Source organism: Peromyscus californicus, unplaced genomic scaffold (assembly GCF_007827085.1).
Source record: "Peromyscus californicus insignis strain IS unplaced genomic scaffold, ASM782708v3 Scaffold_8__1_contigs__length_139910024, whole genome shotgun sequence".
Lineage (NCBI taxonomy): Eukaryota > Metazoa > Chordata > Mammalia > Rodentia > Cricetidae > Peromyscus > Peromyscus californicus.
The window spans coordinates 20,778,323-20,850,411 of NW_026294606.1; the positions used below are offsets into that span (position 1 = coordinate 20,778,323).

A 72,089-nucleotide genomic window follows, 5' to 3' on the forward strand; every position below is an offset into this window, starting at 1 on the left:
GTTCTCAGGCCCCCCGCTCAGTGTTCCAGAATCTTCCCTCCTGCACCTTCCCCTAAGCATTCAGAGGTACAACCTTGGAGATCAGCTCTGGTGCTCCTCTTGCTCTGCCCCAGCATCTCTCCAATGCCCCAGCGTCTCTCCAATGCCTCAGCATCTCTCCAGCGCCTCAGCATCTCTCCAGCGCCCCAGCATCTCTCCAGTGCCCCAGCATCTCTCCAGCGTCCCAGCATCTCTCCAGTGCCCCAGCATCTCTCCAATGTCCCAGCATCTCTCCAGCGCCCCAGCATCTCTCCAATGTCCCAGCATCTCTCCAGCGCCCCAGCATCTCTCTAGCGCCCCAGCATCTCTCCAGTGTCCCAGCATCTCTCCAGTGCCCCAGCATCTCTCCAGCGCCCCAGCATCTCTCCAATGTCCCAGCATCTCTCCAGCGCCCCAGCATCTCTCCAATGTCCCAGCATCTCTCCAATGCCTCAGCATCTCTCCAGCGCCTCAGCATCTCTCCAGTGTCCCAGCATCTCTCCAGTGTCCCAGCATCTCTCCAGTGCCCCAGCATCTCTCCAGTGTCCCAGCATCTCTCCAGTGCCCCAGCATCTCTCCAATGTCCCAGCATCTCTCCAGCGCCCCAGCATCTCTCTAGCGCCCCAGCATCTCTCTAGCGCCCCAGCATCTCTCCAGCGCCCCAGCATCTCTCCAGTGTCCCAGCATCTCTCCAATGTCCCAGCATCTCTCCAGCGCCCCAGCATCTCTCTAGCGCCCCAGCATCTCTCTAGCGCCCCAGCATCTCTCCAGCGCCCCAGCATCTCTCCAGTGCCCCAGCATCTCTCCAGTGTCCCAGCATCTCTCCAGTGTCCCAGCATCTCTCCAGCACCCCAGCAGAAATGGCTGTGGTTACGAACACTTGTTGATCTTGCAACAACCGTGTATAACTCCAGTCTCAGGGAATCAGACACCCTCTTCAGGCCTCAGGTACCAGGCATGCGCATAGTGCCTAGACATATATGTAAGCCAAACACTCATACACTAAAATCACTAATAATTTTTTATTCATTTTACATACCAACCACAGATCCCCAAAAATTTTTAAAAAGGAAACATGTTTTAGACAAAAGTAAACTTTATAAGGAAAAACCCAATAGTAAGCCTATAGGGATAAATATTCATGATGGGTATTAAAATAATAATGTAAGAAGAGGGCAAAGATTTGAAAATCATATAAAATGCAAGCTGTGAGAACAAATGGTTAAACTCAGGGATTTTACCTGAAACCAAGGCTGTCACTGCTGGTTTTGAGGAAAGTTCTAAAATAACTGTAGTCTGGCTGAAGTATTCCAACAAATGAAGGCAAGCTTTGAGACTGTGTCAGCAAGAAGAGTATAAAGAAAGAACACGTCCATCCCCATTGCACTCTCCCAGGCTGCCTTGCTGCCCCCTCCTCTGAGCTGCCCTCTCGGCTCCAGCTGTGTGTCTAGCAACATCAGGATTCCTCTGGCTTTGCATCTGTCAGGCTGACACACTGAGAAATTTCATCCTAGTTTCCACAATGCTCCAAACCTTGCAAGTGTCCACTGCATCCTGTCCTCAGCAGCTAAGCCTGAGTTCACAGGACACTCACAAGGGCCTGGGGAACTGTCTTCCTCTACCTGCTTCTTTGCTTATTACTTCTGTAAAGATTCCCAAAGTGAATTAAACCACTGTTCTTGACTGCCATGCAGTGCTAGCTCACTGACTATTATGAACACAGAATTGCTGCATACCCTCAAATGACTCAACAATGGTCATGGTTAGTAGACGTAGTATTTTTTCTACTTTGACCGGACTATGCAAGGTAAGGAATTCCTTTATTTCACTGGATTCTATCTGGTTGAGCAGTTAGGAAAAAGTAAACCAAATCAAACAAAATAAAACATTTCATTTATGAAGATAATATTCTTACTTCATCTTCCCCAATGTTTCTTCTCCACTTGAAATAAAATATGAGGGCCTTTGTAGAAGTGTGGTGGGTGACGTTAGCTTTGCAGGGAGATTCTAAAATCTTCATGTCTGCGATAAAGGCATTGGCTTAATGAAAGTTCACATTTGTGGTTATCTGAAGTGGTAATGGCGTCTCAACCATAAATCAGAGAAACCAAACATCTCGTTTAGAAATAATAAAATTTAATGGACAAGAAAACATTATCATAGAGAATACAACAGTATAGGATTGCCCTTTCCATTCAGCAGCATGGAGACTTGTGTTGTTTTGTGTTGTTATTGTTATACATTGAAAACTCTTTAAAACCAAATCAACACGTTGGCATTAAGAAAAATATTGCCACAGCACATACAGACGCAACTTCAGCACTGCAGACATCACACAAAGTAGCAAAACACAGAGTTGGTCCAGAGCCTTCTGGAAACCTCTTCCTGCGGGAACTCACCAACTCACTCAATGCTACAGCTCACACAAAATGAGCATCTTTCAAAAAGAAACCTTGTAAATATATCAATCCAAACCACAAAACCTCTTAAATATTGTATTTACTCAAAGTACAAATGGAATTCTGGAAACCGCATCCACAGTACTACCTAAAACTAGGGTTTCTGGAATCATAAATGTATTTAGCTCTAAGCTGGGGGTTAAATTTCATTGGACCACATCCCACACATACTTTCTCATTATATGTACCTTGGGCATACATGTTCTTAAAGTCAGTAGTTATGCAACTAAGTAAAACTCCTATTCTAGATAAGTATCCATTTTCCCTTAATATTGAGTTTGGAACTGGCCCCCTGTAACTACTTCACACAACAAATATTTCACCACAAACAAGTTAACAAAGTCTTGGTAAAGCCCTTCTCTAAGCATTATGGATATTTTATTGTTAAGTCATCAGTAATGAGTCTCAGAGACTAAGAAGCTTTCTTCCCTCTTTTTGCCTAGTTTCTGTGAGCATTCTATTTCCCCATCTAAAACCTGCTAGACAACTTATTCCCATAAATATATACATTCAATGCCCCCCCACTCTATTTCATCAAAAGGGGTTGATACTCAAGCCACATAGCCTATGCTTTTACTGAAAATAAATTGAAGGACTTGAATCTATCCCCAAACTCACTGAACAGCAGGTAGCCGGAAGTGAGCTGCACTCAGCCACATCCACTTCATCCCCTTGACCTGTCTCTCCAAGCAGGGCATCAGCTTGGCATGGTTTCACCCTTTCCTCTGCCTGGACTTCCATAGGACATAAACCTGAACCACTGCAACCTGGTACCATTCAACAGAACACTTAGGTTCTCAGTGCCTAGGACTAGAGCGGCTGGCAGCCTCTCACTGGGTTTTCACCATCACAGGTTCCCCCAGAGTGTTGCAGGAGTCAATGAAGTCAGCCCTAAGCAAATTTCTGAAACAAGGGGAACAAAATGAAACCTTCATAAACTGATAACAACTAATTTAAATGGAACTTCCTTCAGGAAAAGGGATGGGGCTGATTGAAGAATGTGGTTAGAAATCAAACAAAATTAAAATGCTATAAGGAATTACTCCAGTGAATGTCTCCACATGCAAAAACTGCCCATACCTTCTCCAGGAAGCCTGGGAGAAAAACACACATGGAGGAAAAGGCCTGTGTTAACCACAAATGGCCATGAGGTCTACTTCCATGCAAACTTCTCAGAGCTGTCCATCTTCTCTAGCAACATGCCCAAACAGGAATTCTACAGGAAGTACCCAAGGGGATGAGATTGCAGGACCCTGGGGCAGGGGGTACTGCAGAGTAGAGAAATGGATCTGAGGGCAGGTAGCACATCTCAGGGAAGCATTATCTTTAGAGAGAAAGCACCTGAAGATGATTAGAGGCTCCAGCACTAAGACAATGGGGGACACACCCATGTGCTTCTGACATCTGCCCACCATCATGGGATACCCCTAAATTAAAGGAGGACTCCATTCTTCCAGACCTTTTCACAGAGACCCTGCCACAATATAACACACCTGGCCTGGTACCTGTCTGAAAGCACTCACTGAGCCCACACCTTTGCTCCCGGACATCTCACAACTATCAGAGCTCCATAAAAGCTATACACACACAGCTTTGCTTCTTGGCTAACCCTTATGTAGAAATGAACTTTTCTTTTTTAATTTTCAGATCCAGGAAAACCCATCAAGCCAACATCTGGACAGAAAATGGACCACAGACACATGGCCAAGGGCTTTGTTGAGGCTGTAGACACTAATCATGGAGAATACAAAAAGCAAATCGTACGTACATCATTTGAACGTAGCCATATGTGCCAAATTTCCTGTTTTGCATATTGATTACGAAGGAAGTGCCATACAGTCCAGAAATTCATGACAAACACATTGGCAAAAACCATACACCATAAGGATGACAAGGCTAGAGGGGACGAGGCTAACAAAGACCACCCCAAGGGTGACTTTCTTAGACACCAGTAAATAGATCCCTAAGGGCAAGGAACTGAAGTAAAGCAAGCCTAGCAGCCACACTAACACCCGGATGGAAGTCTGAAAGAGTAGTGAGGTGCAGTTCCACACCGTCCAATTGTGGGACACTGTGGTGACAGAGTCGAAACTGGCCGGCCTGTAGAATTCTACCACGGGAGTAGAACTGAGTGATGGGGAACTCTCCCTCTGCACCTCCATGATGGTGATAACCAGGCAGTTGGAGGATGTGTGGGAAGGACTGACAAGAGAAGCCAGCCTCTTAGGTGTGAGCAGTAGCTCCGTGGGATTCTCGGGCAGGCATTTCTTGCCTTTGCTTCCACAAGTCAAGTTTACAAGGATGTTATTGTCATCGGGCAGGCTACTAACTTCGTCATCTGGCAGGCATGTCTCGAACCTGCAGAAAGGACAGACGATGACACCTTGGGGAGAGTCCCCAAAGTCTATGATCTTGTAGAGGCATTTGGCACAAACCCTGTGACAACACTCCAGAACCTTGGGCTTCCTCTGTTTCAGGTTGTACCGATTGTAACAGATCTTGCACTCCAGCTCATCCGAGACCTGAGACTCCACAGCCTCTTCTGGCGGCTGGCTGGCCATCCTGAATTATGGATGCAATCTTTTGTAGATGTGCCTGGCTGCAGAGGGACTGGGATTAAGGAATCCCCCTGAACATCATCACATCATCCGAGTCAGGCGAGGGGGCTGGAAGGGCTGGAAAAGTAGAGAGAGAACTCAGAAGTTTTTCAAACATTTTCAGCTCCTGTTTGGCGCTCCCTGTCTCTGATGCATATTTTAAAAGGCCACCTGAAGATCTGCAAAAAAAGAAAAAACAGAGGTTGTAATAGAGCTAACAGTTCACTGAAAAGGTGTTCTGAGAGCTGCTTCGTGGCATTTTCTGAGCTCCAAGGATCAGGAGCAATAGACCTAACAGATTAAATCCCTTCCAAGTTCACCTTTCCAGCCTGGAACAGGAAGGTTCCGGCTTCAATCCACGAACATCGTAAGAAGGAATTGAGTCCTTAAGCGTGTGAAGTGCACAGACATAAACCTCAGTGCCACATGCTTTACAACAGTGTCTACTGTAGCTAGGACCGATGCTCCCTTTGAAATAAGTGCCACAGTTTGGCCTCTTTGAAACATGGGGCTTATTCACAGTACCACTACAGAAAACAGCTAAGTACCTTCTGCAGGGCTTACAAACACACTAAGAATCTTGTTGCCGTTGCTAACTTGTTGGTTTTATTTGTTTGCTTGCTTGCTGAGACAGTCTCACTATATAGCCCAGGCTGACCCCAAACTTACCACATAGCCCAAGCTGACATTGAACTCAGTAACCTCGTGACTCGGGCATACAAATCTTGGGATTGGGGGCCGTGCCCCATCGTGCCCAGCTTCCCCCAGAAGAGAATATTAAGGAGAAGCTCTAAGGACGTTCTCAGGAAGTGTTTTGCTGTAGACAAGAGTGTTTGTAAGTGAAGCAGATGGTTTTCAGTTCTTCTTCTGCTTTGCAAATGCCCTTAGTGTTTGACTATTTGATTCCAATTTCTGTTTCAATGCCAATCTTGTGCATATATATCTACACAAAATAAAATGAAACACAGAGCCCCTGATATAAGCCCTATAAACACATCCAACTCCGAAGAAAGCAAAGCAAACATGGGAAACACATACAATTACATGCACACCCCATGAACATAGGAAAGTCATTCCTAGGTGACTATCAGGAAATACTGTTTGCCATCTCACCTACTGTGTGTCGTGGAAATTCTGTCTGTGGTAGGCAGCGGGCACAGTGCAACCTGCAGGCCCGATACTAGCGACAGTGACATTACTAGCACTAGCTTTGGACAAGGGGCAGAGGTCTCTTCCTACGTACAATGTGTTATCTACAGTGAGTATCAGTGAAAGAGAGCAGCAGTGTGGGCAATCTCCAGCTCATCTCATTAGCTTTAATATGTGTGATATTCGGGGTAGTAGATCTGTCTTGAATTATGCTGTGCTTGGAAAGTATGGAAATGGATTTGAATTTCTGAGCACATCCCTCCGAGCAATAATAGCAGGAGGCTGTCACAGCATTTATGAGGAGACAGCAACCGTGCTACAATTCAAAATTTGCTATGGCTCACATAGCCCTTAAGGAAAGGGGCAGCGAAGAGCTAAATTAAGCTTGGGCAGTTTTAAAATCAAGAGTACATGATGTCTTCCTTCTTATTTATGGGTTTTGCAAATTTTCAAATGACTCCTTATTCTATGTGACTGCATAATGGGCATCAGTGGTGAGAAGTGTGCTGTGACAACACCAATCAATGGGTTCTCTGGTTATGACCCCAAGCATATAGACAGGCCTTTCATCTATATTCAAAACTGCCCTCTAGGCTTTTTCTGTCCTGTGTGCACATTTAATCCTTTGGGTATTAAATGTGTGTTTATTCTGTAAATGACACAGGAGCTTTGAGGCATCTGAACTAGTGTGAACAATAGTAAAATGTGTTCTTTAAAGGTTACATAAAACTCAGCTGCGTAGCCGGCCATTGCTGTTTTCAAAGCTGGCTCTTTTACAGCGTTCCCACCTGTCTTTTCTTTTTGGTATTTCGAGACACGGTTTCTCTGTGTAGCTTTGGAGCTTGTCCTGGAACTTGTTCTGTAGACCAGGCTGGCCTTGAACTCACAGAGATCCGCCTGCCTCTGCCTCCCAAGTGCTGGAATTAAAGGCATGTGCCACCACCACCTCTTGTCCTATGGTTCCTATCCAATTCAAATTTTTCATTTCTTCTTGGGTCCCACTTACATCTGACAAAGGGAAGTCTACTTCATCTGGGTTCTCAGATTCCGTGTCAAAGAGTTGAACAAATTTCCTCCTTTGTCTTCTCTGGATTATCCCTGTACCTCAAATATGTCCCTTTTTCTCATTTACACTTGTTTACTCTTTGTTACATTTCCAATCACACACACCGATTATTATACCAGCTTTATCGTGCTTATCAGAGAGCTAACTAGATAACATATTTACTTTATTGGGTTTGTTTCCTTCATTCCAGCCTTCTTCTTGATTGTTTCCTCTGATTTACCTTAGTGGGTTTGTCATTCTTCTTCCTCATTTCATAGTTAACAAACGTGCTCTATCTTCATTTAAATGAAAAGGTGTGTCAAGGCAGTGACTTTCCACTGCCTATGGCTTTTACTCTAGAAGTTTCTGTGGACTTTAGACAGCTTCACACTTGACCTTCTTACTGCTGTTGTCTGTAGTCAGGGTCTCACTATGTAGCCCTTGGCTGGCCTGGAACTCACTATGTAGACCAGGCTAACACCCAGCTCACAGAGTCCACCCAGCACTCTCTCCCCAGTGCTGGAATTAAAGGTGTGCACCATCACGCCTGGCTTATTTGACTTTTGATTTATCCTTTGATACAAAGGTTATTTCAATCATTTCATTTCTAAGTTTATAAATTATTTGTGAAAACATTGTATCACATTTTTATTGATTTCTGTTAATGAATTATGATCAGAGAACTCAGACGATATCTTTCCCCCTGAATTTATTGTTCTTTGTAGCCCAGTATGTGCTCAACTTCTCTAACACTTCCAGAAACTAATGTTCTGTATTCGAGAGACATTGGATCCAGCATAGCTTTAAACACAACTTTCTATCTATTGCTTACTATCTTCAAGGTGGATAACATGTGATTGTGGAGGAGACAAGTGAACAGGGTTTATTAAAGTGCCTGGCAGAATTATATTTGTATCTCAAACAGTTTTGCTTTACAGATTTCATGGTACATTATGCAAAAGTTTTACTTGCCTTCACAAACTCCTCTTTAGCCTTAAGAGTATCATTCCTTAACCAGCTGATGACTTACCTCAAGTGCCACCTTGTCCAACCCTGACATTGCTCATTCCGCTGACTGTGGTTATCCAGGATCACTATCTAGCCTGACGCTTTCAACTTTGATCACGTTATTTCAAGAGTTCCCTAAAAACAGTACACAGTGTGTGTGTGTGTGTGTGTGTGTGTGTGTGTGTGTGTGTGTGTGTGCGCGCGCCTTTGTGAGTGTGTGAATGTGTGTGTATGTGAGTGTGTCTAAGTGTATATGAGTGTGAATGAGTGTGCGTTGTGTGGTTTAGTGTGTGTACCTGTGTGTGAATGTGTGTATGCATATGAGTCTGTGTGAGTGTGTGTGTGTGTGTGTGTGTGTGTGTGTGTGTGTGTGTGTGTTGCATCCAAGGCCTGTACATGCTGAACAATTGCTCTACTACTAAGCCACTGCCCTGTCCCCACTATTTAAAACATTTTATTTTGACACAGGATTTCACTAAGTTACTCAAACTGGCTTTTAACTCACCCTGTAGCCAACAAGTATTACATTCACAGTCCTTCTGCCCCAGCTCAAGTAGCTGTTATTACAAGCCAGCACCACCAGGCCCATCTTGGGATTTGCCTTTTAACTCAGGCAAACAGTCACATAATAAAAATAAATAAAATAAAATCGTTACTTGTGTAGCCAGGCGGTGGTGGTGCATGCCTTTAATCCCAGCACTTGGCAGGCAGAGGCAGGCAGATCTCTATGTGTTTGAGACCAGTCTTGCCTACAGAGTGAGTTCCAAGACAGGCACCAAAGCTACACAGAGAAACCTTGTCTCAAAAAAAAAAAATTATTACTTGTATTCACTTATTTGTACATATACATATATACAATAATAATTTTTAAAAGACAAAATCATGAGTTTGGGAGGCAGGAGGACATGGAAGAAGTTGAAAGGAGAGGGAGGGACTGGAGTGATACAGTTAGAATATTCATGTATAAAGTTTCAAAAAATAAATTAAAAAAATGAGCCTAGATACGGCCCCTGGTGTAATGGCCAGCACTCTGGACTCGGAATCCACCAATCTGAGTTCAAATACCAGTGGGACCTGGAATTTCCTCTCCATTATCTTCCCTCACTGTGAGGGCTATGGTTCTAATGAGCAGGCCATTTCTTTGTGCTCTCCTCTCGAGCATTTTTGTCATAAAACAGGTAATGAGATCCTTAAATTCTTACATAACAAACTTTAATCCCAGGAGGGGAATGGTTGGCTGCCTGTGTGCGGTCCATTCAGCTGCTGCTGTTTCTCTCCAGCTCTACCGTTATTCCTCCAGCTCATCTCTGGTGCCAACGGTGAGACACCTGCAGCTAGCCAACACTTCCTCACAGAAGGTCATCTGCTCTCTGACAGGAAGCTACAAAGAGTCTTCTCTTTGGGCACTCAAGAGCTCCAAAATATGCAGAGGTGCCTTGAGTCACCTCTGAGAATGTGTGTCTTGTTGTCTATCATCTGACCACTTCCAGCGTCTCTCCTGTTATACACCATTCTAGCTCCTAGGTTGACATTCTCTCATGAATCCCAGCCCTTTATGTTTCAGTTCTGTGCTTCAAATCCCTCCACTTGACCAACTAGCCATCAATTCTCTCCAGAACAATCATCATGTCCTGCAACTCACTGGCTGAACTGTCTGAGGGGAAAGTCACGTGCAGGTCTTCCTGTGCTGCATTTAAATCTCCTTCTGTGTGCTTCCTGTTCTCCTCTGTCTCCAGCTGCCACTCTGGGGTACAATGCACAATTCCAGCTGCTCTTGTAGGCTGCCTCGCCTTTGGCTGCAGTGACACCATCTCACTTGTTACATGACTGGGCTGCTGATCTGCTGTCAGCCACAGGGGTGAGTGGTGGGAAACGGTCTCCATCCACGGGACCACGGGGACACGGGTGCAAGCTGTGGGGTATAGTCACGTGATAGGACAGAGCCTTCCTTCTCCAAAGCCTTGGAGACAGTGAGAATGCAGCCAAGCTGTTGTGACACCTGGGTCTTCTGCAGAGTGTACACACACACACACACACACACACACACACACACACACACACACACTTGAGAAGGGTGATTTTCAATTCTAGAAGTCCTCCGTCCTCCAGTCTTGTATCTATTGTATTCATAGTTCCCGACGGTACCATCAGGCTCCATGTTTAATGCCAGCCTGGCCCAGAGAGAAACCTTTCTCAGGGCTTGAGGATGCACCTGAATTTAGGACTCTAACTCCAAGACAGGCTTGGGTGAGGAGAGGCCGACGTGGGTGAGGGCAGGCTGGACAGCCGCTTTGGATTGCTGGCTCCCAGGCTCCTTGCCAACTAAATTTCTGGGAAGTGTTTTCACAACTATTGGTCCACATGGGAAGTCATGACGAGAGCTGACTTTGTAGAGAACATTGGTGACACCAACCATGCTTCCTGTGACCTAAAGGTGTGTAAGAAGCTGATTTTCAACCCTCATTGTAACTTATCTTTAAAATTCACATTTTCTAAATGTTCTGTACTTTCTTTTTCTTCTTTAATAACAAACTATTTGATGCCCAAGAATAAGATGCTTTTAACTTTTAACTTGGCTATCTTTCTTAAATACTTTTCAAATCTTACACTGTAATTCAAATAGTTATATTATTATATATGCCAGTTAGATTAAAAAGCCATCGGATAAGAATTCTCCATGTTTTTCTTTTTAAAACATGATATAGATAGTTTTTAGAACTTGGACTGTTCATGGGCTGGGAGGCAGCACACAGGGTGAGGGCTGGAGTCAGGTCCTCAGCATCTACATAAAGAGTCGAATGCAGTAGCAGTGCCTATGACCTCGGGCTAGAGGAGTAAGACGGGAGGAGCCCGGGGGCTTTGCTGGCAAACTCATCCAAGCTGAAGCGGTGAACTCCGCGTTCAGGCTCGGTGAGACCCTGACTCAAATACATTACCTGTATGACTTCAGGCTTCTATCCTTCCTACATACAGACACACGCACATACATAGAATAGTCTCTCTCTCTCTCTCTCTCTCTCTCTCTCTCTCTCTCTCTCTCTCTCTCTCTCTCTCTCTCTCTCTCTCTGCCTTTCTCTCTCTGTCTTTCTCTGTCTCTCTCTATCTCTCTGTCTCTCTGTCTCTGTCTCTCTCTCTCTCTCTCTCTCTCTCTCTCTCACACACATACACACACACACACACACACACACACACACACACACACACACACACACGCGTGGCTTTAGCCTGCTCGGAATCTTTCCTACGTGGAGCTGCTTTCCTGGATTTCATGACATAACTCTTCTATGCCACCTTGTGAAAGAATTCATAGTAGATAAATCATTTTGCCTAACTGTTATTTACCCTGACCCTTAGCCTGAATATTCTTACACAGCAATTCTCCAGGTACTGCACGAACACTCTCTACAGTATGGTTTTCTTTTTAAGCTATTAATGGGTGGAGGAACCTGTTTCCTCACCCTTTAATCAACAGGCCTGGGGCTTCCTCCTGCCAGCAGCCTGAAAGAGAGGCCGCCCTGTGGGAGTCCAGAAGCCCGACTTCAAGGTGCCCCGTGCTTCTGTTCTTGCTCTCTTGAAGCCCCCATGGAAGAGGCCCTGGTCAGATCCCTGAAGCTCAGGAGCCACGGGAGCCCAAACAAAATCAAGCAGCAAGACCAGTCAAGAGAACAACACCATCCAGCACTGACTTACCCCCTTGAGCCAACCGCCTCATTTGAATGAATGGCTCCAGGAAAGACCTGCATAAACCTCCTCCCACAGCCTCAGTAAAGCATGCTGATTCACACACTCAAGGGCAAAGGACATTCTGGTTGCTCTAAGTCGGTCTACTTCCAAAGTTGTGTGTTTTCTGACAACAGATAGCCACAATGTGCAAAACTATTTCTGAACTAATCTAAAGTCAGTTTCTATCCGATCAAGGTATTTCTGTGCACTTAAGAATGGATACCATTCCTGCCTCTAAGCTCTGAAGTACCCTGAGTTGCAGCCAGTGTGATTCTTGTTAGAAATGATTCGTCAAAATACAGCTTCTATGTATTCTTCTGGTTTATGAGGCTGTATCGTTCTTATTATCACAATGCCCATTAATTAAGAGAATCTCTCTAAGGAACTCAAACATTTCAGAGACATCCAATGAGCTCCATGATACTAAGGGCAAGTGTAATTCCCAAGGTCCTGATAGGAATATGCATGGAAGGGAAGACTTCCCCAGATGTCAGGAGTTCAAATACAAGAGCACACATGAGATAGAAATCAATATGATCACACTGCTTGCTATTCCAGGGCTCGAGTCTGAGTAATTTGTATTATCCATTGTCCAAGTGAATTAATTGTTAGGTAATGGGGTGAGTCGTGTTTCTTCAGCACATCTCAGGTACCGGTTTCATGTAGCGTGAGTCCTGCTCCCAAAGACCATCAACCATTTGAATTTGGCATTAGTGGGATAGATTACATGTTTCCCTGTGTGAAACAACTACCAAGTTTCACCCTCATTTCCTGGCTATTCCTCCTGTCCTGGAGAATAAAGATCAGCACTGCTGGCCGATGATGAGACAATATATTTCAAATGGATGCAAGAGCTGTGTTCTTTATCTGTGCTGCTGCTGCTGCTGGGGACAGTTGCTGGAGGCTTGCCCCCTCTCCAATTTCCTTTTGTATCGAATGTAGCGTCACTCTTCAAACAGTTTCATTCCTTGATCATCAGCTTTCATGACATCCTAAGTTCTTTGACTAATAACTCTCTCCCTTTGCACACAGCATGGCAGAGTACTGGTTTTTAATCTAACCTATTAATGTATCATACAGAGGTGACTCTTCCTTGATGTCATCCCTCTCCTCCATAAAACACCCTATGCCCCTCATCTTATTGTGTATGGCAGTTGAGCCTCACATTAAATTTAAGCCACAGATTTGTGACCCACCCCCAAGAAAGTGCAGTCAGATGTTGACTTCAGGTCAGGGCTTGAAAGACCCGTCTGTGCCTTATCAATACGGCTCATCAGCCTCTGACATCATCCCTAACTATCAGAGTTCTCCCTTAAGGGACTTTTGTAGCATCTAACCATACAGGTGATCACCTCAGAGTTAAGATGTTTGCTATGTATTTCCATTTCGAAAACAATCCTTCTCAATAGCAACAGGATCTGACTTGGAAAATCCTAAATGAATAGACTCAACAGATGCTAAGCGCTCATTCCTGAAGGATCAACAGCTGCTGCCTCTAAAAGAATTTAACCTGCAATGCCATAACACCCCAATGGTTGCCTAGCAACATGTGAAGAGTTCCAGAAAGCCGCTTTCAAAGATTAAAACTTTAACTTCAACACTCACCCAAGACCAAGACAATTTAATACTATGGAGAGACATCATCTACTCATCAGGAAGTGCCAAGTAATCAAAAATCTGTGCTGCTGGGTTGGAGAGACTCTGCAGGGCAAGCTGGCCAGCAAGTCAAATCAGTAAGCACTGAGTTCAAGTGAGAAACCTAGTCTCAACATATAAAGAGGGAATTTGAGGAGGACAGCCAGTGTCACCCCTTGGTGCATACAGACACACACACACACACACACACACACACACACACACACACACACAGAGATGCAAGCACACACACACACTACACATACACATGCAAAAAATAACTATACAAAAAGACTAGAAATTTAGAATTGACATTTTTAAAGCACTTTACCACTGTAAATGACAGTAGAAAGAACATGCACTGAACTCAGGATTAGAAGGGGTAGAGGTTTTCTGTCTACGAACAGAAAAGCCCACTTGTAAGTAAAACATAACATACCATTCTGCAGTACTGCTCCACTACCTATTGACTTGAGATGCAGTGTTGGTTGGAATGAGAATGGCGTCCATAAGCTCATATGTTTGAATCATTGTTTCCCAGTTGGTAGAACTGTTTGGGAAGGATTAGGAGGTGTGAACTTGTTGGAGAAGGTGTGTCACTGGGGGCAGGCTTTGAGGTTTCCAAAGCCCATGCCAAGCCCAGTTAATTCTCTCTTTCGACCTCTTGTTTTTGGATAAGTATTTAAGCTCTCAGCTACTACTCCAGCGCCATGCCTGACTGCCTGCTGCCACACTCTCCACCATGATGGCTATGGACTCTAACCTTTGGAACCATGAGCCCTAAATTAAATGGCTTGGGTTTTTTATAAGTTACCATGGTCTTGGTGTTTCATCACAGCAACAACAACAACAAAAATAACTAAGACAGAGGCAGAGGTCATAATTTCTTTGTTTATAGCTCCTATATCAGATACTAATGAGTAATAAATAAGTCCTCTTAAGAGTTTGCCTTGCTTACTTGGTACTTTATTCTTTATTTGAAAAGGCAAGCAAATGTAATTCAAGAAGGTTGGCCTGGAGCATAGCTCAAAGTATTTCCCTTATATGCATGAAGGTCTGGATTGAATCTCCAGAAACACACACACACACACACACACACACACACACACACACACACACACACACACGCGCGCGTGAGAGTAGGAACACAGCCTGAAAACAATGACACTATTAAAACTGACTGCTTCCTGTCTCATTATTATTATCTTTTGTATTAAGTCCTTCCTCTACTATTCTCCCTGGCCAGGATTTGAAAAACTCTCCAACCTTATCAGGGGAAAAAAAGGAGGAGGAGGAAGAAAGAGGGGGGGAGGGAAGAAAAAAGGAAAGAAAGAAAGAAGCTGCTATTGTGTAACACTGAGTCCCTCCCCCAAAGGCTCATCTGCTACTCACTTGATATTCATGGTGGCACTATTAGAAGGTAGTGGAGCCTTCAGGAGGTGGAACCTAGTAAGAGGCCCTTAGGTCACTCGGGTCATGGCCTTGAAGAAGACTGTGACCCTAACCTGTTCCTTTCTCTCTTTGCTTCCCAGCTTGTGATCTAAGTGGGTCAACACTACACAAGTTCCCACCATGATATTTGCCCCACCAAGGCCCAGATGCTAAGGCCAGCAATCTATGGCTGGAACTTTAAGCCCTGTGAGCTGAACTGAGTCTCCTCTTTTTATGCCAATGACCCAAGGAGTTTCACTACAGGGGTAGAAAGCTGAGGTACAGCGATGGCCCTCTGCAGTATTTCTACAATTTCCAGCACAGATGGGTTAATTATTGTGTGCCTAGTCACTAAATGAAGGCAATGCACCACACAGCTTAGCTCCTCCTCCAAGCCAGTGGAATCGCCCTTCTTTTGGAACACAGAGGTCACTGGCTTGTTAGTCAAATGAAGCACACAACTCAACTCCTAAAGCTATGGCTAAAAACCACAGATTGTCCCTCACAGTGCTTTAGTGAGTGATGGGAATGGCATCTCCAGCTGTTATAGACAGTAGCTAAAAGAGCAATGTGGACAAGAAAAAGCTCACAAGGCCCTGACTGACCCCTAGAAGATGGGCTAATAGGCAGTTAATGGCTGCTAAGAGAGGAAGAATCAGGCTTCTCCAGGAACAAGCCCTGGTAGGCTATCTAATCCTCAACTGTCATACCTAGACAAGTGAAAATTACACAGCTTTGGAGTGAGCTGAGGCAGCTGGAGCGAGGGCTGAGGCTTAAAGCCTAGGCTCACAACCCAAAGACGAACTGAGGGGCAGCAGGAGGCGAGTGAATGTCGGGAAACAGGACCACTCGTCACCTAACAACAGGTGCTTTCTGCAAACTGTCTTTACCCGGTTTTGTCGTTGTGTGAACATGACACACACATGCACACACGTATGTGTGTATATATACATATACATACATGTTTATGCATATATACATAAGCCACACTAAATGGAGTCAGCAGATTGTATTTATATGTGTGTGTGCGTGTGTGTGTGTATACATACATGTATGTAACAATAATAATTAAGAGGTTACAAAGTTGAGAGGGAGTGGAGGAACACAAGAGGAGTTGGAGACGGGAAGTATGGGGTAGAAATGATGTAAATACAGAACTCCATAGATTGTTTTTCTCAGTTCCCATAATTCAAGAAAACATTTGCTCTCTTTCCAGCACCAATAAAAATGGGTCCACTACCCCATGAAACAGAGCAGATGTATATATACTATTGAGTCCAACTATACTCTGACAAAGCAAAATGTGACAATCTAATTAACAGTGCTTCCATTAACACTGGGCAAAACATTCTGAGAAAAAAAACACTTTCTAAATCCCAGCACATCTAATATATGCCTACCCTAAGAGGACAGGAAGAAAATGAAATACACAATATTAAATTGTATTGAATTCATTTGCCCCAAATGGCTTTTCTCAATTGGCCTTTTAGAGTCAATCCCAATGAATGTGTCACTTTTCAGGAGAGCCACATAATGTGGCAGTATTGATTGACACACATTCATTCAACTGTGAAGATGAGGATAAGGCAAATATTGTAATTTTTTAATGGAACAAAAATAATACTTGCATAAAAAAGACTGAAGAAAAGATGCTTTATTAAGGTTAAGTAATTTTACTGTGTGACTGACATATTGAATATCTCTTCCCAAAAGGCAAAGCCAGAAAAGAAACAAAATAAAACAAAACAAAAAAAAACCCACTTTTCTCTCACCAGCCCTGGAAATAAACAACGGCTTGAGCTAAGCTTTTAAGTTAAAAGAAAAAGTCTTCCTATTTTTATAGCTGAGAGTAAACAGCTCTGCTGTGGGCATCCTCTGACAACCAGGATTAGTCAGGAAATACATTCACTGAAACAAGTGAAAATTACACAGCTTTGGAGTGAGCTGAGGCAGCTGGAGCGAGGGCTGAGGCTTAAAGCCTGGGTTCACAACCCAGAGACGAACTGAGGGGCAGCAGGAGGCCAGTGAATGTCGGGAAGCAGGACCACTCGTCACCTAACAACAGGCGCTTTCTGCAAACTGTGTCTTTACCCAGTTTTGTCGTCGTGTGAACATCCTAGAGCACGCTTTCACTAAGTCAGATGAGGTCCAATCAGTCACTCATGCGGCCTCTTCAGGCCATCAAAGGACATTGTCAACATGAGATAGTAAAAGTTTATACCTGGCAGGAACACACTCTAAAATGATTAAGAGTTTAATACAATAAGTTTATGAACAGTAATGAAGTCATTTATTGTTAGCAAGGATGGTGTGCTGTTGCTGTCCAGTACAGAACTTGCTTTGCTTTGTTATTTTGAGACAGAGTCTTACCACATAGTCCAGGCTGACCTCACTCTCCATCCTCCTGCCATCAACTCCTGTATGCCACCACCCCAGTCTGTGCTGTACTACCACACACGTGGCAGCAGGATGAGTTTGTGGACACCAGCATCACCACAAACACGAGTGATGCATCGTTAGGGCATCAGGATGACTAGGATGTCACCAGGAAATAGGAACTTCTCAGCTCCATTCGCATCTTACAGGATATGGTCACTGTCGACCAAGACATCATGTTATTTATTTTATGGGGTGGCAGGGAGGTGTGCACCCACCACAGAGCAAGTGTGGAAGCCAGAGGACAACTTGCAGGAGGAGTCGGTTCTCTTACTCTACCATGTGAGTTCCAGGATCAAACTCAGTTCGTCAGGATTGGCAGCAAGCACCTTTACCTATTGAGACATACCACTGGCCTCAAGAGGCCATTTTCCACAGTGTATGAATATAGTCTAATGAAAAAGATGACCAGCAATCATTAGGACAAATTAGAGACAGCCCAGAAGATGAATTTTTTTTAATGGAGGGGAGATGTCATTTTTGAAACCTTTAAACCCATATTCAAAATTTTTGTTATTGATCAACTAGCAACCAGGACTACATGAGTGACATGAATATTCTTAAATGGAAGCTTGAAACACATTCTCTTCTCTTGGTTTTTATTCTCAGATGTGTAAAATCATACACATTTTGTACTTGGCAATAAACAGAAATGAAAACATCAGAGCTGGAATTCAGAAGTCACCAGCACTGGGGGGAAATAACTGAAATCAGGACTGTGAGGCTGGTGGGAGTTAGGGAAGTCTGAAGTGAGCTGAGCTGTGCTGGGGAATCAGGGCAGGGAGTTGGCAGGATGGGCTAGGGAAAGAGAAAAGTAAAAAGCAAGCTAGATAGGGAAAGTCATGTCTCAACCCCAGGAAAGACAGGGAACCGGGAGGCCTGGGAGCAGCAGGTGGTCACTACCATCAGTGGCCACAGAGAGACACAGACATCTGAGAAGACAGTCTGCAGAGAGCTTAGAGCTTTGGCCAGGGCAGAGAGGAAATGTCCCTGATAAATCTGCGTAGGCACAATAACCAAGAAGAGAAAGCAGGAGGGCACTAGAACAGCCTGTGAGTTAGTTAAGTGAACCGTGGATGATAAATCAGGAGAGAGCATTTTCATAGGAATGATCGTGTTAGATTCGGGCTCTTGGAAACAGCCATCTTCCCCACTTGGCACCAATGTAAAACCAGAGGTCATTAAGGCAAATGGCAGACAGCATGTCCACTAAACAACACGGCATCGTGAAATGTTTTCAGTGCCAATGTTGTGTAATAGTGGTGTTCACATTAACAGGGTTTTAAAACTGGATAAAATTGCAAGAAAAAAAACAATTTCCTTCATTTGGAAAATACATTTTTATTACCTAATGAAGCCAAAAACTGTAGCATCATCGATTTTAGGGACACAGAGAGAGGCTGCTGATTTATTGTATAAAAACCGTACAACTGCAATGTGGAAACCATCCTGCCAGAGAGCATACGGTAGAGAAGACTGAAACATCAGCCATGTGCTAAAGTCGTAGTGTCAGGACGAAACTTAAAACCAGCCCATCCGCCCTGAAAGATCTCCTCTCCAGCCCATCCGCCCTGGAAGATCTCCTCTCCAGCCCACCTGCCCTGGAAGATCTCCTCTCAGAACGCAGCTCATTCTGAGAATGGAGAAGCAAAGTAAAAGACTCAGGAATTCATTGTCCTCTCCTTTGTGGGGTTTGCTTCCCATGTGTCCTTAAGGTAATTTGATTTCTAATGATTCTTCCTCACAGAGGATGAGCTTCAATCAATAAAAAAGAGGGCCAGGCGGCGGCTCCCCTGACCGAGTACTCGCCATGGGAGCATGAGGGCCCGAGTTAACTCGCTAGAACCCACAGAATAAACAGGCATGGCAGCACACCCTTGTCAGCCCAGCTCCGAGATGATGGAGACAGGAGTATTCTGGGGGCTCACCGGCCAGTTAGTCTAGCCACATCAGTGAGCTCCAGGTTCAGTGAAGAGACCCTGTCTCCAAATATAAGGTAGGGGATGATAGAAGACACCTGAGAGTTTCACAACTCTGACTTCTGCGCAGGCATGTACACCCCTCACACACAATCACATACACACATAAATTCTGGCCTCCAAACAATCATGTGTGTACACACATGCACATGGGCACACTCACGCACACAAATACATAGAAAATAAGCAAAAGTGGCAGGATTATAATATCATGCAAACTTTACTAAAATGTTTGATTAGGTGAGTCGGTACGTCAGCACCAGGGCCTGCATCTGAACTCCTTTTTGTAATCCCATCCAGCCCTTTCTTCCACCCAGTGTCCAAGGCTGTTTTATCACCCCGTGCCAGACACTGTGGATCCTCAAAACCAAAACTGACTATTGGATGCTTTCTAGAAGTGTCCCAGTACCTGATCGCGTAACAATTATCTGGTTGCTAAGACCCTGGGCACACAGCAGAAGGAGAGGAGTGGGCCATATACAAATCTGTGCTAAATGGTGGGTCCTCCAGCACAAAGAAGCAAGTGTCACCTGCCTCCTGGTACAGGCGGTGGAAGTATCCAGTGCCACCTCTGAAGTCGCCTGGCCAATACACTGAGAATCTATCAAACCTCCATTCCTAATTACCAGGTGAAAGGGGAGATGGGGGAGAGGAGAGCAAATTACACTATGCCATGGGAGGACAGAGGGTTAAAATTCAGAATGGAGTGAATTCCACAGGACAAAGGACCTGATTTTCTCAATTCAAACAAAATGAAAGGAGGAAACAAGAAATAGAGAACAGACGGACTGAGACCCCTGAGAGATAGCCCACTAAATATGGAGCCCTTGTGTGGATCCTGTCATAACCACCAAGTGGGAGAGTTTACAAGACAATAAAGGAAATGTGGACAGTGGTCCCACATTTGGGGAGATGAAGAATTCTGTTCTTTTCTGCGGTGGTGATGGTGTTGTGTATATTTTTAAACCATGTCTTCTCTTTGTTTTAAGGAAACATACTACAGTATTCTCGGATGAAATAATATGACATCTGGTCTTTGTTTCAAATAATCCGATGGGGAGGGGGCAGAGAAATGAAGCAAGATCGGCCATATGCCGATCATCGTTGAGGCTCCATGATTAGGATAAAGGGATTCATTATGCCACTTTCTCTACTTTTGAATATGTTTAAAATTATTCACCGTAAAAAGATAAAAATAAAAGCCATTAGCAAGGCTTTCTGCCTACTCTCCAACACTTGTTCATGGATGCTGTCTTTATGGCCGCTCCTTCCTCTGCCCGTTCGCCATGTATATTTGTATTGGTTCGTGAGCAAAATGTTTATAGAATACTCTCTACAACATGAGCCCTAGGCTAGGTGCTAGCAAAGGCCTCGACCTTCAAGAAATGAGAATGGGAGAAGAGGAAGGTGTGGGAGGGGAGAGAGGGAAAGAGAGGGGTGTGACTCATTATTACAACTCTTGAAGGCAATGCCACAGGACCTGGAGCCAGAGGACCTAAGGAGCTGAGGGTGGACACCTCTTGTGTTCCTTCATCACAGCCCTGAACAGTTGGTGACAGTGTGGTTAATCTCTCCTGATATTCTTCTTTTTCTCCTAAGGAGAAATCTCCATTTCTCTGAGTGGCCTTGATTGACCCATTTTAAAACTGGAGGCTTCCTGTTGCCTGTGCCCCGACAGTGAAATATGGTTCCCCACTGAGCCTGTGGCTGCTGTGAAGCTCCAGCCTCACACAGACACACACGTGTTTGAGTGCACACAGGTACATGCCCGAGAGCTTCCTTTGCTGTACTTATAACTGGGGGCTTGCTCTGTGGGGCTGCGCGGATGAAGAATCACACATTACCTCCATACCACAGGATCTGCCAGGAGAAAGGAACATCAAACAGGCAGAGAAACCATCAAAGTGACACCCCGGTGTAGCTGTAGAAGAGGAAAGGATAACAAGGGGAAGAGGGAGGCAGCAGCTTGCTGTCTACCACCAAAAATGGCACCAACCAGTAGGTTTTACGTCAGTGACTGCAGGGCTAGACTTCAGTCTTTGGGGTCCCTAGAACATGAGTGGCCGCTTCTAAGCAGAAATCTTGAAAAGGCTCATTTGTTTGGGCTGAGGAGATGGCTCAGTCAAGTGCCTGCTGTGCAAAGAATTGAGGACTTGGGGTCAATCCTCAGAACCCACCTGAAAAACTGGGGTACACAAACCTGTCATCCCAGGACTGGGGAAGCAGGGACAGAAGGGACTGGATGGCCACCTGGCCTAGACTAATGGGTGAGCTCTAGTTTAGTGAAGGACCTTGTCTCAAAAAACAAGGTAGAGAGTTACTGAGGAAGACAAAGGACACTGGCCTTTGGCCTCTACATGCATACGCCTGCACACATACGTGTATACACACATGAAAACACACACAGGGTTCATATGTTTTTTCTATGTTGGTTCTTTCATGGTGGTTGTCATGCTTTTGTCTATTATACAATATTATTTTAAGGTGTGTTACTTTTTATGTTGCATTTGTTGAACTCTGTGAAGCTGTGTTACTGTGCCTGTCTAAAATGCCTGATGGTCTAATAAAGAGCTGAGCGGCCAATAGTGAGGCAGGAGAAAGGATAGGCAGGGCTGGCAGGCAGAGAGAATATATATATATAGAAATCTGGTAGGATAGATCTAGCAGCCAGAGAAGGAGGAGGACTCCAGGGGCCAGCCACCCAGCTACACGGCAAGACACAAAGTAAGAGTAAGATTTACAGAAGTAAGAGAATGGGAAAAGCCCGGAGGCAAAAGGTAGATGGGATAATTTAAGATAAAGAAAGTTGGCTAGAAACAAGCCAAGATAAGACCAGGTATTTATAATTAAGAATAAGCTTCCTTGTGTGATTTATTTGGGAGGTGGGTTGCAGGCCCCCCAAAAGAAAAAAAACAACATTTGTCTAACCTACTATGGGGGGCACACCAGTGTTCTGGTGGATTCTGACAGCAGGGCTTAAAGAAGGAAGCTGTCCCAAGCACCTGTCTGGGCTATTAGGAGCATTGGTGAGTCTAGCCCTCCAGCCACCAAAGGTGATTCCAATCAGGACAGGATTCTTGGAAAGAACACCCAGTCAACAATGCAGTTGTTTAGCCCAGATAAACACATTGCGAAATACTCTAAGGGGATGGCCCAAACCGGGCCACAGTAATTCCATCTAAACAGAGCGCGGCTCTCTCTAATGAATAGGCCTTGGGTTCTTGGGTAAATCACTTCACGTTTCTGGGTCACAGCTTCCCATCTGAGAAATTGAGACTCTGTACTTGATAGCTACAAGACTCTGCACTCCTGATGGCAGGGTTCTGTGAGCTCAGCAGTGGCTCAAGTGAGGGTGACAGCATGCCCAGACTAAGGGAGAAAAGCATTGGTACCTCCTTCACAGTCCCACTGCTCAGCGCTTGTTAAGCCCCCATAAATTTCCCTCTTAGAATCTGGCACAGTAAACAGCTTCTCAGTGTTAACTATCATCAATAGAAATTACTTCTAAGGAACACAAATCGCTATGGAGCAGCATTAAAATTCATGCTGAAGACCAGAAGATGGTGATTTGAAATTCAGAAGATCTGAGTTTGGATTCCATTCCCACCAGGCACTCACTACATGACTCTGAACATGTTACATAAACATTTGAGCCTGTGTCCCTTGCTGGGAACATGTAGACAGTACTAAGCCCACAGGTTCATGGGGAGAAAGAAATCAAAACAATAGATACATCATGGCTGGTTCTAGACATTAAATTCTTCGCAGTATGCCTGATGACCACTCTGTTTCTGTTCTTACCCTGGATTTTCATTCACAAAATAACCATTATTGCCCTGTGTTATGAACAGATGTTCTGTCCTTGAGCAAACTCTAAGGAGGCCCCTCTGAGTCTATCTTCTCCCTAGACCTCAATGAACTAGTTTCAGCATAAGCATTTCACCTGCACCAACTTAGACTTATGCAAACACCAGCATGATTTCTATCAGCTCAAGGCCATGACCTCATGCCCTTACAATGTCTGCCTGAGAGAGTCAATGCTGTCAATACAACTCACTGCTTTCCAGCTCACACCTGTTGGTAGGTCCTAACCTTGCCTTTCTATAACACTGGGTTTTGCTTTTTAACATGCAATTATAAAGTCTTTCCTTACCCCCTTTTTAGACTGCAGATGTAACTCAGTAGTAGAGTGCTTGCCTAGTATTTGTGAGGCACTGAGTACACACACACACACACACACACACACACACACACACACACACACCAAAAATAAACAACCACAACAACATGGCAGAACTATGGATCTTCTACCACACAGCAACACCTCTTAACCCACTTCTGTGTAGCTCACACACCTACAGCAAAGTCTCTCCAGTATCCCAGCTCTCCTCAGTGAGCAAGAGTCCAGCTACAGTGGGCAGCTTACTCTAGTTTGCAAAACTACCTTTGTTCAAAAGTAGGAGAAGCTTGTTTCTCCTTCAAATGAGCACAAGTTAAGAGCCCAACTCACCGGACCGCAAAGGCCTCCCTTACCACCCCGCAGGGCCTCTCCTTTGCTCACCCCAGCATTAAAAAGGCTGAACCATGGTGTTTCCTTCTAAGAGCCCTAAAAGGCAATACAAAACAGGCTGGAGAACCAGAAAATGCAGCACATATGAGGTTAAAACACTAAATGGAACCTTCCAGAAGATCTATAGAGATGGGCAGAGAAACGATGGAACTCAGCAAAGAGAAAGGCCCTAAAAGACTCTCAGATGGAATCTCAGAAAGGCTATAGCCCACGAATAAAACAAAGCCAAACTAAAATATTCCTTTAAAAGAATGAAATATGGAATTGAATCTTTTTAATCCATGTCCAAATCAAAGTGACCCCTCATCACTGGAAGAAAATCCAACATCCTCTATAGACAGGTGACATCCACAGTCCTGCAGTGTTCTCAGGTGCCACCCGGTGTCCTCTTGAAAATGCACAAAGAGCCAGCCTGGTCTGCATAGTGAGTTCCAGGACAGCCAAAGCTACATGATAGAGAAACTCTGCCTCCAAATAAACATCCCAAATCACCCAGGCATGGTGATGCACACCTGTAATCCCAGAAACTGGAAGCCAAAGCAGGAGAGTGGCAGGTCTGATGTCAGCCAGAGTCACACACAAGAAGCTGTCTCCAACAGAAGAAAGAAGAGGGGGGAAGGAGGGGGGAGGGAAGGAACAAAACCAAATGACCAAATGACCAAACCTAGCGGGAAGCTGACAACCGAGAAAATGTGGCCCAGATGCTGACATTATTAGACATGGACCCTGAAGAAGAAGAGATAGCAAGTGAAACAAATCAGCAGAGAACTGGAATCTGTTTCTAAAAGAAAAAGAGAGAGAGAGAGAGAGAGAATTGAATAAAAATTGTAGCACTCAAAAACATAATAACTAAAACAAGTTGGCCTTGGCAGCAGAGTAAGGCAGTTGTAAACCCTCTCATCACACAAAGCCATTATAAACCTAGACAGGCCTGTCAAGGACAGTTGGCTGGAGATGTGGCTCACTGGAGACAATGTTCTTACAGCATGTTCGAGGTCCTGGGTTCACTCCTCAGTAACACAAAAGAAAGGGACAATTATTTCAGCACTCTGGAAAGTTCACATAGAACAGACTGTGTGAGCACCACATACTCACGTAAAATTACTGAGCTTTAGGTAAGATTAACACAAGTCATCAGTGATTCTGCCTGGGGCTGCACCCATGAAGCCATGCTCTCCCTGCCTTCAACATGGCATTCAACCACAGTGTAACATCATCAGAACCAGCAGCCTCAATGCCACTGACAAAGAAGTTCTTTTAATATGAAGAGTCGGAGAGATGATGGTGTTAGCCATAGGCTTCTGGAAAGAGACGGCAGCTCCTCTGCCCTAATATTGCAATCTTGTTTGAGCAAGTTACAGACTAACCAGACACTAAATAGGGTATTCTAAGTGTTAAGACCGTCAGAGGAGGCTTGAAAACCTCCTTAGGTGGCCAGGGATCACGAGATGGTGGGCATATATGAAGTAGAGCCCAGAGTGGGTCCAAGCCACTCATATATGCAAGGCAAATGCAGCCTGACCATATGGATAGAGAATGCATAAGTGTGCTCAGTGGAAGAAACTCCCCAGCTCACATTCTGATACATTCATAGGGAGACAGAGACTCAATGACTTGAGATGTTTGAATATATCCTCTAAGTAGTCAGAGAAGATTCTTAGGCAGTCTGGCTTTAATATTTTTTAAAATGAGAAAAGTAACTAAGCAGAGATATCAACAGCTGGTCATTATGAGAAAATAGATTTCAAATTTTAGGACAGAGCTGGGGAGATGGCTCAGTGAATAAAGGTGCTTGCTGTCAAGCCTGAAGACCCGAGTTCAATCCCTGGGACCCACAAGGTAGAAGGAGAAAACCAACTCCTACAAGTTGTCTTTCAAGTTTCTAATGCTTATTACAGCATGTGTGTACCCACTCCCACCCCAGCTCCACCCTGACAAACCACTAATAAATTTAAATGTAATAAATAAATTTCTTCACAATATGGAGTTGTTAAAATATAGATGTCTCATTTAGGGCTGAACACTTCACAGTCTCTGCACCTTGACCAACTATGGGTCTCTGTGCCTCCATCGCCATTTACTGCAAGAACAAGCTTCTCTGAGGAGGACTGGGAAATGCACCAATATAGGGGTATGATGATAAGTCATTAGGAATTGGTTTAATACATTGTCCATTTGTCAGAATAATAGCAGTAGTATCTCCCATAGGATCTATGACTTACCAAGCCACAGGTTCTTAGCCCCCATAATGGTACTGAGTATAGGTTTCATCTCATGGAGTGGGCCTTAAATTAATCAGAAAGTAGTTGGTTACTCCCATGATATTCAGGCCACTATTGTGCCAAAGGCTGTGTCTCACCAGGCTAATATCTATTGCAGTTCTCAGGGCTGACAGCTGGGTAAGATTAGGGATTGCTTTTCTACTCAGATAGCATGCATAGTACCTACCTTCTGGCATCATGAAAAATGGCCAATAAGGATGAGGCATCCAGTTCAGTTCTAGGTTGCCTTCTCCATGTTCTGTGCCTCAACTGAGTCTTATTGTCATGTTCTGGGGAATAACCAAGACCACTAGAAACAATTTGTGATGTTTGAGGATCTAATGGGACCTCTCTGACCAACAGCTCCAAAAGAGGTAACCCATTTCTAGCAATAGGCTTCTTTTTGTTACCTGTTATAGGGTAACTTCATGTGTGTGTGTGTGTGTGTGTGTGTGTGTGTGTGTGTGTGTGTGTGTGTGTGTGTGTGTGTGTGTCTACAGTAGGTTTATAACTTTATACCTTTTTTTTTAACTTCCTTTCCTTAAACCTCTCTCCTTATGGCCCCTTACTAATTTCCTGACTTCTGTGGGTATTTCAAACACATATCTGAAGACTCAAAACTAACACCTATAAACAAAAGAAAACATGCAACATTTATCTTTCTGGATCTGGGTAACCTCAGTCAGAATGACTGTTTGCAACTACATACATTTACCTGTGAATTCCATCATGCTGCTTTTCTTACCAGCTGAATTATGTATCACTCAACCTTGCCCATTTTCTTACTAATCAATAATAAGAAAAAGATAAAATACAAGAAGAAATAGAGAAGTAGGACTTATACTCAGAAAAAAAAAAGTAGTCAATGGAAACTATGAGTTTCAGCCGGGTGTAGTGGCGCACGCCTTTAATCCCTGCACTTGGGAGGCAGACAGATCTCTGAGTCTGAGGCTAACCTGGTCTACAGAGTGAGTTCCAGGACAGCGAGGGCTGCACAGAGAAATGTTGCCCTGAAAATACAAACAACACAACTACGAATCTCTCCAAATGTTGGAGCTAGCAAAGTTTGCATACAGGTATTAACATACATTAATAGAACTTTTTTTAAAGTTTAAACAAATATGAGCCAGCAATGACTCAACTAACAGAAAATCTTGATGAAGATCAGCTATTTTCAAAGGGCTAGCACAAAACCCAGGAGTTGAAAAAATAACAATAACTGAAACAAAAAAAAAGTCAACAGAGGTACTCAATAGGACATTTGGGGCAGCAAACTAATTAATGATATCAATATAAAGAAATACCACCCAATGGTGGGCATAGTGGTACACATCTGTAATCCCAGCACTAGGGAGAAGAGGCAGGAGGATCTTTGTGAGTTTGAGGCTAGCCTGGACTACATAGAAAGAGGGAGTACCAGGACAGATAGGAATGCATGGAGAGATCCTAGCTCAAAAAAAAATATTATACAAACTGAAGAATAGAGAGAAAAAATTAAAAGAAACCTAGCTATCTTGAGAGCTAAAGGGAGAGAAAAGATTAAGAAAAGAATTTTTAAATCATATTACCCAATAAATCTCTAAAACTGATGTAAAAAATTAATTTATGGATCATAAAGCTAAGAGGACTCAAATTAAGACATTCACAGAGATCTACACAAAGACACCTAAACTACTGAAAAACACAAAGAAAAATCTTGAGGAAGAAAAAGTTATTACAGAGGAACAATGACTACAGATTGATTGGAAGCATGTTACTATAAATTAAAATACATATTGTTACCCCTACAGCAACCACTAAGAAAATAACAAAGAAACAAAATAGACTATTAAAATAGCCTCTAAAATCTGTAGAAAACCTAAAAGTAGGAAGGAAAAAAATACAAAATAAACAGGAAATATATAGAACAGAAATACCAGAATGGCAGGCATAAAGTGTTATCAATGATTATATTAAATGTGGATGAACTAAGCATTCCACTCAAAAGATAGAAAAGATAGAAATTGTCCAAGTGGGAAAAGGAGCACACTGAACTAAATCCAATCTACTAGAGGCCCCTCTTAATGCTAACAGGCAAATGACATACCAGCCAAACAGTAAACATAAGGAGCTGAAATGTCTACACTAGTGTCAGAATTTCATGCTATAGAGAAATATTACTAAAGACAAAAAGAATTTCTTGTAACAATAAACCGATAAATATATAAGGAAGACACAATAATCACAAACATATGCAATTAATAACAGAACCCTAAAACTCAGAAAGCAATACATGGCAAATGTGATCAAAAGATACACAACAACAATGATGGAGACTTCAGTACTCCACTCTCAGTTACTGACAGGATGCTTGAGCCAAAAAGTCAGTAGATGCTTAAACTGTCAACCAGGCTGGCCTGACATTAGAAACCATACTCAGTGACTGTAGACACATGAAACATTGTTAGAGATGAAACACATGTGGGACCACAAAAGTCTCAAGAAACAAGTTTAAACTAACACAAAACAGCCAGGCCTGGTGATGCATGCCTTTAATCCCAGCCCTTGGAAGGCAAGGGCAGATAGATTTCTGTGAGTTCTAGGCCAGCCTGGTCTGCATAGAGAGTTCCAGGGCTACATGAGAGACTTTGTCCCCAAAAAAAATTATCCAAAATATATTTTCTTACCAGAATAGAATCACATTAGAGACCCACACCAATAGAAATCCGGACAGGTATCAAATGTTTGGAAATAAAGCAACACACTTCTTTAAATCCCTGGTAATCAAAGGACAAATTAAAATGGGACTTTAAATACATTTTAACTGAATGAAAGTATCATAAATTAAGATATAAGGAAATAAATTGCCGGGAGGTGGTGGCGAATGCCTTTAATCCCAGCACTGGGGAGGCAGAGGCAGGCAGGTATCTGTGAGTTCAAGGCTAGACTGGTCTACAACGTGAGTTTCAGGAAAGGTGCAAAGCTACACAGAGAAACCCTGTCTCGAAAAACCAAAAAAAAAAAAGATATAAAATATAAGGAAATGATGCCCAGATAACGTTTTATTACTACATGCCTAATTAGAAAAGGGCAGCCTGAGTCAGCAACTGGGGCCTCACCTTTGAGAAGACAAGTAACAAATGTGACCCACAGAAAGGGACTAGTAAGTGCCAGGGAAGGGTGTCACTAGATAGAAAACAGAAAATAGAGAAAAATCACAAAACTGCAAGATATAAAGAAAACCAACAAACTCTTATTTAAACTGGCCACAAGAATAAAAGAACAGAGAATAAAAAGATTATCAAATACATACGAAGTTGGAACATGACTACTATTTACAGAAATTAGATGGATAAAATGGACAGTTTTCTAAAAACCAACAAATTGAGAAGAAAAAAAGCCCTTTTATCATGGTAGAATATCTGAATAGACCTATGGAAAGAAAAAAGATGAGCCAATAAATAAAAAATCTTCTTCAAAACAATCCCCATGCTCACATGGCTTCTCTGGGGAAAAAAATCTACAGACATTCAGGGAGAGAATGAGACTGGTTCTTACAAAGTGCTTTCAGAGTATAAAGGGGAGAGCCCTTCCAAAGCCACATGGAGATATCAAAGAAGAAGTAGAGAACACTCTTCCTAAACATGGACACAAAAGTCCTTTTAGAACAGATTAAAAGCAAAATTTAGCATCACAGAAAAAGTAGAACATCCTTTCCAGATGGGACAAGTGAGATTTAGCTCTGGAAAGCAATGTTGGTTTAAAACTGAAAGCTGTTAGCAGGAAAAGGGTAGGTATCACTCAATAGATGCACAGGTTGAAAAATCCACACCCACCATAACTTCAAAAAAAAAAAAACTCTCAAAGTATATATATGATTACCCCATCCTGACAGTGAGCATCAGGAAAAAGTGAGCCCTAATACTACTGTACATGATGGCCCCAGACTCACGCTTCAAGGTCAAGAGCAAAGCGAGGATGTCTGCTTCTGCCAGTGAACAAGGGCACGGATGGCTTCATGTCACTGCTAACTCAACTCGTGGAGGAAGTATGGCCAGTGTGACAGGAAGAGAGGAAAGGGAAAGAAAGAAAGCAAAGGAGGGAACAGCAAAGAAGAGCAAGTGATGGGGAAGGAAAGGAAGAAGTATCCAGATTTGAAAAGAAAAAGTGGAACTTCCTTGATCCTCAGATTACGTGGATGTCTACAGACTGTAACAAGAAGTTCAGAACTCCCAGAAACAGTAAGTGAATTCAGCAGGGTTGCAAGGCATAGGAACAAACACAAGAGTCAAGTTCATGTCTGAATATTACCAACAAACTCTTCAGTTATTCAAAATGCCATATGCAGAAACAAAGAACCTATAAAATTGAACAATTTCATTCATAACAGCATGAAAATACTGAAATCCCAGTCAAGAGACCCAGAGAAAGAAATGCTAGACTTACAATTAGAAGTGGCCAATTAATATTGATGGAAATGTTGAGATCTAAATCATGGAAGGGCATTCCATAGTCAGGAACTGGAAAACTCAATGAATGCTTGGAAACAGTCAGTTCTCCATAATCTACCTATGGGGTCAATACAACCACCACCAAAATCTCAGCAGGAAATTTTTTGGTATAAATTAGTAAGTTTAATCTTAATATTTATATGGGAATGGGTAGGATTTAGGATAACCAAAGAAATTTTGGGGAAAAACCTATTTGGACAATTTATACTAACCAATTTCAGATTTTAATATAAAGTAATGGCATGATAGAGGGTAAAGAAGGTTATGAGAATGGATGGACAGATGATAGATTATAGAGATAAATATTAATAGAGGATGGTGATGATGATGAAGATAGGTAGATAGATAGACAGAAAATAGATAGATAGATAGATAGATAGATAGATAGATAGATAGATAGATAGATAGATCAGAATTGAGAGCCCAGAAATGATCACAGATATGTACCACCATACTTAAATGTCAATTAATTTTTGATAAAAGTACTAAGACAATTTAAAGTCAAAATTATACTCCTTTTGAGAAATACTAGAGGAAAATTATTTCATGCTTATATTCAAATAAATATCAATAAGTAAAGACTACCTTACCCACCTGTTAATAATAATATTAATAATAACAAACACCAAATAGACCATAGATACAGATGCTACAGTAACAGTTATAAAACTTGTGGAAGAGAATATAGAAAATGTTACCTCAGATGCATCAAGTTCTTAGGTATAGCACCAAAGCTATGCCACAGACGAACACATTAATAATTTGAACTTAATTTAAACTTCTAAGTAGACAGTAAAGACTGTCGGTGATTCAGGAAAATAACTGCAAGTCACATCTAGCAAAGACCTTGTATCCAGAGGATATAAATTTTACAGACAGTCAACATTGGCCAGCAAGATAGCACAGTGGATAAAGGTACTTGCTTCCAAACCTGACAACCTGGGTTTGATCCTTGGAGCCTACATGGCAGAAGAAGAGAACCAAACCACCTTTTGTAATTTGTCCTCCAACGCCCCCCCCCCCCTCTCTCTCTCTCTCTCACACACACACACACACACACGTAATAAAAAGGCAAAATAAGCCGGGCGGTGGTGGCGCACGCCTTTAATCCCAGCACTTGGGAGGCAGAGCCAGGTGGATCTCTGTGAGTTCGAGGCCAGCCTGGACTACCAAGTGAGTTCCAGGAAAGGCGAAAAGCTACACAGAGAAAAACCAAAAAAAAAAAAAAAGGCAAAATAAAAATGTGCAAAATACTTGAATAGGCATTTCTTTTTTAAAAATATTTATTTATTTATTTATTATGTATACAGAAGAGGGCGCCAGATCTTATTACAGGTGGTTGTGAGCCACCATGTGGTTGCTGGGAACTGAACTCAGGACCTCTGGAAGAGCGGTTGGTGCTCTTAACCTCTGAGCCATCTCTCCAGCCCCTTGAATAGACATTTCTTCAAACAAAACTTACACATGGCTAAAACATGCATTAAAAACATGAGGAACAAAAGCTTTTCCGTTTCAGGAGGTCCCATTTATTAATTGTCAATCTCAGGGTGCTACTAGTGTTCTATTCAGGAAGTAGTATCCTGTGCCAATGCATTCAAGCCTAGTTCCCACTTTCTCTTCTACCAGGTTCAGTGTAACTGGATTTATGTTGAGGTCTTTGATCCACTTGGACTTGAGTTTTGTGCAAGGTGATCAATATGGATCTATTTGCATTCTTCTGCATGCTGACATCCAGTTATGTCAGTACCATTTGTTGATGATGCTCTCTTTTTTCCATTGTATAATGTTGGCTTCTTTGTTAAAAATTAGGTGTTCATAGGTGTGGTGGATTTACGTGGGGGTCTTCTATCCAATTCCATTGATGTACCTGTTGTTTTTGTGTCAATACCACGTGGTTTTTATTACTATAGCTCTGTAGTAGAGTTTGAAATCAGGGATGGTGATATCTCCAAAAGTTCCTTTATGGTTCAGAATTGTTTTAGCTCTCCTAGGATTTTTGTTTTTTCCATATGAAATTGAGTATTGTTCTTTCAAGGTCTGTAAAGAATTGTGTTGGGATTTTGATGGGGATTGCATTGAATCTGTAGATTGCTTTTGGTAAGATGGTCATTTTTACTATGTTAACCCGACTGATCCATGAGCATGGGAGATCTTTCCATCTTCTGATATCTTCTCCAATTTCTTCCTTCACAGACTTAAAGTTCTCGCTATACAGGCCTTTCACTTGCTTGGTTGGAGTTATCCTAAGGTACTTGATGCTCTTTGTGGTTGTTGGGAAGGGTGTTGTCTCTCTGATTTGTTTCTCAGCCTATGTGGGGAAGGGAACATGAGGGACTGGGTTGGGAGCGGGACAGCTGGGGAGAGGAATGAAAGAGAAGTCTTAATGGGGCTGGCACTTCAGGATCAGGTCGAAACCTGGTGCAGGGGAAACTCCCACAGATCCACAAGGATGGCCCTAGCTAAGACGCCTAGCAACAGTGGATAGGTAGCCTGAACTGGCCATTTCCTATAATCAGATTGGTGGCTACCCTAATTGTCATCAAAGAGTCTTCGTCCAGTAACTGAAGGAAGGAGATGCAGAGCTCCACAGTCAAGCACTGGACCAAGCTCTGGAAATCCTATTGAAGAGAGGAGGAAGGATTGTACAAGCCAGAAGGGTCAAGGTCAACCCACAGAGAAAACTAACCTGGGCTCATAGGAGTTCACAGACATCGGACTGACAGCTAAGGAGCCCACATGGGACTGATCTAGGCCCTCTATATATGTGTGTCAGTTGTATAGCTTGGTCTACTTGTGGGACTCCTAGCAGCTGGAGTGAGGCCTGTCCCTGGTGCTTTGGCAGGCTTTGGAGAACCTATTCTTCATACTGGGTTGTCTTATCAAGTCTTAATATGAGGGGAGGAGCTTAGTCCTAAATTCAACTTGATATGCCATGCTTTGTTGACACCCATGGGAGGTCTGCTGAACAGAAACAGAGGAGGAGTGAATTTGGAGGTGAGGGCAGAGGGGAGGTGGGAGAATGGAATGGGAGGAAAAGAGGGGAGAGGAAACTGTGGTCAGGATGTAAAATAAATGAATAAATTTAATTAATAATAAAAAATACATGAGCAATATCACTGGCTCTTACACAAATAAAAATTAAATCACAAATTGAAACCTATATACCAAGGGTTCAAAGATGGCTTAGTGAGTAAGAGCGCTTGATATGCAAGCATGAATGTCTGAGTTCAAATCCCCAGGACCCACATAAAAAAATGTGTGCTCTCATACACCTGCAACCCCAGGGCTGTAGGACTGTTGGAAAGATGGAGCTTGCTGGCTGCCAGCCTAACTCTAGGTTAGAGAGAGACCCTGTCTCAAGCATTTAAGTCAGAGGATGGATAGGGTAGGAATGTTCCTCTGGACTCTGCATGCCCACACAGGCACCCTGACCTGCAAACACACATAAATATAAACCGTATGCATATATATAAATGAGTAAATACATTTATAAAGAAATCTACATACCCACTAGAATGCCTGTGGTCAGTAGTTGTTGAAAAGGCTGTAAGGAAACTAGAACCTTCACACTCTGCCAACAGGAATACAAACTTGGAGCACAGTTTGATGATTCTTTAAAAGTTAAATATACTTCCAAAATATACCCAGCAGTTTTATTTGTAGGGATTACCCCCCCCCAAAAATGTAAAGTGGGTGTCTACACAATGACATACATGAACACTAACGGAAGTGTTCAATAACTAGAAACAGTGTTCACTAACTGATGAATGGCTGAACAAACCATGGTATATCCATACAATCAGATACTGTTTAACCGCAAAAGAAGAATAAAATAATCTAATCACAATGTGTACAAGTCTGAAAATCACTAACCTAAGTGAAAGAAGCTACAGACAAAAGATTACACACTGCATGATTCACTACATGTCATATCAATAGAAAAGGCAAAGCACTTGACTAGCATTCATGAAGACCGAGGTTCAACCCTTAGCACAGGGCAAACAAAAGAGTGGTAGTTTGAGGTGAGGGGTAGAAACAGAGAGTATAAAATCATGCAAAAGCATTCTGGGAATCTATAGAAATGTCCTCATGCTAGATGGTGATAAGGGTGCAGAACTCTATAAACTGAACTAATATTACTGAATTCATTGCACTGTTAGAAAGCATATGCCCTCTGTTATGGAAGCCACGCCCCTATCAACTGTAATGAATAAGAAACTGAAGAGAAGATAAAACCATTCTGAGAGAGATCATTGGAAAGTCTCCACAGCAAAGGCAAAAGAGAAGATGGCAATGGAAACACAGAGGAGGGTTAGTGCCAGAGAAGACGAAGTAGAAAGGTCTGGCAGATGGGCGTGCACACATCCAGAAGGCGAGGGGGGAGATGGAACCAGACAAAGCACTGCTTGCTGAGGTAACTGCCAAGAATAGTCCACAACTGACTCAAGAAGCCTTCCCTGACTCCCCAAGCAGGAGACAGGAGGGGAGTGTGCCTCGGAACATTCCCCCAGAGCACTGCAAGCCAGAAACCAAGAAAAAAAATGTGCACAGAGGAAAACGGTACACACCTTCAGAGGACCAACGATGAACCAGCAGCTGACTTCTCTACCAAAAAGAAGAGAAGGAGGAGGAAGAGGAATGGGGGAGAAGAAACAATGACCGCCAATGACTGAGGACAATGAAGTTACATCTTTAAAACAATAAAAGAAACTGGCAGCCCAGAGTTCTCCGTGCAGCAAAAAACATGATTCAAAAATAAAATTAGAGATATTATACAAATGAGTTCTTCCACTAGTGAGAAGGTCACCTGAGGGGGATGCACACACTCGCATGTAAGAATGAAATAACGTTACTAATGGAAATAAATTCTGGCTGCAACAATAACATACCCTGTGATGTCAGCCATCTGTGAAGTTGGCATAAGTGGTGGAAGTGAGGTAGAAGAAAGTCAGGAGTTCTGTAGGACAGAAGTACTAGAGGAACGCTGCAACCTCGGGGTGGGCTTAAAACACTAACCTAGAGCGAGGCAAAGAGAAGAATGGATGCTGCACCCAGCCGTGCACAGCAGGTGAAACAATAAGCTAACAAGATGGACGGCCAATAAGTAAACATAGAAACAACCTGAATGACACTTGATTCGTCAGAAAGTGCAAGGAGAAAAGGGGACAAAGGTACATGGGACGATCAGAGATCGAAGCCAAAACCCAAACATGCTGTTGGTTGCTGTCAACATAAATGGACCGTCGATGCTCTGAGGACTGTCAGAAGAGGGAAACAAACAAACTGTGTGCTGCTTATAAAAGACATCAAAGTACAGACACGGAGCAAAGGAAGGCAGGGGTGCAGTGTTCAGACACTCAGGCTTCCGAGTCAAAAACCATCATAAAGACATTTGTAAAGACAGCCGGGCGGTGGTGGCACACGCCTTTAATCGCAGCCCTCAGGAGGCAGAGCCAGGCGGATCTCTGTGAGTTCGAGGAGAGCCTGGTCTACAGAACAAGGTCCAGGACAGGCACCAAAAACTATACAGAGAAACCAAAAAAAAGAAGGAGGAGGAGGAGGAGAAAGAGGAGGAGAAGGAGAAGAAGAAGAAGAAGAAGAAGAAGAAGAAGAAGAAGAAGAAGAAGAAGAAGAAGAAGAAGAAGAAGAAGAAGAAGAAGAAGAAGAAGAAGTAAAGACAGGCATTTTTTAACGGGAGTCCAACACATGAGAAACTATTACAAATATGTATATAGCTAATGATGGGCTTGACTATATATGAAAAATGATGGAATGAAAAGGAGAAAAAGACACATTCATTGTCACAAATTTCAAGAGAGATATTTAGCTTAACTTCCTCTAAACTGACAGAATAATCAGACAAAAGACGTTTAGTTATATCAGAACCCCACAAATAGATCCTTAGAACACCTTCAAAACATTGAAAATTAAGCAGTAAATGAGCAAATGGCCTCAAGGCCAAAAAGAAAAGCAGAATGACCATTTTAAAACATACTGAGCAGAATAAATAAGACACATGAACAGATGAAGGATGCTTCCAGCTCCAGGCCCAGAGGAAAGCACAGAGCTCTGAATGGATGGATGGGAAAAGAAAAGAGAGCAATGGCCAGATATACAACACGCTCTCAAAGCTAGAGAAAATAGTGGGCCAGACACAGCAATTAACAAATCAGAAAAGAAAAGGGCACATGGCAGCAAAGTGGGGAAAGGCAAAAAAAAAAAAAAAAAAAAAAAAAAGGATCGAAATAGGCTCACTGAGAAAAATAACAAATTTGATAGGTTCCCATGCTAGACTGAACAAGGGCAAAGAAGGCATGAACTGTCAATGCCAGGAATGAAAGGGGTACCACGTGAATTCTCTGCTAAGCTGGAAATGGTTTCATTATCAACTTAGATGCAGAAATTTGGAGATTTAGGTCAAGTGGCAAAATCCCTTAAAAAGAGAAATGAACCATACAATTAGGAACACAGAATATCCATCTAGATACATTATATCTCTGATTTAAGTTGACAAGAAAATTCTAGAACAAGTGTCTTCAATGTGGGAGCCCACAAGGACTCTGGCTTTGCAGCGTGATTCCCATCCTGACTCAAGGTCAGAGAGTTCAAACTTGTCTTTACCCCTTCAGTCTGGATAACAGGATGTTTGGCCAAAGGCATGGTTACCAGGTGTCTTGAGAATTAAAGTGGTGTTTACACTTGTTTGTACTTTGAACCTTGATGTCCTTGAGAAAGAGAGAGGTCTTTTGCCCCCACTTTGGGTATAAAAAGGCTGTGAGTAATACACTCAGGGCAACTGAGGTATTGACTCAGAGTCCTCCTGAACCTATTCTGCGTCTCTTTCTTTTTCTATTGAGTCTACATCTCTATTTTTCATATCTATTATTTCTCAATCCTCACTCACCTATTCAATACTATTTGACAGGCCGGGCAGAACCCAGCACTTCAATATGGATTGATTTCACACAATTCGGAAGAACTAAGAAAATTCTCTCCCAGAGGACTGGACCAAAAGAAAGCACATGTCCCAGGTAATTGTATAAAAGCCATACCCCGTAAATACCTAAACAAGTCATGGGAGGGTACATAGAAGGATAATCCCTCCCCTAACACAGACACAAAAAATCCCAAACCCAGTGCTGGCAAACTGAATCAAAGTGCTAGCACACCGGTCGGACTGATGACCAAGTGGAAAACTGTTCCTCCAGCTTTGGCTTCCACTCTGGTACCATGTGGACAAAGTGAACCAGGAACAACTGTGTGATCACCGCAATACATGCAGGAAAAGCATTTGTTAAAATCCAACACCTGCTCACCACTAGAATATTAATCAAATTGCTAACAAAAATACTTTAGTCAAATAAAAATAATACTTAGACACAAATGCCAACTTAAATACTCAATTTTCCCCTGAAATTGAGTATGAGATAAGCACATGCTATGATCATTTCCACTTAAAATTGTAACTGAGGCTCTAACTAGTATGAGGAGGCGACAAAAAAATAAAAGGTGTAAAGACTGGATAAGAAAAAAATAAAACTCTAGATTCACTGTGCAAGATAACACACACACACCAAAAATGCAAATGATTCTGGAACTATCAGGATGGAACAGCAGTTAAGGAAATCCCCAGAGTCAAGGCAAATTGACAAAAGTCTTTTATGTTTATACCTACAAGCAGAACAATTAGAAAGCAAACTTTTTACAGGTGTGATTCAGAAAAAAAGAATCGATGCCGTGAAAAATGTGCAGGAATGCTGCAAGAGAAATCTAATTAGAAGGAGAGCTACACCAGCTTCATTGGGAGAAGGCTTGCTAATGCAAGGTCATCAACTCTCCCAGAGTACATGTTCAGATCAATCCCAATCAAAACTTCAGTTGGGGTATGTGTGTGTGTGTGTGTGTGTGTGTGTGTGTGTGTGTGTGTGTGTGTGTGTAAACTAACACAATGAAATTTATATGTAAATGCCAGACATTAGAAATAGGTTAAAAGAAAACCAAGAAAAAAAAAGGTACTTAGCACTACAAATTGTGAGCAGTTTTATTAGGAAAATAGCCCAAAAAGACAAAATATACAGATCAGAAACAAACTCACAAACATCCAATGGATCTATGAAAGGAAAGCTTTTGTAATTTGGTGGGGGAAAGGATGTTTTCAATAAGTGATGCTAAATCAACAGATATTTATATATGTAAATACTACCATCCCCCTAGCTTGTAACTTTATACTATACACACACACACACAAATCAATTCTAAGTGGTGATAGATGTGTGAAAAAGTCGAATCACAAAATGTCTTGATAACCCTGGAGAGTATCCTTGAAACCTTGAGACAGTAAAAAAGTTCTCAACATACAGGAAACACTGGCCTTCATTGGAACTCATGAAATTAAATACTTCAGTATATCAAAATAAATATAAAATTAAAAAGCCAGTGTATAGGAGGAAACATGTGTAACATATATCTCCAAAGGACTTCCAACCAGAAAATATGAAGAATTTCATAAAGCTTATTCAAAACAAAACAAAAGCTGTTAAGGGGAAAAAAAGTTTTTTCATAAACAACCAAACCTTAACTAGCATTCCATAGAAGAGGTTATCCAAATGACCAATCAAATACATGAAAAAGTATTCAACATCACCTATTGGGAAACCTCAATGAGATGCCTACCCTCTTTTCAGTCTCCACTGTGAACTGCAATCCAAAACATGGATGAGAAGAGTTTCCATGCACAATGCTGGGCCTGCAGGCGGCTCAACCCTTTGGTCAACAGTTCAGCATCAAAGCTAAATCCTCCCTGTAACCTATGGCCCTTCCACTACTAGCAGTTGCTCATCCTATAACATTCTTATCTAAGTATGGGAATGTTCACAGGCCACATGTGGTGCTGCACACCTTTAATCCCAGAACTTCATATGCTGAGACAAAAGGATCATGAGTTCAAGGCCATCCTGGGCTCCAAAATGGGACCCTGTCTTGTGTGTTCATGTGTGTGTGTGTGTGTGTGTGTGTGTGTGTGTGTGTGTGTGTGTGTGTATGAGATATATATTCATAATAGCACTATTTATGATGAAAAACTATAACTACCAAATGTGTATCATAGATTCTGAAAATGGTGATATGCAAATATGAAACTCTATATAGAGATGATTCTATTTGTATGAAGCTCTAAAATGAGTAACTATTCTATAGTTCTGGGATTAGTGCTATTGGCAATCTTTTTAAGATTTTTATTTTCATTTTATGTGTATGAGCTTTTTGTCTGCACATACATATATGCACCACATGTGTGCCCAATGTCCAAGAAGGGCAGAAGAGAATAGCCAATGCTCTGGAATTGGAGTTACAGATGGTTGTGAGTCACCCTGTGGGTGCAGGGAACCAAACTCAGATCCTCCACAAAAGTAGCAAATGCTCTAAACTGATGAGCCATCTCTCCAGCCCTGGCTATTGGCAAGGTTTCAGGAGCAGATAATTATTGGAAAAGGCAAAGGAAGTATAGGGTTATAGGTATTTCGGTATTTTGGGTGTGGAGAATGGTAACATAGGAGTGCATTGTGTGGAAATACACTTCTCTGCATGTACATTGATCTTTAATAATGAAATTTAGCTTAAAAACAAAAGCCTTGCTCCCTATGTCTCAGGACAACAGATGTGACACCCAAAAGGCTAAAAATGTCATGACTTTGAAGAGATTTTTCTAAAACTCAACTCTGAGCTTTTATTTCCCATTTCAAGTATCTTAAGATCTTCCCAGCCAGGCCTTTGGCTCTCACCAGCTGCAGCAGTTATCACAGCCTTGCCCACCCCCTCACTCTACCCCTCTAGCCACAGTCTCTGGACTAACTCAAGACAGTTCCCTGCTTTCCCACTCCAACCACCCCACACCTCCTCTTCCCTGGGCTAGCCTTCACTCGGCATGGATACCCATCATTCTCAACTCTAAAATGCCTCTCCTCCTGACTCCCACAACCATCATACACCCCAGTGCAATGTGGAGACACTTGGCCATGACTTCTATTACCCCTTAGCTCAGGATGGTGGGGCTGTATCTGTTTGTTCACGTGTGGGTCATCAGTCCCTGTCACAACTGCACACGTGGGTAAACTGAGTAAATAAAGTTAGAAGAATCCCTAACCATGCCTATTTAAGAGTTCTCCTCAGTCTACAGTGTGAGATTTTCACATGAGCCCAGTACATTTTCTCTTTTCTGAAGTCACTTTATCTGGCAGAGAAATTGGCCATAACCCAGAGTTAATAATCAAACCAGTGAAATTTACTGCAGACCAAAGAATAATGGAATCTCAGTCCAATTTTGAGCTCTAAAACGTTTCAAGCATCTTCTAATTATGGCCCACTGTGGAAATTTTTTTTAAGTAGTTGAAGGTTTCATGTTCTTCCATCATCACCCTATAAAGACAAAGAAAATATTGAATTTGTCATGTTCCCAGTTCCTTACCCAAATGGTGTCCATTGATAGTGTGGTCTATTTCTAATCTCCCATTATAATAAGCAAGGTTTGTCTCAAAGGATTCAAAGAAACATATCCTCTTTTTTTAATTAAACACATTAAATCATCTTTTATTTGTATTCATAGGTTATGCTGAGTAACTTCCCCACCCATGCATTATCATGAGTGAGAGATCATAACAATGTCAAGCTTCAGTGACTTCACGAAGCTCTAATTGATGTGTTAGCCTTCCTGATGATCTGAGGCTCTGGTAGATTCCCCTGAAAGTGTCTTCCTCCCACTAATGGGTGCCTTGCACTGGCTCTGCTGTCAGAATCACAGAGAGTGGGAAATATTCATCTGAAAATCTGAATAAAGGCCTTGGCTATTTGACTCCGAGAAATGCTTTGCCAGACTGAGAGATGGCTCCGCCAGGGAAGAGTTTGCCACACAAGCGTGTGGACCTGAGTTTGGATCCCTCGCACCCATGGAACAAGCCAGGCCCCATGGGTATGTGTTTGTGATCCCAGTGCTGGGAAGTACAGAAGAGTCTGGAGCTCTCGAGCAAGCCAGCTTTTCCAAACTCGTGTGCCCCAGGTTCAACAGAAATCCTGTCTCGAAAAATATAGTGGAAAGGGATTGAGGAAGACACATGGTGTCGGTCACTGGTAACCACAAGTGTGCACATGTGTACACCTGTAAACACACATATACCACAGACAAAAATAGTTAACTAAAATAAAGAGAAATGTCTCCTGGCTGGGACGTAGCTCAGAAGTAAAATGCTCACCTCCTGTGTGTAAGGCCCCCCATTCAATCCCCAGTACCACAAAGCTCAGAAGTAAAATGCTCACCTCCTGTGTATAAGGCCCCCCATTCTATCCCCAGTACCACAAAGCTCAGAAGTAAAATGCTCACCTCCTGTGTGTAAGGCCCCCCATTCAATCCCCAGTACCACGAAGACAAGCAAGTGCTTCCTCTAAGTCATAATCATTTCCTCGGCCATGCTACCTACATCTGGCTTCCTTTTGTGACATGAGGCCAGCTCTGAATCGGCAGTGAAGGGCACTGCCACGGACTGCATCTCCTTCACTATGGTTTCTCATGACACTGAGTGGGTCATCCAAGCGCCAGGCAACCAAGTACCTTCTGGTGCCAGGCTGTGTTACATCCCAAGAAGCACAGGCAAAAACAGACATTGTCTCTGCCTTCTTGGAGCCCATAGTCAGTGAAGATATTATCAACTTTTTAAAATCACCTCAATACAAACAAATGGTAACAAATGCAGCACCTCTCACTTGGACCGCTGCAATTGGCCGAACAAGTCTCCCCGGTACACTCCAGCCCTTTCACTACCCATTCACGACATGGAAAATTTCCGGCCCCCTCTCCATCTGTGCTTTCTTTTGGCCTCAAAGTCTTTTGAGCAAGGAAGTGATAGTACCAAATTTCAAATTCAAAGACATTGTACTGAAAAACAGACTGTAGGGGTCACAGGTAGACCTGGGGGAGCAGTTAGAAGATCCCTGAAATAAAATAAAAAGGAGACAGCAGTAGATGGTAGCAGAGTGGTAGTGGTGGGTGAGATGAAATCGATCACACTTGATGGCAAAGTCAGCAAACCAGGCTCCTTTCGTTTGTGCTCACTGAGGATAAGCTCAGTAACCTTCTACCATAAATCAGAGTCAGAGATATAGCGATTGGTATGGACAGGTGGGGTGCCAGATGCGCTGACCAGAGGCCGCGAAGTGGTCTATGGGTAAGACCATGTACAGAGGATGAGGCAGGCAGAGGTGACCCAGGGAAAAGGAGAATAACAGAAGACACAAGATGTTTATCTAGGACAGTTAGCTATGAGCAGACTGGGAAAATGGGGCAGGATGGCCCACTGTATTTGACCTCACACAGAGACTGTATTTAGTCCTTCACACTTCCACCAAGCTGCATATGATGAGAAAGAGACAATGTAAGCTTACTGTACTGTACCTCTTCTGGAACTGACAGCTGTTAGAAACAAGCCAAAAAGACTGGAGAGATCTCTTTGGAAAATGAGAAAAGCATGGAATATTTGGATCTGACGAGATGACTTTAAAACACCCATGCAGCTGACCAAATGTCATGAAAACTACTATGGAACTCTTAACTAGAGAAGTGCAGACTCACTGAGTGAAAGATGTCTGAAATAGCGGTGCCGTATCCTGGAGCGGGGGGAGAATTGTGAGGACTGAATGTGAACACATCTAGAGCTACATCACTCAACATGGCTGACGCAAACTGGGCGACTGAGCTCCTGGCAGGTGGTATGTACAATTAAGGAACCAAAATTTTTGTTTTACTCTATTCCAGTCAATTTGCATTTAGGGACTGGAGACGCATAAAGTGTCTGCTCTACAAATATAACTTTATTGTTTGAGGAGGAGTACATTTAATTTTAACTCCTGAAATATAAATCCAGATGTTCTAGAAATGTAAAGTACGTACCAGATTTTAAAACTGAAAAAAGAACAGCATTCATTATCTCATTAATCACTTTTATATTGACTACATGTTGAAATTATGATGAATCTTTGGGTACACTGGCTTTAAAATCTATTATGAAAATTACTTTTTAAAATATGGCTATCTGAAACTTGAAATTACATATTGGACAGTGCTGTTCTAAGTATTTAAAAAAATCAATATGACCTAGAAGAATGGCTTTCAGTTACCTGTTGCTATGGTGACTATAAGACAGGCCATCCATCAATGCCACAGAGAGAATTATCCAGGATGGATGCAATCCAGGAGCAACATCCGACCTTTGAATCTGTGATCCATGAGTGGGTAGATTTTAGGGGAGAGAGGTCACCCAGCAGCTTCAGCATGGAGTGGTTTGGTAAGTAAAGCTCACCCGGAATGGCACCTTCTATTCACTGTCTTCTAAGTGAGCAAGCAGCTTTACGATCTAAAGAGAGTTTAGAATTAGACAGACACTGAAGGAAACAGGTCCCAGGGCAGGAGAGATGGCTCAGTGGTCAAGAGTACTTGTTGTTCTTGCAGAGTACCTGAGTTCAATTCCCAGTACCCATACAGCAGCTCACAACCATCTATAACTTAAGTTCCAGGATATCCAATTTTTCTTCTGACACAGTCAGACACCAGCCATACATGTGGTGCACAGACATACATGCAGGCAAAACACTCATACATATGAAATAAAAATAAATAAATATTTTATTTAAGAAAGAAAAGATTTCTATTAATACTTTTAGTACAGCCTATGAGTGATTGTCATATTTTTGATGTTTAAAAATATCTGACAAACTGACAGCTTAATCTTGTGATTCTAATTATAAATGTGTGATAGATTTTAGACATTCGACTTATTTGGATTGAAATGCTTAAGAGTATTTGATTAAGTCTAGACAATATTAATTTTGTAAGTGATAGAATATTCAAAGAAACTTGAGCTAGTCTTTGGGAAGACTTTACTTACTAAAGTCAGAAATTTGCCCAACAATTATCTGATTTCTTAAAATAAAAATTTAAGTATACTAAATTTACATATATGTGAAATAATTAAGGTTGGAAATGAAGCTGATAATTTGAAGAATTCAGTATGTTCAATTTGAATCAAAGAGAAGTCAAAGAAATTGAATCTGATTTGTTTACATTTACCAGAAATATAAGCAAAATAAGATACATAAGCTGACCTTACAGTCCTAAAGAAAACGGCTTCTATTGTTGACCTGTGGTGGGGCACGTAGTAAGTTTCCTTTCTGTACATAAAACTCACCTTTAATAAATGATAATTGGTACTTTCCAAATATGAATTCAGTTAAACCTTACAACTAAATATCACATGGTAGTGGTCTCGCAAATTTGCAAGTTAGTTAATTGAGTACATTCAGATTGCTATAACAAATTTCCATAAAACTGCATATATATATATATATATATATATATATATATATATGCAAGAGGAATTTTCTTGTCACAGTCCTGGAAGTTGGAAGCGCAGGACCATGGCATTGGAATTAGAATATCTGGTGAGAACCCTCTTGCTGGTTCATACATGTTACCTTCCCATTAGATCCTCTCTGGGAACCAAATCCATTCATGAGATTTATGCTAATCCCTTCATGAAGGCGTCACCCTTCAATGCTATCATCACCTCAGGAGTCATGATGTCAACATAAGAAGTCAGTCGTAGGGAGGAAGGGAACATTTGGGCCACTACAATAGGAAGGTCAACACATGAAGGTCATGAAGCCACAAAGATGGCAAAGCCAGGGTTCAAATCCAAGTCATCTTCTCCAATTGCTCTTGAGAAAAAAAAAAAAGAGTTTTAATAGGCAGTGTACCCAAGTTTCTCATTCTTCTTTTTCTCCATAGTTATAAAGTTTCCATGAGGAATTCCAGGAAAATTCCATTGTGTACTTGGAATGACCCAGACAGAAATTGTTTTTAAGACATCTAACTTCAACCTTGATCTTCAACATCCTAAAACAAGGAGCTCCCTCAGTGCAGCACTGAGCACAATGCTCTAAGCATCCTTCAGAAGACCCAGCCTGGAATACCCAACAGTCATGGAGTGATTCTCATTTATTTTCTTTTTATAACTTTTAGGATTCACTTGTTTAATTTTATGCTTTGCCTGCATGTGTGTCTGTGTGTCACATGCATGCCGGTTCTTGTGGAAGTCAGAAGAGGACATCAGATCCCCTGGAACTAGAGTTACAGTCATGAGCCACCATGTGGACGCTGGAAACCAAACCCCAGTCCTCTACCAAACCCCAGTCCTCTGCAAGAACAGCCAGTGCGCTCAGCCACTGAACCATCTCTCTAGCCTGTTTTCTCCTTTCTTTCTTTCTTTCTTTCTTTCTTTCTTTCTTTCTTTCTTTCTTTCTTTCTTTCTTTCTTTCTTTCTTTCTTTCTCTCTCTCTCTCTCTCTTTTTCTTTCTTTCTTCCTTCCTTCCTTCCATCCTTTCTTTCTTTCTTTCTTTCTTTCTTTCTCATCCTGTGCTATTCTATATAGCCCTTTCCAAATTAATTTCCAATCTAGGACCCAGTGTAAAATAAAACAAACAGGGGATTTTGAGTCTACTTAATTCTGCCTTTAATTCTAAAAACATAAGTCCTCCCCTTCCTTCTGTTCCCAAACCCCGCCTGTCATCCGTAGCCAACTCAACAGTGAAACCCTTCCCTTGCCTACCTCCTGAAGACTGCCTAATCCAAGGTGAGCGTGCCTGCCATTGGCAATCTACCCACTAGGCAGCCCTAAGCACCAGATCTTTCTAGAGCATGCATAACTTCATTGCACCCTCCCTAGAGCAGGAAGGCATTCTTGGGCTGCTGATAATTAGCAGAGCCATCATAGTTAGCTTCAGATAGAGAGTTAGCCACACACATCATGTTTTTCCATTTACCAACTCCATGTACTGCTGGGTAAACTGTGGGCAGTTTATAGTTAAGAAGACAAGGTTACTGTGGAGACCAGGAGAGAGAGCTTATATAGTACCCTTAGTAGGGTTCCTCAAACCAAGTAAGTGCTCACTAAATAAAAGCTAAGGTAGTATTTACTATTAAAAGAATTTACAAAACTGTGGATAATTGCTGCTTTCATAGATACCTGTCTCATGTTTAATCCCACTTTTCATACAGCTTAAAGAAAACAGGCCCCTGAATTTAGAACTCTTAATCATTCTTCTATTGAGAACAAGAGAACATGTGTTATGGGATCAGGGAGCAGATGGGAGGCAGTGGATAAAACATGAAGAACATTCAAAAGACAAGCGTAAATTGTGGAAGATCCATCTTCTGTTCGCTTTGACTAGAATAATCAAAGGTTTAATCATAACTGATGTCATAAAACTAAGCTAGCTAATGTTTTCTTTCTTTAACATACAAACTTGTAAGACATTGGCCTCAGAACCCACATAAGTTGAAAATGGAATTGTAATATTAGATTTCTAATGATATAATTCAAATAACTAAAATGTCAAATATTATCATGCCCTCATAACACTTTTCAAACTTCAGAAAACTGAAATAATACTATAAGGAACCTGAGCCAGATCTTTCAAGGCTTAAAAGCATACTGACTTTGAAACTAGATCCAAACATCATAGTTCTACATGACATGAAAGTCGTTGAAGTATCTAATTAAGAACAGCAGACTTCTGCCTGCCATACTTGGTCCTGGAAATAAATAAAGCCCAGGTCTGTTGACAGTGTACTTTGGGGAGGGGGCTCAAGAGAGAGTTTCTGTATCACGCTTTCTTTTGTGCCACCAACCAGCTCCCAAATCATGACATGGAGACTTATTACTAGTTATGAATGTTCAGCCTTACCTTATGCTCATTTCTTGCTTATGCTTATAACCCGTTTCCCTTCATCTATGTTTTGCCTCAGGGCTTTTTATCTTTTTTCATTCTGTATGTCCTACTCTATGTCTGGCTGGCTGGCGGCTGCCTGGCTGGCCGGCCGGCCCCAGGTATCTCTCTCACTTTTTCCCTCTTTCTCTCCTTCTTTCCTCTCCCAAGCCTAGATTCCTCCTCCTACTTATTCTCTCTGTCTGCCAGCCCTTCCTATCCCTCTACTGCCTAGCTATTGGCTGTTCAGTTTTTTATTAAACCAATGAGGTGTCTTAGGCAGACAAAGCAACGCATCTTTACATAATTAAACAAATGTAGCATAAATAAATGTAACACATCTTTACATAGTTAAAGTAACATTCCACAACAGGTTTCTCTGTGTAGCCCTGGCTGTCCTGGAACTCAATTTGTAAACCAGGCTGGCTTCAAACTCACAGAGATCCATCTGCCTCTGTCTCCCAAGTGCTGGTATTAAAGGTGTACATCACCATGCCTGGCATGACCTTTTTTTTAAAACACAACCTGTAACATTCTTAAAGGAGGTGGGCAGTCAGAGCATTCTGTCAAAAGAAAGAGAATGAAAAGATACACTACACAGTCCTTAGGACACATCAGAGATAGCCCAGGAAAGAACAGGCAATCCGGATTAAGGCCCCTCATGAGACAGTGAGAATGACAGACATTTCTGTGACATATTTACAAGAATCCAGCAACGCCAACACCAGGAGAAATCCATTTTCTTGTAGCATACGAATTCACATAATAAATAAAACATCAAACCCCTTCAGAAGTTCCACTTTGAACTAATTAGTGTGTTCTAGACTCTATGAAGAGAATACTAATAGAGCCAAGCCTGGTGGCACATGCCTGAAATCCCAGCATTAAGAGGCCAAGGCAGGAGAAACATTAGTTTGAGGTCAACTTAGACTTCATGGTGAGCTTGTGACTAGCCAGGCCTAGGCTATAGAGACCTTGTTTCAAAACCAAACAAAACTAGCTAAGTATGATGGTGCATGCCTTCAATCCTAGCACTTGAAGGCAGAGGCAGGCAGATCTCTGTGAGTTTGAAGTCAACTTGGTCTACATAGTCAGTTCCAGGACAGCCAGGGCTACATCATAGAGACCTTGCTCAAAAAAAGAAAAAAACAAACAAAATAAATTTTGAATCATGGACTATAAGAACGTGTTAGCTCACACCTATAATCACAACACTCAGGAGGCTGAGGCAGTCCAGCCTGGCCACTTGTTCTAGTTCACACTGGACTGCATATTTAGCTCCAGGCCAGCTTGGGCTATAGAGTGAGACCCTGACTCAATTCCATCATCTCCCAAAAGAAAATGATGCTGGCACATGTCATGATATACAATAAAGAAATGTATCTTATTCTGTGACTTCAGGTTTTGTTTCTCCTTATGAAAGAGATGGGAAAAAAATAACAAAAAATGTCCAAGCATAATAATTACTGCTGCTATTTCTACACTTAGTATATATATTGCTGAATAGAAATTAAAGCTTGGTACATTGCTTAACATAAAGCTCAAAATCTGGTAGATTTTTGTGCACCTTTAAGTTAACCTAACAGAGAACACCCATCAGAGTCATCATCCATAAACTAGGGGCAATGGCCAGTACCTGCCTCCTAAGGTTCATGTATAGAAAATAACAAGCTCATATTTGTAATGTGCTCAGCATAAGGCCATGCACACTGGTTGTTATTGATTGACTGGCTGATAGATTGATTGATTAACTGACCAACTGATTTTAAAAAAACAGATGGAAATCCAAATGACTGCATTCGAACAGGGGCATAGAAAATCAATATATAACCAGAGAAAATGCCAGACAGGATCACAGAGAAGCCCCTTCCCATCGATTTATAATTCAAGAGCTTGAGTAAATATCTGTTCTTCAATAGAACTATACTTGACACACCACATCGTGCTCAAACTGCATAAAGGGCCATGTTTGGCTTGAATGACTACAGTTAGCAAGGAGGAAAGACAGTTGGCAAGGGATCAATACTCAGAACAAAGCCCATTCAAACACACCCAACACTTGAGACAAGCACGTAATTTATAGATCCACTGTAATCTTGAGTATCTCTCATACCTGGCCAACTGGATTCCATCGCCTATATGGAGAAAAATGTCTTCTCAGCCCTTCACATCTGGTTTGCGATGCTCAAAAGTGCACATAAGCCAAAATTCCAGAGACACCCATTTTCGTCAGAGGAGGAAAGTAGGTCTCTGCCACCATAAGGGGAACCGCTGGTGTGAGAGTGCCTAGTCTCAGAAACGCTACGGAAATGACCTTAGTTGATCGCCAGGGATGCAAACCCTGAGGTATTAAAAGGATGTCGGGAGCCACCAGTCTTTCCTCCCCATCTTGAACACTGTGCCCCGAGGGCCCTCGGTGTGAACAGACCTCCTTTTCACGCACTGAACCCTCACCTCCCAGTTCGGTGTTTCACTTTTGACCGATTTTAAGGGAAGAAGCAGGAATCTAGCATAAGACACTTGAAGATGAGCGTGATCAAAGGAACTCAACAGAAACCCAAATTCTCCTACCCACTGCAGTACCACAGCAAACAGCCAGACTGAAGAACAAGGCATGCAAGGCAGGGTTTCTGTGAATGCGCATCACCACACACTGAGCTTCGAATATCTTTCTAGTGGAACTACAAATTAACCAGACCACATTTTAAGGAGCAGTTCCGAGGGCATAAACATTTGCTTTTAAACCAGTGTGGGATTAAGTGGTAACTTTTTCCCTAAAAGAAATGAAGGCAGCAAAGTAAACCACAGGAGTAGATTGGGGTGACAGATACAGTGAGTTAAAAACAGAAAAATCAAAGAAATAATCAGAGCATGTATAAAACAAATACTTCTTCAACCAGAGTTCCAATAGCTTCATCTATAAGAAGGAAGTACTTGGGTTGGGCAGTGGTGGCGCATGCCTTTAATCCCAGCACTTGGGAGGCTGAGCCAGGCAGATCTCTCTGAGTTAGAGGCCAGCCTGGTGTACAGAGCGAGATCCAGGACAGGCTCCAAAGCTACACAGAGAAACCCTGTCTTGAAAAAACAAAAAAAATAAAACTAAAAAGAAGGAAGTACTTGGTCCACATTTGTCAACTCTGTCTGAATCTATATACTATGTAACTGTGACATGTAACTCAGAGGGAAGAGAACTCAGCCATTGTCTTTGAACTATACTTCTACCTCATAAATATAAACCCACACATTTCCCACCCAGTACTTAGAGTTTACAAAATGGCTTTAAATTATCGTATCCTTCCTTAGAGCACAAAACTGGAATATACCCACAATAGTTTTTCCACGTCTACCAATCATTACTAATAAACATCCCTTCCTGCCACCATGGCCAGCATCTCCCCACCTGTCCTCGGCACAGTAGTGATGATCAATACCCATGGTACAGAGTAGGTCAGAAAATGATATATTTATAGCACTTTGCCTCGAGGTCTCAGGGTTGCCTCTTCTCTAGCCACATATCTAAGCCAGTGTTTGGCTAATGAAGTCATTAAAAACCTATCATCCTTCAGCAATGTGATCTTATAAATGCTACAGCACATTGCACTAGATGCTGAATTACCAAGCGGTAACCATACTATCACAGTGCAACCAGAAATTGCAAGAGAATGGTGACCCAGAAACGGCAAACAGAGGCTCAGTGGCTTTAGGCTGCCGGGCAGGCTTTATGGTTACAGACAACTGACTTTCAACTGCGCAAAGATAATGTCAACTGGAAGTTAAAGAAAATTCCTTGGCTTGCTTTGGTGTCCATCTCTGGATACATTTGGTAAATTTAAAGGACAAAATCATCAGGTCTAGTAACCGACCATACCACCAATTACCAAACTGTATTTTAACAACTTGGACCAAATATTAAGGCCCATTTTACTTTGTGAAAAATCAGACTGTTAAACCAGGATGTGCAAGGGAAAGACTAGCACCCTTGGGAACTGCGGAGAGCCACGACCAGCCCTTCACACCTAAGGGCGTGCTTGCTTCCCCCAGGTGGCTGATCTGAGTCAAGGCCCTAAGGTACGCTCTGCACTTCCTACTGTAATAGCACGACTGTCCCGGTGTGGCTTTCTTTTACCACCTGGTGATATACACACTGCAGAATGCCAGGGATCCATGTAAACATGAGACCAGAGCTTTTGTACATACACCAATACAGTTAAGCGGTACATTCAATCCATGGCTGTGTATTTCTATTTACTGGCTTTATTTTGGAAGGGAGCACAAAATGATGCTGTTTTGAAGATGTCAACCTATTGAATCTTAAGCCTGTGTGAGCTGGCAGGGAAGGGCGAACAGGAGCCTGTATTAACACCAAGCAGTTCTATGCTTCAACACTCAACTAATTGTGAGCCACAACTGCCCAGGCTAGAATTCCCAGTGTGGGTTTCATATAGTTACATGTACAGAGTCCTTGGACTCGAATGTTACAGTTGCTGACAAAGAGCTAAATAAAACCGCACTCCTGGTACCTTAAAAAGAACTCAAACTGTATTTTTAGTACAAACCGGGCAACTACATTCTGTGACTATGTAGTGTGCCTTCATTTTTGATAGCATGATTGCCTTTCAGGCTGAAATGAGAAAATGCTGATTTCCTCCCCTGCTTATCTCCTCAAACCCGCTCTACTTCATTTTAATCAGGCTAGTATTTCATTACCTCATCAAAGGGTATTTAGTAGAGCATCTGCCAGCCACTCTGCAGGTAAAACTCAGTTTGAAAACAAGCCCAATTGTGGAATAATCTGGAAATTACTGTAACGTAAGTCCTTTAGTTTCCAATACAGTCTTAGAGTGAAGTGGCATTACTCAAAATTGCCAGCACACAAGAACTGGCTTAGGAACCCAGTAATCAAACAAGCTAACAGGTGTTGGAATCCCAAAGAAAGAGGAGGAATATTAGATAATCACTCTAGGCTGACACCTCCTGTAGCTATAATATCCAGAATTCTAATCAACTTAACCACAACTCAAAATGATAGATGTTACCGGTTCATTAACTATAATAATAGCTAAAAAAAAAAAATACAGTGCCGATCATTCATTCCATACAACGTTCTCTAACCTACTTACACATGATTTTTCTAAGTTGGGATATACAACTTAATCAGGTGGCTGCTTCCAGTTATCAACATAACATCTGTCCCCAGTTAATATCAATGACAATCAGCACACGTATAACTTCCCTAACTGGTCAACTGTAATCCTGAAAAACGGACGTTGTCTTTCTCTCACGGTAGTACATATCATTTCTAGTGCTTCGCTAAGTCTTCACTATCACATTTTCAATTCTTTTCTTTGTGTCTGCAACAAACTATCGTGAAATAATCTGCTGGCTTGGGGCCATTGAAAAGGAGTGGTACCCACAACTTAAGCAGTTCCCCATCCGGTACCCCAGTGCCCTTGGCAACTGCACCCCAGTCCTCGCCACCACACTGGTAAACACTGATGCAAAGGCCGCCTGGATACCTGCCTCCGGGGGTGCTTTGGATGGCTCCCTCGCAAAAATACACAAGGCATTTTCCACTTGCCTAAAGCGTGAACACAATGTCTTCCAAAAAACAATAGCAACGATGTCAGTGCCAAGTATCTCCTCGACGAGGTATTGGTCCAGCTAAGAGCCTGGAAAGGCTAGATGAGGAGCCTGGGTACTCTTTCCTACCATGCAGTTCCAGGTTCAGATTCAAAACCCTAAGGAACTTTAGAAACCACTTCTAAATGCGTGAACCACAAGCGTCAGAATGAGCTGACTTTTCGGGGATTTGTTTTAAATTAATTAAAAAAAAAATCTCTCATGTGTTCCTCTTACATCTATCCTATTCTGTAAGAAATTAACCATAAAACACGAAAGTCCTGGGGCAATTTTGTTTCCTTCTAAAATCATCAAAGGCGATGGAGAGAGGTGGGAGCAAAGAGAAGATACCCCGGCAGGTGGTTATGACTCGGCCCGCCCCTCAACTTGGTCGGGACAGATCAGATGGTGTCGAGGGCTCTGTCCCGCGGCCCGGCGCGCGGCCCGAAGTTTGCTGCGGGTGCTGGGCGCGCGGGGTTCCCGGAGGCCGGGGCTGTGGGTGGCATTAGGGTGGCCCGGCAGGGCGTCTGGTGCATCCCCGGGGCGGGTGGACCCCACACTCGGGAGCTTCTGGGACCCTTCCCGGGCCGCAGACTGATGCGCGCCTTACTTACCTGGCCAGCGGCGGTGGGGGGCGGCTGGAGGACGGACCGGGGGATCGATGGGAGGACCGTGAGCCGCTCCGGCGGCGGCGCCGGGGATTAAGGGAGGCGCGGCGGAGGAGGAGCCCGGGAGCTGCGGGCGGGCGGGCCGCTTTGTCTCCACGGCGCACAGCCGACCCTACGTCACCATGGCAACCGCCAGGGCCGGGGCCGGCCCGGAGCCTGAACCCCCGAGGCACCAGGGTCCAGGACCCCGCCGGACCGAGAGGCCCACGCCCTTCTCAGCAGTTGGGCTGTGCAGCCGAGACAAGGACCCCACCACCCAGCCACCCACCCCGAGCCACGGCCACCGTAGACACTCCCGAGTCTCAAGAGTCCCTTGCCAAAGACGGGAGGATCCAGAGAGCCCTAAGCACACAGCCAGATCTTATTGGCCGGCCAGCACTGCTTTGCTTCCTCACACTGGACATTCCAAAGCCCTAAGGTCCCCATCGCCACCCCATCTTTCTTCTATCAAGCTGTGCCCTCGAAACCGAAATTCACTTAAGGGAGAAGAAAGGGCGATACAAACTGATAAACTATTGAGCAACTGGTACTCGGTGCTCCCTTTGGGGCTGCTGCAGCAGGTACTAAGCTGCCAACAGTAGACAACGCCCCTCCTCCTCCTCCTCCTCTGCCATCACCTCCAGCAGCAAGCTTTGATTCTGCTGCACTTCTGGTCTCCCGCCAACCAAGCCAGGCACCTGCCTTGCCAGGGGCTCTCATAGGAAGGGAAAGGGGGGCTTTACTTCTGTTATAAACACAGGATGCTAAACCACAACTTTCACACACAGGCTGCACTGTGGATTCGAGATGCTGCCACACTGCTTAGGGACTGATTCCGACTGCTGAGCACCTACCACGAACACCAAGTGACTGTGCCACAGACTGGCCGTGTACTGCAGACTGACACTTGGGGAAGGAACTAGGATCCTTTGGCACAGTCTAGGCATCCTCACCTGAGGAAATTTTTGGAGAAGGAGGGAAAAGTACTAGCAGGCCTTGGGGTCATGCTTCCTTTAAAGGGCAGAGCAGGAGGGCAGCTCCCCCGGGTGAGTCATCCCTCCATCCTATGTTTTCTTGAAAGTTCAGTGATTAAATCCAAATCCTACAGTGCCTTCCTTTGGACCTCAGCGAGCAGGGCACTCACTTCCTGGCATTTTGTGAATCGCCAAAGAAGTGTCAGTAACATGCTAACCCCCTGGAGAGCTGTTGTTTTCCGGGCTTGCAAGCGATCTGACTAGGATATACACCTAAACAACCGTATTTCCAACCGAGGCCACACGTATTAACTGATGAAGAGGGCAGATCCATTTTATGTAATAAAATGAAAACATTTCATTCCTGAGGAAGCTTGCCTACTCTTTTTTTGATGAGAAGATTGGTGCTTCCAGATGAAGTCAAGAGAAAGAAATCTTTCTGACAAGCCATTAAGTCATTTGGAGACATGTATCAAAACTCAAAATGCATGTATGTTTTTCCCAGCTATCTGAATCTGAAAAATGTTACACAGAAACCCATGAATACGTAATAAGAGCTATGCAAGGTTGCACATCCAGCATTTTTCTGCCAAAAAGAAAAAAATTAAAATAAATTGTATGCCAACCAATAGTGATCTGCTTAAATATATTTGGTACAGTTGCACTGTATAACACTATGCATCCATTAAAAATAATAAAACACACAATAAATGCATGCTCAGTTTCTTATTGAAAGAATGCTGTGGACACCTGCACCCCAGCATCATAGTTTATGTGAGATTATATTGCTGGGTTTTCTTTGTATCTTTAAAAACAATATTTGCAGAGGGTAAACCCAGTCTGTACAAAAGTTTGATAACCATCTAGAATAGACAGTGCTATAGTTTGTTAAGGTTCCCCACCCCCACCTCCACAGAGACCACTTAGAAGAAGCTTGGTCTACAAAGTAATAGCACTGAGAGATTTCAGGACCTTTAAGAGGTGAGGCCTAACTGAGAGATGGGTGAGTCGTCACTGTCCTTCACAGAGGGATTAATGTGCTGGAATAAGGTAGACCCTGCAGGAGTGGATTAGAATGAGGCTCACCCCTCCCCTCTCTCGATCCCTCTCTCATCATAGTGCGCGATCTCTCTTGCATGTGCTGTTGCCAAAGCTGGTGCTAGCACTGTACTTGGCAAAACTTTGCACCCAACCGGGCAGTGGTGGTGCACACCTCTAATCCCAGCACTCGGGAGGCAGAGACAGGCGGATCTCCGTGAGTTGGAGACCAGCCAGGTCTACAGAGTGAGTTTCAGGACAGACTCCAAAGCTACACAGAGAAACCCTGTCTCAAAAAAACAAAAATAAAAACAAAAAAAAAAACAAAAAACAAAAACAACAACAACAAAACTCTGGGCCCAAATAAACCTCTTTCCTTTATAAAGTACCCAGCCTTGGATATTTTGTTATGGTGACACAAAACGAGCTAAGAAAGACAAACAAACAAGAAAGAGATGAAAAAGAAAGGGGGAGGGATGGAGGGCACAAGAGAAAGGGAAGAGGGCAGGATTGGTACCCCACAACCAGAGTAAGAATGGAACGGACTGTTGCTACCCTAGACAATTCAGCACTGTTTAGACTCTTGGCAATTGTTCTCCTAAATGAGCATCTATTAGTCTGGCAAAGATTAAACCAGGGATTCTTTATCGATTTATAAATATCAAAAATATTCATGGACCAATATAATATTGCCTTGAGTGGAAACTGAATATTCATGGACCTATATATTATTGTATCGATTGGAGACTAAATACAGAGGAAAGAAGGGTCATTAAGTGGCCAATCCCATCTTCAAACATCAAGCATCTAGAAAAATCTGCATGGGGTCCCTACTTAGAGAATTCCTGAAGAACCTGGTTTTGCGTTAATATATGAGACAGTCTTCTTACCTGGGCCTCCTTTTCCCCTGGTGACCTCTTATATCTCAACATGAGCCATAGAAGATAAGTATACAAATCAATCAAACGTTTACTAATTATAAATGGCAACTAATTTTCAAAAATAGTTCTTTAATATATGTAATTTTACTTTTTATTGGAGATGGAAGTGAATTTGTATTCTAATGAGATGGGTGTGCTTATTTATTTTTTCATAAAGAATTAAATCTTGGCTGAATACTGCAGGACATGGAACATCTCTAATGGTGTTGAGAGTTGGTTGATAATTTGTTTTTATAGTCATCAGTACTCAGAACGCCACTTCACATAAACGCATTAATACTAAATGGCAGAAGTATGTTTAAAGCCATTTCAGAAATTGTTGGAAATTCATTCTGTCCTACTCCCAAGCCAGAATTACTGGATGATTTTTTTTAATCAATTCAAATCTCAAAGACCAATTTTAAAAATCAAACATTCTAACAGTATATAACCTAAAGATAAGTTAATAATATATTTACATTACTGAGAAATGGCATCAGAAAAATATCTGAAGTCTATGTCTTCGGTAATGAAGTCATTGTATTTCTAGTCGAACAGAGAATATTGTTCACAGCATGCGATGGTTTTTGAAGCCGGGTAGTGTTCGTTGGTGGTGTGTGCACGGCGACATGTACAGTACAAAGTGCATGTGCTGTGTGTTCAGAACCAAGGCTGCAGTGACTCCTTGGGATGCAGCCTGGGCCCGTGCAGCCAGCAGCACCTTGCACTCATTTTTCACTACATTTTGAATTAATTTTTGGTCATTAGCATTCCAAACCCTCTAACTGTGACCCTCACCTTCAGTTACAGCATCACATCACACAGTTTAAGGACCTTTGGTCTAGACATTCACATTTATCTGGGAGGCTTAGCTTTATCCTAAGCTCTGCTTCCATGCCACCTCTTGGGCAGAATTAAAAAGTTGCGAGCAAATTATCATTCCTACTGTGCCCTCTTTCCTGCCGGGTGGATCACGGGAACAGATTAAAGGAGTAGCTTTAAGCCAGCTATCTAACCTAAAAACGGAGGGACTGTAATAGGATATTAAAATCATTGTGTGGGATTGGAGATGCCACAAAGCAGCTGAGAGCACTTGCTGCTCTTCCAGAGGACCTGAGTTCAGTTCCCACCTCCCACATCTGTTGGCTCACAACCGCTTGCAGCTCCAGGAGATCTGACACTCCTCTGACCTCCATGGGCATGCGCACACAGCATTCCTAACACATATGCATATACACACATAAAAGTAAGTCATTAAAATTTCATGATATGTCTCTGTGACCATTGCGATGGCTAATGCTGGTTGTCAACTTGACTGCATCTGGAGCAACTGAAACCCAAGCAGCTGTGACTCCTGTGAGGGAGTCTCTTGATCTGATTGTCAGAAGCAGAAAGACCCACCCTAAATGTGGCCATGCCTTCTGGTGACAGCTGAGACAAAAGGAAGAAGGGAGCGTTGCCTTCTGCCTGCTTGCCCTCGTTCTCACTGTCAAGTTCCTCTGTCCCCTTGGCTGGTATCAGAACCGACTTCCAATACAGACTAAAGCAGCAGCTCTCCAGGAATTCTCCAGGCCTTCAGCACCAGTTGGAACTGCTGAGACATCCAGCCTCGTGGGCTGGGCAGCTACAGGAGCCTCATCCTCTCCAGTGTGAGCCGGCCATCATTGGACTGCGAAGACCACATCCTGTAAGCCACTCTAATAAATCTCCTTTTAATATACATATTATAGTTTAATATGTGCATATTCAATCTATCAGTTCTGTTCCTTTAGACTAATACAACCATTACAACTGGTCTTTCATATTCTCATGATTTTTTTAAATGAGATTAATTAAGAAATTCGCTTTCCTAAAGTGATTCTCTGAAGTGAAACAGTCCAACAATACAGCAGCCACTAGCTGCATGTGAGGTAGCCCCTGGCTAACCCAAGGTGACATGCAAACAAAGTGAAAAGGGCCAAGTCTTCGAGACTTAGAGCAGTAAGATTTTCAAGTACTACGTCATTAATAATGTTGATGTGGGCTACATATTGAAATAATACTTTAGATATACTGGATTAAATAGAATATATTATTAAAATTATAACACCTATTTCTTTTCACTTTCAAACACAATAACTAGACATTGTTAAAATTTACCTACGTGACATATTGGACACCATTTAAAAGTTGATGTTTATGCTAAAATATAATTGAGAGATCCAAAGTCAGCTAGTCTTCTTAATCCTTCCCTAAAGAAGGTCGCCATGGGAGGCTGAGCAGAAAGGCTGTCACAAATTTGAGGGCAGCCTGGGGTACAAGGTGAGTTCCAAGCCAGCCTGGACTGCACATAGGGTGAGATGCGCTACCAAAAATTTTAAAAATTCAAATAAATAAAAGTACCTCATTAATGCTCCTCAATATGTAAAGGGTAATTATTAGCAAATAATTTCTCTTTATAGAAAGCTATCATAAGATTTTGCTCATGCCAATGAAAGAGATACCATGATAGAGGGAGACATCGTGGGGATAGGGAGAAACTAGGTGCTAGGAAAGTTCCTAGAAATCCACAAGGATGACCCCAGCTTAGACTACTAGCAATAGTGGAGAGGGTCTCTGAACTGGCCTACTCCAATAATCAGATTGAAGAAATACCCTAACTGTCATCATAGACCCTTCATCCAGTAACTGATGGAAGCAGATGCAGAGATTCACTGCCAAACACCAGGCAGAGCTCCAGGAGTCGGGTCAAAGAGAGAGAAGAGGCATTCTATGAGCAAGTGGGCAACAAGATCATGATGGGGAAACCTACAGAGACAACCAAACCAAGCTAGTGGGAACTCATAAACTTTAGACCAATAGCTATATAGTTACCTTGGGACTGGACTAGGTCTTCTGCATAAGGGGGCCCCTGGCAGGATCAGGATCCATCCCTGGTGCATGAGCTGGCTTTTTGGAGCCTACTACCTATGGTGGGACACCTTGCACAGCCTTGATGCAGGGGGAGGGGCTTGGACCTGCCTCAATTGAATGTACCAGGCTCGGCTGACTCCCCATAGGAGGCCTTACCCTCTGGAAGGAGGGAATGGAAGATGAATTGGGGTGGGGTGTTAGATGGGGGGTGGGAGGAGGGAAGAGAGGGGGATCTGTGGTTGGTATGTAAAATGAATAAAAAATTTCTTAATAAAAAATAGAGACATGAAAAAAGTAAAAATAAAATAAAATCAACAATGTTGAGGGGGAAAAAAGATTCTGCTCATGCACGTAGATTTTAGAAATATTTCAGCCAAGACACTAATGCCAGATTGTTCAACCTGAATTTGTCATCTGTGAAATGGGACTCACAATGAGATAGATGAGTCCCCGTAGGTTGCTAAATTGGGCCCTGAGTATAATCCCCAAGGCTGAATAATTTCTGTTTCTGTGTTTTTATCATTATTCTTTGTTACAGCTCTCACTAATTTCATCTACCTTCAGTTCAGGCTAGCATCTGTGTAACAACCATGTCCTCTAGCCCAGTGCTTCTCAACCTTCCTAATGCTTCGCCCTGAAACATAGTTCCTCATGTGTGGTGACCCGCAACCATACAGTTACATCATTACTACTTCTGAACTGTACTTTTACTACTGTTATGTATCATAATGTAAGCATTCTTAGAGCTAGAGGTTTGGCAAGGGGATTGTGACCCACAAGTTGAAAACCATTGCTCTAGATGCTCTGAAAAGAGCTAAACCAAGCCATCAAATTTGAACTCTTTCCCCCATGAACCAGATACAAAGTTGTCAAAAATAAAACAGGTATTTTGAGTTACCAGAAAAACATTCATTATAATTCCATCTTGATAAATATTAACCTTTCCAGGTTTAAAAAATACAGCAAACACCCTCAAGTGGTTTGCAAACAATGTATTCTAATAAAAAATTCCATCATGCAAAGTAAATGACACCTCACTACTAAAGCATTTTTATAAGAATTTTCCTGTTCTATAATTTCAATTTTGTCCTCCAAATGATAACTCATATTTATTGTACAGAGTGTCCAAGGTCACAGTGTCCACACAGCGAACTTGCTAGACTCTAAAACACTTCACACTACAGATTTTACAAAAGGGAACAGAACATGTGTTCATTTTTACTTCCTGACATAGCCCAAAGCTAAAAGAAAGGTTTGCAAGAAGGCTCGGATGGCAAAGCCTGATGGCCTGAGTCAGATCCCTGGAACCCACATAGCAGAACAGACTCCCACAATCTGTCTTCTAACCTTCACATGTATATCGTGACACCTGTACTCATAGAGAGGCGCACGCGCACACACACACACACACACACACACACACACACACACACACACAGGCACACACTATACACAAATTTATATGCAATTGAATTTTTTAAAAACTAAAAGAAAAACAACTATCCTTTAAAAAAAAACTTTAAATTATTCGAAAGCCTGAGTCCAAATGTGGTTCATTAAGCTCTAAATTTTGGATGAGGCAGAGAAAACCACAGACGCGACAAGGCTCCCTCATTACAACCTCAGTTAAGCAGTAGCTCTTAGGACCCCTGCCTTTCAGCCGTGTTCTGACATTGTTTAATGAGGTGATGCGAACACATTCAAAACATATGTAAAAACACTTGTTTTTAATCTTAAATTGTAGCTTGAAATATTCATTTATGGCTTCAAGTTTCCTTTCTTCTGGAATTTTTTAAATTCATCTGAGAGGTGGGGGAGGGGAGGGCAGCATTTGGAGCGGTTAAAAGGCTGGAAATTCAGAACTCAGAAATTCCTCTCTGGCTCCCCTAAGGTACTGAGGGAATATGCTCTAAAAAGCAAATACTAACTCTCATATCCTGGCAAGTGGAGGGGAAGCCACACCTTCACGCACTGTCCCCAAGTGGTGTGGACATCCTCATGCAAAGAGACCTGTCGGTTTCTTGGCCTCAACAACTTGAAACCCCAGAGAGCAATTCAAATCAAATTTGTTTCAAATGATGCAAAGAGGTACCCTATTAACGTTCTCAGCACCTTCATCTTACTGATCTTCCAAGAAAAAAAATTGAGCTCGAGAACAAGAAGTTTACCTGACTTGACATGAGTTTTATGTATGGTCCATCGGCTTCCGAAAGACTCTGGTACACCCTTGTGGCTTTAGCAATAAAGAATTTAGAGGCTGGACAGTGGCTCCCTGGGTAAAGTCCTCCGCAAGCGTGAGGGTCTGAGTTCAGCTCTCCAGCACCCACGTAAAAGCAGGGGATGACAGCACGTTCCAGGGCTGGGTGGGTGGAGGGGTCAGAGACAGGTGGATCCGGGGGCTGCACTGGCCCACCAGCCTGGCCAGAGCAGTAAACGCCAGGTTCTGGGAGAGAACGAACCTGTCTCGAAAGATAAGGTGGAGGGTGATAAAGAAAACACTCAACGTTAACCCCTGGCCTCTACATACACATGCACAGGCAAGTGCCCTATACAGAGCTAGCGAGCAAGGGTGTGTGTGTGTGTGTGTGTGTGTGTGTGTGTGTGTGTGTGTGTGAGAGAGAGAGAGAGAGAGAGAGACAGAGAGAGACAGAGAGAGACAGAGAGAGACAGAGAGAGACAGAGACAGAGAGAGAGACAGACAGACAGAGACAGACAGACAGAGAGAGAGAGAGAAGGGTTTGGGGAGAGAGAGACAGAGACAGAGAGAGACAGAGGGAGAGAGAGAGAAGGGGGTTGGGGAGAGAGAGACAGAGACAGAGAGAGACAGAGAGAGAGAGAGAGAGAGAGAGAGAGAGAGAGAGAGAGAGAGAGAAATTTAAGGGACACCCAGCCTTTTCATCAAGCTCAACAGTCTCAAAACCCACTCTACAAAGATGTAGATAGGCTCTGAAATATCTCTTCTGCTACAGCAGGTATGATGAAAAATATGGACAATAATCAATCCTGGCCAAACACAAACACTGAGCTGTCTGGCTTATCAGTAGCCATTTGAGAAGTTGCTGCTAACTGGAGGAACACTGCCCCTCATAACTCTGGAGACTTGAAATAGAAGGAAACCAGACAAGCAAGGCGGTGGTGGTGCACACCTTTAAACCCCACACTTGGGAGGCAGGGGCAGGCGATCTCAGAGTATGAGGCCAGCCTGGTCTACAGGGCAAGTTCCAGAACAACTAGGGCCACACAGAGAAACCCAATCTAAAAAACAAAAAAAAGTAATGCCAGGCGGTGGTGGCGCCCGCCTTTAATCCCAGCACTCGGGAGGCAGAGGCAGGTGGATCTCTGTGAGTTCGAGGCCAGCCTGGTCTCCAAAGCGAGTTCCAGGAAAGGCACAAAGCTACACAGAGAAACCATGTCTCGAAAAAACGAGAAAAATAAAAAAGTAAACCAGACTAAGAAAGATGGTCTTACTCATCCTTCACTGTGTTTATTATACAGACCACTTAAAAATATAGACATATTACTTGCCAATGAGAACCACATGGAAACAAAAAGTTAAAAAATAAGTAAATAATTTGTAATTCTCTGCCAAGAGTTCCCCACAACAAAACTCAACATGGTTACTTAGTCAAATTATTCCTTTAACATTGATCAGATCACATTAAGGTAAATTTTTGGCGGACTTTAATCTGGTTCAAGTAGATTAGGTTGGGAACAAATCAACTCTAGACGGTATGGCTGGAAAATGCTGTTTAAAGAGTATTTTGTTTCCTCCTTTTCAGTGGTAAGTGAAGCCCACATCTCTTCTAGGGACCTCTCTGAGCCTCTCAGAGTTTGAATAACAGATGCCCCTCCGCAGACTGTTACCAATGCTCAGTCCCCAGATGGTGATGCTGTTTAGGAGGATACTGGAGGAAGAGCCCAACCAGAGGAAGTCAGTCAGTCATGAGATGGGTAGGGAGGACTTGAAGGTTATACCATCCTGTTCTGCTCACTGATCTCTGCTTCCTGTCTATAAGGAAGGGAAGAAGTTCCTCTACATCTTTGCTATGGTGATGCTCCATTCCAGCTCAGGGGGCAGAGCCACCATGGGCTAAAATCTCTGAAACCACGAACAAAATAAGTCCTTCTTTCTTAAAGTTGTCTCAGTTGTTTCTGGTCACAGCAACAGAAAAGTAACTAATACAGCATCCACCATCCCCTCCCTCACAGCTTCCCTCATCCTCTGGCAAGAATATGTCAGAATGTGAACTACTTCCAATGCTATCTATTTAAGTCATTCCCTTACTGATCCCTCACATAGCCACAAATTAGTCTTTAGCAGGATTAAAATGGCTCATTCCCTCATCTATTAAATGAGGGTGTTGAGGCCAGTACACTTTCATAAAACGTTGATCAGAGAGATCCCATGAGGCTCTAATGTCACAACACCATTGGGGTAAGAGGCTAGAGCAGATATCAAAGGGGAACCGTGTGTTATATGCATCATTATAATAGTAAAAACATTTCAAAGGCCTTCTTGGTGACCAGATCTTCTGAACGGTATACACCTTCTGAACATTCTAGACCATCAAAAGCAAGCCGAGGGTGTTGTGACCAGACAGGTTCTTCATGCACAAAGTATGCCACATGTCAGAGGAAAAAGACACATGATAGTGTTTCCCACTACACCTTGCCCTCCAGGTGAGAGCGTACCTTGCTTTGCTAGATGGGCACAGGTCACGAGAAGTGCTCATACCTGTGCCTGTTGACCACAGCCTGCTGTGTCAGATCTGGAACAAACTCTGTTCCCCGGGGTGAGACCATCTCCAGCCAGGGCTGCCCCAGCCAGCATGGATAGGTTACTTTTCTTGTAACTGTGATAAAGTACCTGACAGAAACACTTTGTGAAGAAAGGGTTTATTTTGACTGACAATTTGAAGGTGCTGTCTCTCCAGTAGGGAAGTCATGGCAGCAGGAGCGTGGAGCGGCTGGTCACACTGAGTCGTGAGCAGGAGCAAAGAGAAAGGAAAGATGGAGTTCTGTTTGTTTTCTGTTTTGTTCAGTCCCTGACTCTTAGCTGTGGCACAGTGCCACCCACATCCAGGGTGGTCGCCTCTCTTTAGCTGGTATTCTCTGTAACACCCTCACAGGTACATCCGGAGGTTGGTCTCCTGCGTGGTTCTAAATCCAGCCATGTTAGCCGCCCAGACTAACCCTCACAAAGAGTAAACTGACGGTGAGTTAGGAGAGCGTTCTTCTCATGAAACCAAACAATGTTATCAGGAAAATCTCACTTTATATTTCCAAACCAAAGGTGTAAACATACTTCTGTCACGTCTTAGTTTCTTCTGTTCTATTATAACACAATGTCTAAAGTTAGTTGGTTTACCAAGATTTATTTCTTATGCTTCTGGAGTCCAACATTAAGGGGCCCATATCTTGTGAAGTTTTGGTTTTGTTTTTATTCATCTTCCCATGATAAAAGGCCGAACAAAACAGGGCTAAACTTACCTTTCTACTGGGAGCCCACGTCCCACAATAGTGACATTGATCCATTCCTGAGGGCAGTGCCCTTGTGGCCTAATCACTTCCTGTAGGTCCCAAGTCTCAACACTGTTTAACTGAGAAACAGAGAACATTGGGGGACACATTCACACCAGAACAGAAGCCATCCCCCAACTAAAAAGTTTTAAAAGACTTATTTATGCAAAGTGAGTTTGTAGTGGTCAGTTAAAAATCAGAAAAACCCATGAAACTAATTCCTCAAGTGAGGAACAGTGGTAGGTGGTGGGGGAGGGGGTCATGGAGCCAATTAAAGAAACACTCTGCACAGAGCAGAAGGCTCTTGGTGAGAGGCTCTTCCAGGACACGGGGGGAGGGCAAAGTACCAAGAACCCATCCAGGCTCTTGCCTATCATGAGGATACTGTGTTAAGCGAGAAGAGAGCTAATGAGACCGTCGTTCCTGTGAGGAGAGGCTTAACTCAGATCGTGGAGGTGGATAGAGCCACAGTGTCCTGGCACACAGCTGACTACCTGTTATGCTGATCCTTAAGCAGGGAAGATAAGCAGCTACAAAAACCAACTCAAGAGCTCTGCAGCCTGTGTGAGTCCTACAGGGACCTCACGAGCTTGTTTTCTATCCTTGGAGACCATCGAATGCACTCCTTCCTCCGTCTCCCACGTCTGTTCTTAACCTGGTAGGATTTTGTCTGGCTCACAAGACTGACCCCCCTGTGCCTCTCAGTTCTTCCCCCTAATGTTACTTGCTCAAAGAGAATACTAGCACCCCATTTCTCATGATCACATGACCCCCTGGGTTGTTTCCAAAACACTCAACATCTTTAAATTATCACTTGCTCACCTATATACTGTCCTTGTCCCCAGCCCCTCTGAATATGGGCTCTTGGACCACAGGGACTCACTCAGCCTTCTTCATACTGACCCCTCAACTCTTAAACAGAGCCTCATGAGGCCTTGGGAGCCACCTGGGGAAGAAATGGGCAAAGAGGTTCCCCAGTTCTAGCTCACAGACAGCAGTGGTCATCCATTTCTTTCCTTGGCTCCTGGAAAATAATGTCCTGACAACTTTTTCTGTCTTTCCACCTCCTTTGAGTGGTTTCTTTTCCTTACCAATGAAAGGGGGATGCCAGAAGATACATGGGAATCCAAGTCGGCAGATTAGGTCAAAGAATGGGCCACTGTGTTTGCCTCTACTGAGAGTCATGGGTTTGTCAGTGTGCAAACAGATCCTGAAAAGGAAGCGCCACCCTCGGCCAGCCTGCCGCCTTGGGAACACCAGCTTACTAAAGATATTATTCCTTCACAAAATAAATGCCATCTCTCCTCCCTATGCAACCTTGGGCTAGACCAGAAATTCAGACATGAGCAAGATCTAGCCCAAGTCCTGGGGAAGGTGGTCTGCAAAAGAGCTGGTCAAGGCAGCAGCCAATGACAACCTAGACACACAATACTCTGTGGTGGCAGTCACCAGATCGTGCTGGGGCCCCAGAGAAGCGTCCAGGAGGGAACATTCACTTTGGTCCTGTGGGAATAATGGCAGGGAGGTCACTCCAGATAGAGGGAGTAACAGATGCAAAGCGCTCAGAGGCAGAGTCTGCAGATTAAATTCCACAGGGCCAGGATCCAGGACGTTTACAGTGACAGGAAACTGCACTGAGACACAAGCGAAAGCCAGGCTGTCCAGACCTCCATGAGCAAAAACAAAAATAAAATAACCCCACTTTCTTTAGCAGGATTAAAAGTCAGGAGAGCAAATTTTATCCCTGGAAAAACAGTTTTCTCTTGGTCAAGACCTCCAAGATCCCAATTCTACTTCCTCCTGGTTCAGACTTCCCCCCAGAAGCTCTCATTATTAACTTTGTCACATTTATGCTGGCCTCCGAGGTCCCTCATCCTTGCAGGGGAGGATCAGGGACTTGGTCCCTGAGGTAGCCATACCCACTCACACACCCTTTAATATATGCTCTTTGGCAGTCTTTATGAGGCCGTGCTGGACAGATCCTAGCAATACCAAAGCTGCATGTTATTAATAATGAAGCATCTTGGAAGTTAAAAGGATGTCGGTCGTGGTCCAGATTCCCATGGTTGATGTCCAGCATCACCAAGACCCACGCCATTGTCTGCCTCCTCAAGGACAGCTTGCTGGGAGCAGTCAGCCTGCTGTGTCAGCCCATGGGGAACTTGGAGTCACAAGGGACTTCAAGTAACTCACTTACCGTGGAAGGCAGTCAAGGCAAAAGTTCTCTTGTTCTTTCAGATGACAGAATGATGAGACTTCTGTTTCTCTCCACATTTCTGCCATTTGCTAGCTTCCACCAACTCTTCCCTCTTACATTTAGGTTTCGGGTCTCCTCTTCTACCTATGTTCATGTCTCTATCCCTAGTGCTATAATTTGGACATGGAATATTCCCCCAGAGGCCCATCCATGTGTTGAAGTTTGGCCCCCAGCATGGTATCATTTCAAGGTACGGGGCCTTTAAGAGGTAGGGTTTAGTAACTGGATTCTGATGGTTGACAGCTTGCCCTTGAAGGGGATGGTGAAATCCCAGGCTCCCCTCTTCATCTTTTACCCTCCCACCCCAGCCATGAGGTGTTTTCACCTATAAACTGATTCAAGTGTTTGACATAGCAGTAGGAAGCTGACTAACACACTTCATAAGGATTTTGTTTAATATGAGATGTCGCGATCCCTCTCAACTAGCCACGCCATTTGCTCCTCTGTGCAGTGTTGCAGGCTCAGCCTTCCGATAGCCCAGTTTCAAACGCTTCATGCCCTGCTTCTGATCCCTCCATGCCCGCATTGCTGGTGAACGACTCTCTCACCCAGCTCTTGCTCTTTCAACCTGGTGCTGGCATGTTTCCTCACTCACCCCTGTATTGTCTGCATGTCTAGACTAAAGCAAAGTACAGGATTCTCTTCATGTGAAGTGACTGTACTGTTTGAAGGGTCCTTTTTTCCCAGCTTTCCCAAGTTCAAATACTACCCACCCTTCAAAGCTTACTTCAAGACTCAAGCTCATCCTTTGGATGAGACAGAAACTCTCTCATCTGGTATCTCCCATAACACATAATTCTGTATCTCTCTTGTAAAATTCACAACATTACAATCTATGCTAGAGTAATACATGTGCATGTCAATAATGAATACCTCTGGTACATGGAGTTTGATGTCCTTTCCCAGAATCCCACCCAGCCCCAAGCATGGAGTCTCATCCTAGCTATGAATTTCATTAGGGTCCCGCTTCAACCTTATATCTAGTTGTCAAAAGAAAGTGCACACACTTCAAAGGATTGTTTTGTCCTTCTAGACTGAGTTGGGGATGTAGTTGATTGTGTGGGGTGCGGGGTGAAGACAAATTGAAGAGGTGCCAATTTGTCAGATGTGGCCTGGAAATTTCCTTGTCCAGGTGCTCTGGAGGCCGCCCTTCCTGGCACAAAGGCCTGGCTCCGCAGTTGCAATCTGAACTTGCTTTCCCAGATCCCTAATTACCCATGAGCACTTCCTTTGTTGGAAAGTGGTTTTTTTTCTTTTTCTTTTTTTCCCCCCTTTCTTGGACATCTGCCTTGCTTCACAGCCCTGAACTCCCCAGCACTGGAGACACATTTGTTTCCTCGGCTCTTACTCCAATCGGAGTAAATGCAGATAGAAATGGCAAGGAGCAGAAAGCCAGCCCAGCCTCAGGGGACCTGGGAACATCCTCAAAGCCCACACCCCAGATAGATGTATTGGCCATTTTCACATCTGAGGAGGTAACTGTTCTTCCAGTACCCATGTGAGGTAGTTTGGTGGTAACCACAGGGAAGGCAGGAACGGACCAAATGCTGCCTCAGTGATTTTTGTTTTACAAACCAAAAGATCACAGGAACTCCAGCAGCTCAGGGCACCCCTAAAGGCTAGGGCCTTGACTCTATGTTCTCAGTGCTGTGGCAGTGATCCCCTTCTAAATACATCGAGTCAGAAACAGCCAAAGCCTGTGTCTTCCCGTGCCTGATGCAAACAGCAGGGGGAAGTGCAATGAAATGTGTTTTTCTAGAAGGAATGAGGCTCCAGGAGTAAGACGTGGAAAGGACTCTTGGGTAGACACCCTCCTGGACTCGCTGAGTGCTGTATACCATTTCACTAGTTCACACCCGTTCTTGAAGGCCACGAAAAGAAAGCGTGAATAAAGGATTTTCTGTGTAAACTAACCCAGATCTAATCTCAGAATGACAACCTGCTCTTAGCACCGTCGTCTTTATTATGGGAAGGGATGGTTGATGACAGGCTGAATCTGAAGGACGGACATCCCAACGTTCTCCACCTGATCTGAAAAATTCTCCACCTCATTTCGATACACCACTCCTGAAAACATTGATCTCACACCACCTAACTTAAGCTGGAAGGCTACCACTATTGATTCTTTTCGTAGTAGTTACTAAATCAAATAGCACTCTGTCTGTGTACAATTAAGGAACCTGGAGGCTCAGCCTCACCTGGAGGGGAATTCCTTTCAATCCATCAATCACTGTGAGCTTTCCTTCAGACTGCTTAGCCACCTTCCACCTCCTGTAGCCTGAATTTTACCTGCCACTCACCTTTGACTTCTGCTTCACACAGTGTCCCCTTGCCTGCTACCCGACTGCTACTGTTCGTTTTCATATCAAGTTTTGCACTTGACGTTTCGTGGATTTATTTGTCCCCCATGTCTTGCACGCACACATCGCCATCTTCACGTGGCCTACACAGGTATAAATTCCCCTAAGGGAAGCCTTCAAGGTTACAGGTCACATGTAAGACGGCAAATAGCCTTTCAGCTTAAATTAGGCAAAAACAGAATCGGAAGAAGGGATATCTAATACAGAGTAAGCATCCCTGACCCAAAAATCCAGCATCCAAAAGGTTCCCAAATTTGAAATTTTGAAGTTCCCCAAGTAAAAATATCTAGATGAAGAAACTATGTTCCCAGCACAAAGTTAATACAAATGTTATCTAAAATTATGTGTACAAGGTATAATAAAGCACATACTAGATCTGTGTTCAGACTTGGGTCCCCTTCTTAGGATTTCTCCAAGTCTACGCAAATATTCAAAAACCTGAAACCATGCACAAATCCTAAACACTTCTGGTTCCAAGCATCTCAGATTTAAAAAACAAAAACAACAACAACAACAAAAAAAAAAACCTCAGTCTGTAGTTTCTTCCCTCTACTATGTGTGTGATGTGTATGTGTTTGAAGTGGATTCACATGTTTGCACGTGTATGCTCGTATGCACATGTTCACATGTTTGCACATGTATGTCTTCCTCAATTGCTTCCTCAGCCCTTTGTTTTTGTGTTTTGTTTTGTTTTGTTTTGTTTTGTTTGGGAGACAGGGTCTCTCACTGGACCTGGAGCTCACTGATTGGCTAGACTGGCTGGCCGGAGAGCCTCAGGAATCCTCCTGTCTCTGCCTCCCCAGTGCTGGGATTACAGGTAAGTGTCACAGCACCCACATTTTTATATAGGTGCTGGAGACTTGAACTCAGTGCTTCATGCCTGCAAGCAACCACTGAGCCCTATCTGCAGCCCCTGTGTGTCTCCTAACAAAAGAAGCATTCTATCTCGAGGGAAGGTCTTCCTGCCCATTTACTTCCCTTGACATCTTCTGCTAATACAAAATGAAGAATGAAACAGGCAATAATTCATGAATATGCTTACATATCATTTCATGTCTCCTCTATAAATTCCCAAATCCCCAACCAATTTTGTAGTCTGCTGCTTGATTTTCCTGTTTCGAGTATATACTCACCTACCACCAGCGATGCATTTTGACCTAACTTGTCCCCCCAGATTCAAATAATAATAATAATAAATTACAAGAAAATAACTCCTGTGTGTGTGTGGATGGCTCTGAGTGTTCCCAGGTAACCCTTTAACACCCAGGCCCTGTGATATAATGGAGAGAGGTCTACACCAGGGTGGTAGTCTTGACTCCAAGTCAGCTCCACCCTAACTATACCTTATTTTCCCAGACACAAAATCCGGGAGGGGTTAGTTAGGTGACCACACGTCAGCATCTCCTCTCTTCCGGTCAGCACAGCCGGTGGTTAACAAGCAGCCCAGATTCTGGAACCTTCCTAGTTCTACTCAAGAGATTCTAATGAAGCCTTCCCCAAGCTAAGTAACCTTGAGCAAAATCCCTCATCCTTCCCCCATCCCCTTGACTTGGCTTCCCCGTCTATAAAACAGAAAAGATTAAAATGCTTACCTGGTGAGAGTGTTATGAAGATGGAGAGAGTCAACATATGCTCTGGCATATGTGTTTAGAGCAGTACCTGGCAAAACAAAATCTCCGTAATATAAGTAGCCACAACAGACTATGGCTTCTTCCTAAAACAAGACTTTGAAGCTGTAATTTGCATACTGTTGGATTCATCTGCTCTAAGTGTGTCATTCAATGGTTTTACGGTATTCATGGAGCCAGGAAGTCATTGTCACAATGCTTTTGAGACCTTGACTTTAGCCACATCCAGAAAAAACTCCATATCCTTCAGCTAACATCCCCCTGCCTCTCACACCCACCCTAGCTCAGGGCAACCAATGATCCACTTTCTTTCTCTACAGATTTGCCCACTCTTGATATTTTATATAAGCACAATCATACTATTGTACTGGATTCTCCTCCTTAATGCGTTTCCAAAGATCATCTATCATGTAACATGTGTCGGTACTTCCTAGTTTTTATTGATGGATAATATTCTTCATAATTTTTTTATTTTTCGTTGTGTATATGCTTTGCGTATGTGCTTATTCCTGTGTTAAAGTGTACATGCCCATGCTCACACATGCTCACACAGGGACCCTGCTCTATCACTCTCTGCCCTGCTCCCTTGAGACAGGTCTCTCACTGAGCCTGGAGCTAGGCTGGTAG

The 72,089-nt window shown here is 43.1% G+C and overlaps 1 protein-coding gene across 2 annotated transcripts; it reads right to left on the bottom strand.

Annotated features, from left to right (window-relative positions):
- Positions 1 to 2,134: 2,134 nt before the first annotated feature.
- Rnf182 (ring finger protein 182) lies at positions 2,135 to 54,793 on the bottom strand. Of its 2 annotated transcripts, XM_052728794.1 has the most exons (3): positions 53,841 to 54,793; positions 43,963 to 44,198; positions 2,135 to 5,253 (listed from the first exon to the last, which is right to left on the bottom strand). In XM_052728794.1, the coding sequence occupies exon 3, from the start codon at positions 5,036 to 5,038 to the stop codon at positions 4,295 to 4,297; it is 744 nt and encodes a 247-aa protein (XP_052584754.1). In that variant the 5' UTR covers positions 5,039 to 5,253; positions 43,963 to 44,198; positions 53,841 to 54,793; the 3' UTR covers positions 2,135 to 4,294. The 2 variants fall into 2 exon arrangements, with proteins under 2 accessions (XP_052584754.1, XP_052584753.1); XM_052728793.1 differs by lacking the exon at positions 43,963 to 44,198.
- Positions 54,794 to 72,089: the final 17,296 nt, after the last annotated feature.

What these genes read in the sequence shown, in the direction of transcription:
- Rnf182 (XM_052728793.1), bottom strand. Translation starts at nt 5,038, where the DNA reads ATGGCCAGCCAGCCGCCAGAAGAGGCTGTGGAGTCTCAGGTCTCGGAT.